The sequence below is a fragment of the Ostrinia nubilalis genome, chromosome 1 (genome assembly GCF_963855985.1).
Source record: "Ostrinia nubilalis chromosome 1, ilOstNubi1.1, whole genome shotgun sequence".
NCBI lineage: Eukaryota > Metazoa > Arthropoda > Insecta > Lepidoptera > Crambidae > Ostrinia > Ostrinia nubilalis.
Window position 1 is genome coordinate 1,094,950 of NC_087088.1, and position 72,089 is coordinate 1,167,038.

The 72,089-nt window shown below is 39.2% G+C and overlaps 2 protein-coding genes and 1 non-coding gene across 3 annotated transcripts; 2 read left to right on the forward strand and 1 right to left on the reverse strand.

Annotated features, from left to right (window-relative positions):
- The first annotated feature begins 3,850 nt into the window (after positions 1–3,850).
- LOC135074751 (uncharacterized) lies at positions 3,851–23,978 on the forward strand. The gene is made up of 2 exons (XM_063969126.1): positions 3,851–3,980; positions 21,821–23,978. The coding sequence occupies exons 1-2, from the start codon at positions 3,933–3,935 to the stop codon at positions 22,301–22,303; spliced, it is 531 nt and encodes a 176-aa protein (XP_063825196.1). The 5' UTR covers positions 3,851–3,932; the 3' UTR covers positions 22,304–23,978.
- A 6,101-nt stretch (positions 23,979–30,079) lies between these two features.
- On the reverse strand, positions 30,080–39,586 carry LOC135076903 (hairy/enhancer-of-split related with YRPW motif protein). Its single transcript, XM_063971418.1, has 3 exons — positions 39,399–39,586; positions 37,336–37,559; positions 30,080–30,609 (listed from the first exon to the last, which is right to left on the reverse strand). The coding sequence occupies exons 1-3, from the start codon at positions 39,584–39,586 to the stop codon at positions 30,080–30,082; spliced, it is 942 nt and encodes a 313-aa protein (XP_063827488.1).
- Positions 39,587–59,271: 19,685 nt separating this feature from the next.
- Trnad-guc (transfer RNA aspartic acid (anticodon GUC)) lies at positions 59,272–59,343 on the forward strand. Its single transcript has one exon. It is a non-coding gene; the product is annotated as a tRNA-Asp (tRNA).
- Positions 59,344–72,089: the final 12,746 nt, after the last annotated feature.

A 72,089-nucleotide genomic window follows, 5' to 3' on the forward strand; every position in this document is an offset into this window, starting at 1 on the left:
TCTGGCTGGGTGATATAAGCTTCTTTGCCCTTTCCCATTTTATTAATACTTATTTAGAGTCGGCCCTCCGTATCAACTGACTCCAGGCAGCTCGGTCATAGATCGACTCTTGATATAGGTACATCATGTATCTAATTATATATTTTTTTAGCATTGGCATGTCGATTAAAACTCTTAAATATCTTTTCAAATACCTGACATCCATCTCCATTCATATCTTTATGATACAGACTGTGAATATTCAAATCAATAAACGTAGATGAAAAGTCGTAAAATTATGAAGTTTTATTGTTTACTAGCTGTGCCCTGCGCCGCGGTAAAACGTAGCCTATGTGTTATTGCAGGATGTCAGCTAACTCCATACCAAATTTTATTAAAATCGCTCCTGCCGTTCAGATGTGAAGAAGTAATAAACATACACACTCACGAACTTTCGCCTTTATAATATTAGTGTGATAAAGCCTGTATAGTAACGGCTCGTCAAGCTAACCACTGTGGCCTCTAATGTGGTTGAAATAGAGACCTTTTTGCAAAAAAAGTGTATAGTTGGATGTGCTGTCGTCTTTACAAAGAGGAAAATACATTTACGAAAAACGTAGAGTAAATAAATTCATTGCTCAATCAAAGTTAATGCTCAGGCTCGTAAAAGTTGTCCAAATAACCTGTAAAATTGTTTGGTATATGAAGTAATATTTTTATTTACTTTCGTTGAGACTTTAATTAATTTAGAAGTCCACTTTAATTAAAGTTAATGCCTTTAATTAAACTGCCTTCTTTTTATACAATCTACAAGTCGTCTGTCCTTAGGGCATAAAACGTTATCAAATAGAGCGCCGCCAATCATCGGCTAAATGTGATTGGGAGAGGAATCAAACCTGCTACCCTCCGTTGATTGCCTTTTGTAACTCGATTTCAACCCTCGGGTAACAATTCACAGCTTCTGTGTGGAATAATTGTCAGACGATAATTTACGACAGATAGTTTTTAGTGTTTTTAAAATTATTGCAAAGTTTTATCACAGGTTTTATTGACTATTTTTGTAGTTAGTAGTTAGAGGAAAAATATAAATAATAAAATTCTCATTCGAAGTGGTCCATTCTTAAAGTACTTAAATTAATTGTTTTGAGCTTTAACTCAAAATATGGCGCTACGTTAAAATATGATAGAGCACCAAATGACGTAACACCTCATTAGGTTCTTCTTCGACACACTGTTATCTAGATACGGGCGTGGTGACGCGCTATAAGGGACTTGCCACACTGGATGCGGTCTGCGGTCAGCTCAAAGTGAACGCAGCCTGCATTATTATGAACAACATTGTCGATCTCTATACATTTTGTATTGGTGCGATCTGCCAGTGCAGGCAAGAGTAAAGTACGCAAACTGACAGGTGTGGGCTGCGTTCATTTGACCTGACCACAGACCGTATAACGCATCCAGTGTGACAATAGACAATTTGACACCATTCCCCAAAAATTCGAAATCACAACTTTTCTAAAAAGACACTTCATTCTGGTTTTAAAAATTTAATTAATTTTAAATTACCTGTAAATTACGATTTTTGGTCGCATTGTAATTGAAAAAAGTAGTTTAATTGAGTTGACAAAATAGTGTCGTCACTTGCTTGTAGTGCCATACAAAATCTATGGGAGAGTTTCGTTTTTAACAGTTTTAAAAAGTACGCCAATTGATTGGTGATGTCAACACGTCTATTGCTATTGACTGCCCTATACATACCATACGTTTGCAATCACCGTCACGCACTTAGAAAATAAGAAAACGTCTTCATTTATTATTTACCTGAGACTTAGTTGCCGTTATGATGATAGTGATAATATTTGCTTATCAATTTACGTAATATGGAAACACTGGGCGCTTATTGATCTTAAAGTAAACTTGTAACATTCATTTATTTAAAACTCATTAGGTATGAAAACAAAAGATATCGAAAAAAGTACCTACCTACAGATTATTGCGCAATTCAACGAAAGTGTAGTTTTGAATTTGAAATAATAATTATTTAATTAGGTACATAATATCATATGTAGTTTTCATTGCCACGAGATTTATATTTATATAAATACCTAATATACTAAAAATATTCCGCTATCTCGTCACCTCTTTAGAGTAACTGGTAGAAAATACAGTAAGGCTATTAGACCTAGTTTCAGCATGATAAACTGCTCAAATTACTGCGATCAACTATCTAGAGCCATTTTATCTTAAAAGATTGCATTCAAGGCTTAGACTCGCACGCTGTCTTCTACATAATATGTAATATTTTAAAATATGTAGAGACAGGTCAGGGTAAATATTACAAAATTAACTATTATTAAAACTATACAACTGACATAACCAACCTGGGAAATGTAGTATGTAAAACAAAGCTAATAATGAAAAGGTAAGTAGGTACTTCAAATATGTAGAGACCTTTTTTGTTTAAAAACTTACATTACCTACTTTATGTCTTGTGTTTTAGCAAACAAAGCCAATTAAAAGGTAAGTACGTACTTCAAACATGTAGAGACCCTCTTTGTTTAAAAAAGACATACTTAACTTTTTTATTAATACCTAAGTGTTGTTCATCGTAATAAATCTGTCTTTCTTTCTATCTTTTTTATTTTTTTCTTTCTTTCTTTTTTCTCCTAGGTTTTAGCAAGATAGAAATTTGTATTGTTGTATATAGTAAATCTTCAGTTAAGTGCTAAAGACTTGTTTTATCAACTACTTAAACCCACAACTACATACCGATCAGAGCCTTAAAACAATTTGGGTCACTTTAAACTCTTCCCACGTCTTCTTCATTACCTAAGGCTTGGGGGTGGAATCAAATATAAACCTACTTTGTAACAAAGAAGGGTCTCCGTTATATAAATTACTTATCTACCTACTTAGAAGATCAGCAGGTATCGGATTAGTGATTAAAAAGATTAAGGTGTTATTACTCCTATGATTTACAAAACGCGAAGTAAGAAAATATAATGATTGTCTACTAAAAACTATCTGAGCAAGTATCTCAATTTTTTCACTTTTAATCAAACTAAAAGGATAAATGAAAAGCGGGCATTAGTACCTATATGGCATCAATGTACTTAGAAATTGAATAAATATTTTATCCCTTTGAAAGTTCGCGTTATGTTTTTTTCCCCAAAAGGATTTTCCCGGTAATAATACGGTATGGATGACTATTTGTTCTCATGTTCATTTATTTTCAATTTATACTTGTTTTTGACATTCATTTCTGTGAAATTTTCGAGGGATAATGTTGTACCGTTTCGCGTGGGTTCGTTTTAGACCGGGAATGCGGGATTGAAACATGTTTTGCGGCACGTACCTGCCTAAATGCGTTGCACGCACGGCACGGGGCTGTAGCGATGCGTAGATAGTCAGATAGTCTTCTACGCAAAAGATTACATTACGGGCTCCAAGAATATTCGAGACTATAATTTTCAAATCTGAAAAAAGTCTGCTGCTAGTACATATTCGCACAACACAGGGGAAATAGACTAACATTTTTGATTAGTATAAATAAGGTATCCAATAATTCAGTAAAATTTTACATGGAAAGAATTTATTCCTAGTTGGCAAATCAGTTCAGAAATTAATCAGTAAACCAATCAATATGAATATGAGCAAAGCACCTACACAATTATCACTCCCAAAGTAATATTAAGTCATCGCCATCCAACGTCATTTACGCAGTCAACTCCACCACCTGGCGCGAAGTTCCCATCACCCACACACCTGCTACGCCACGGGAACCGTTCCCAGTCCCGGAGGGCGCATCCCTCCGGCCCTCTGGGCGGGGATAAAACAAAGCCGCCGGGCCGCGCGCCGCACTACGCCGGGAGTTCTCGCGCACTCCGCACGTTCGTTATATCGTTGTATTTACTCGTACTCGTATTGTTCGAAGTGAAAAGTTTCGTGAAAGAATGGTGTTGGCGGACTTCTTGACTGAGACCAGAAGGCGGTGGTTAAAGGTACGTTATTGGATTATGATATTGTTTATATGTGTTTGGATGTAGGTAGAGTTGTTTACCTTCCGTTAGAGTGCAATTGTCACTATAGCGGAATGGTTTTCGTATGATTTCGTGAACTTGTCATCCAATTAATTTATTAATGCATTATTTACTTATTGTATATTGCAATAGCATGCTATTTTCATATATTTGTAGTAGTTTTTCATAGTTTATTGTAGGTACTTATCTATTATAGTACTTTTTAATGGAATTTTATTATAGAAAATTGATACACATAATTATTTATATCACAATACAAGCAATTAACGAAAACGAGCAGAAACGACCTTAGTAATTTAATTACTTTTTATTTGTAAATTAAAAAGATAAAACCATGTGCAATTATCTATGTACTCCATGTGAGGTAACATTAGCTACAATAATATGCGGGTGGTGTAATCTGTTTACCACATACTGTGATAAAATAATTAATAATGATGGAGTATTATATGATATTTTGTAGGCTTAACTATTAATTATTACAAAGTAAACTGGGCCCCGATAACTCAGGCCATTGAACTTGCCGCCAGTATCAATTTTAATTAATTAATGTGTAAGTACCGATCCTCGCGAACTTTGTTATGAGATATCTTTGAAAGAGCTCTCGTATAAGATCGATATCCTAAATCGGTATTACAGGTAGCTGTTAATTTATGATGTCCCAATGAATTAACAGAAAAATATAACTTTATCAAGAGAAATCGATTCGATAGTTATAAATGCAAGAGTCTCATTTTGTTTGATTAATTAAAGTTGTCTTAATCACCGAAACAATGCAATAAGAAACATTTTAATTCGTATTCATATTATGATTCCACCGTCAATGTAGAAACATTATTGATTATTTAGGTTTTGATATCAAAATCAACATTAATATGAGTATTGCAGAGTAGCTACAATTCCAGGTTTTTCACAAAATACAACCTGTGCGAAGAGTCAGTAAAATTTCGGTGATATGTAAAAACTTTATCTATTTACATTATTGTTTAAATAACTCGTATACCCATGACAGATAATGTATGAATAAGCTAGTAACAATTTCATTTCAGGCCCGCATTTATACTTGGATCCTAATTTTGATAAAGTGACGCCACACTTAAAGACTCTTTAGACTAAGCTTTAGAGACTGCGTGAAGACATTTCACAAAAAAGCGAACCATTTAGCAAAGTGCTGTGCTTTGAGGGAAATGGATTGATGACTTTTTTTGGAGATTAGATTTGTGGTAGGTTCATGCTACGGTGGCTCTAACGCAAGGTTTTTTAATAGGGTCTGCTTACATGATATCAAAGTATTATTTTTACGAATGGAAAGTATCAAATAAGGTTGTGTTGTCAACTTTTTGGCCACTTTTAGGCTGAGTTGCACCACCTAACTTTGACCGTAACCAGTGTTTTTTGTATGGATTTTGACAGATTTTTGACGTTTGTCAAAGTTAAAGTAAGATGGTGCAACCCAGCCTTAGTATCACGAACTATTTGACGCTGACTGTTCATGTTAAAAGAAGTATTTTAAGTTCATCGGTTGCTAACTTTAGAGTAGTAATAAGGGACTTTCCCAGTCAGCAACAACTACGAGTTTCAAATATTTGCAATGCGATACCGGCAGATACAGCAGACGTGGTGACGCGCGATCATTGTTATCAGCAATAAGTGTGTTAGATCACTTGTCTAATGTAATTCCGGCATAGCTAACATTTTGAATGGACACAAAAATAATTATGAAGTTTGCTAGCCATTCTGCTTACATGGCTCTAAAATAAAGTAATGTTGATGTATAAATATTATGCATGTAACCATTAATTACAAAAGTACATAAAAGCTCGTTTTATAGAAAGCTTTGCTTGGGCTGCTTTCCAAAGCTGCTTTTTATAGCAATAAGGATTATACACTAGAAAATTCACATTAAATATTAGTTATGTTAGTTATTTAATGCATTTTGTAGATGAAACGCCTAAAAAAAACTGATGCTAAAATGCGCAAGTAGTAGGTACATGGTAATATCAGTCAATATTACTAATGCCATAAGATATAAATTTGGCTTTATCAACGATCTGCCATTTGCGTATTAGCAATTTTAAGCATCTAGCCATAAGAAGATAGCCACATAATGTTATCGACATTTCCCATGTGGGGTCAACTCCAAATGTATTAATATGGCAAAGGTAAATGTACTATACTGTGTAGTGATGATTAGGCAATGAAAATTATTTGGCAACTATTAAGTTTTTCTAATATTAAAACATAAATATGTTTACAGAGGTGCACCTTTTTCTGAAAAGCAATTTAGGTCGTCTCAAAAATAAGCCAAAATTTTCTTCTCATACGACAAATACTTGGATAGTGATAACTCTACTTAAGCTATATTTAAATGCAGTATTTGCAGAGCCTTACACAATCGCAGAAACTGACAGTCACACTGGTCTTGCCTTGATAGGAATGCGATAAAATTATCACTGAACCACATCCATATTGTCATGGAAATAGATTTTTATTCAAATGTGCGCAATGAATATTTTATATGACTGACTACAATAACATTATACTAATCAAGATGTTTTCTACCTACAATCATAATCTCGGGGTTTTCTTTACTACGTTACAATAACGGTTGTGAATGAACTAAGTACTTATTGTAAAGAATATATGTATTTTCTTCTTCCGTCGTAGATTACTTTTATATTTAATTTTATCATTTAAAAAAGCGTCAATAGAATAGGGTAGAATCAATCATAGTAACAGATGAAATTTATTTAAAATAAACTTATTCAATTAATAATACATCATTTGTAATGCTTTCTTGATGACTATTTTTATGTATCTTAATCAAAACTAAATCAAAAAGCATAAAAATCAAATCTTCAAGTTAGGGAAAGATCGAGAAAACCCTTAGAAAATAAAAATAGATTTCTATTGCAAAGCAAAAAACTACGATTCAATGAATCGAATGAAATTAATATCAAATGAAAACCTTTATTACAAAGAGAGCTGGACTGAAAGATATGTACAATTCAGTGAACGTATTTTCATGAAACGGAGCAATAATTTCGCAAAGTATTTTATCATGAAATACATACGCTTTTCACATTCACGGTAAAAATGTATTCCAAAGAAAAATCTTTCTGTAATAGTTGTAATTGGTCAAGTTCAGGGTCAGATAGTAATTACTAAGATCAGCCGTCATTACCTCTCTCTATCTTTCATAATAGCGAAGAGATCGCGTGCGTCGTTAGCTAATAATATGTGGCGGGTGATTAGTACTGAGAAGGTAAATAAGGCTTATTGGCTGTCTTAGGAGGATTAGGGGAGCCACACTTGAATGAATCTAGTTACAATTGTGTTATACGAGTAAGAATATGAATAGTATAATGTTTCAATGTTCACTATCATCTGGTAGTTTATAAGGTGACATTAATATTCATTTAGGTAACGCTTATAAAAGCATTCTTAAGCAAGCGAAATAAATTGTAGGATACTTATTGTCACAGTAACTTCAGTTCAGAGGCTAACGTACGTTGAACCAATATTTTTTCGGAAAACCGTTATAAACTGATAAAATGTAACTAACTTTTCACGTTTATATCTAAGTGTAAACAATTTTTGCCGTTAGTCACCCTATATTTAGTGGGTTTAGATACGAGAGTCCCCAAGGGTTGCCAATTTGACAGCCCTATACGCGACCAACTCTTGCACACGTGACCGTCACACGATATGCTGCGCTGGCGCCGCGACTATGTCATTACGAAGAGCTAAGTTACGCTCCGGCCCCACGTGCTAAATGACAAAACATCTCATTAGGCTGATGATTGGAGAGTTCACCCTTTAATTCTGAGTAATAGAACTAACCTAGCGAGGAAAATAATTTTGAGTAGTTTTTTTATGTAGGTAGAGTTTGGTAAGGACATTGCAGATTGACAATTTGGTTTCAAATACCGTTTGATTCAGCTTATCACTGTCTTGAAATTAAAATACTTGAGTTTGAGACGAATTTTTACGCCGATTCAGAACATGAGCGTAAACTTGAACAGTTTAGTACACAGATTAGCTGAATCTCTCGCTGTTGTGGGCATCCACGTGTTCTATCTAATTGTAGTTATTATTCATAACATCTGTGGTTATTGTTCATATTATTTACAGTTAATTATTCGTATTTTTTCTATTATACACCTGAATAGTCTTTGACCCTAATTAGCATGTTTTAATGCAAATTAGTATTAAAGGACAATGGGCAAAATGGTACCCGACTCCAATAGATATGCTTCTAGTGTCATTTGAAAGGTCTTACCAAGACGAACAACTTTTACTATGGCCACTAGCCTCAGATCTGGTTGTGTTCGAAGATAAACATACTTTTTTGCAAAATGGTACCCGGCTCCAATGGTTATGTTTGTAGTGTCATTTGAAAGGTCTTACCAAGACGAACAATATTTACTATGGCCACTAGCCTCAGATCTGGTTGCGTTCGAAGATAAACATACTTTTTGTGTAACCGAAGTATCATACGTGTCCATCGTATGGTACCTACTTAGGTTATGCGAGGCATGAAAGGTTTACTGCTCCAGCATCCTTCCTTAATCTATAATTATTGATAGGGATAATTGTGAAATAAATGTTTTTATTTGAAGAACTACTACCCCCTTATTAATAAAAAGTTATACATAGGATGAAACTTGGATTAAAATGACATTTCCATACCAAATGGCAATTTAAGCCAGAGTTCAACTAGGGTGTAACTTTTATTAATAAAGGGGTTGGAGTTTTATTACTTCTTATGGGTTTTATTATGGGTTGCTAAAGCGAATAAACCCACAAGACCCAATAAGTCCACCCACAAGATGGACCGACGACCTCATAAAGGTAGCGGGAAGGCGCTGGATGCAGGCCGCCACCAACCAACCGGCCATTGTGGAAATCATTGGGGGAGGCCTATGTTCAACTAGACGTCCTATGGCTAAAATGATCATGATGATGATGATGAAAGCGAATAAAGGGCTAATGGCTTGGGTAGTTCATCGTAGGTATAATCCTTTCCTTTTCAATGTTTATTTTAGTTATATTAATAGATTCTAGTCATAGTACATACTCGTATACATGGATGATTGTGTTATACTTTCATATAATACTTAGTGGAATTACTGCTTTCAAAACGTGAATTAGAACTGGCCCCATAGCAGACATTTTTCTACATCTAAAGGCCTTTTGAAATATATATTGGTTATGGCTATTGGAGCGGGTACCACTTTCCATACATTTGTGCCCATCATCCTTTAGCTTTAAACCAAATTTTACACGTTCCTATGGCTAACGCTAAATATAAGCATACCTACTTACGTACGAGTAATTGCTTCCTTGTGCGAGCTGTCAACCATTTCAACATGACTTGACACGAGTCTTGAATGAACATCTTTTTTATTTTAAGAATATTTGAAAACAAAATTCTTATCATACTTTTAAAAATAATTTAATCATTGTAAACACAGTGGAAACTTGCACTTGCTATTATTTGTTATTAATTTTTGTATTCCGAGTTATCAGTTCATTTCTCTGAAATTAGATGAGTGTTACAGAATCTTAGACATAATTTTAGAGATGTTTTGTCAACGAAGGCAAAGTGCCTTTCTAACAAGCAATTAGTATTACTAAATGAGCCTATTAAATGTTGACAAATTACTCGCATTCATTTACGTCAAAGTAAGATAAACTCATTAAACGTGTCTGTTTGAATCGTCCTGTAGCTTAAAACTAAAAGGTAATTTGCTAGTTAATATGTAGAGCTTTGGGAATGCTTTGACCTCTGCCCTAATTGTATTTTAATAACATAAAATATTAATTATTTAAAGAGCTTCTATGTAATTAGAGGTAGTTCAGTCGTTTAGCGCTAAATGTTTTGATGTATTGCTTTGCATATTTAATTATTAGACTAGATACTTTAAATCTATTGTAGAGTTGGAAAGCTCTTGGAGCACGTTGTATTTGCTTCGGCCATATTAACTAAGAAATGTACTTATAAAGCAGATAATTTACTGACGTGGCTTTTGATGGTAAATAGTTGGCATGAGCTATTATCATGGTGTCAACTAAACAAGCCCTATGACCTATGACGTGAAACATTGTGAGATAGGTAGGTACAAACCTTTAACCAGGCTCAAAAAAAGTCATTGGTTTTCAACCGTATCTTCGCAGCATAAAGTTAAATTGATGTGGGCTCTGTATATACCAGAGCCTTAAGGGTTACACCCAAATTAAACTGTACAGGTATTGTGTATTTTGATTTTATAGGTCCAATGCCCGTTGGAACAGGAGCCGTAATTAATGTTCCCTGATTAAACCAGATAACAATTTATGGCTTCATAATATTGTCCCAGCTTTATCAATAAGTCGTTAAACCTCACAATGATGTTACACACATCAAAAACTTATATCACGGCATCAAGGCGAAACAATGCCTTCAACTCACTGATAAGTTATCTGCCAGATTTACAGCTGTTTACGACGGCCCGCTGTCTCACACTATCACTATGTTAAACACGCACGTATCATTATATCAAGAAGAAAATATTATAGTGACATCAATGTTGTAAACGATTAAATTATGACTTTTATTCTAATTCAACTTAAACAAAGTAAATATTCTACTGTGACTTAAATCTCTACCTAATCTTTTCGTTTTCAGCCAAATGACGTCCACTGCTGGACAAAGGCCTCCCCCAAGGTTTTCCACAATGAACGGTCCTGCGCTGCCCGCATCCAGGCTCTTCCCGCGACCTTCACCAGATCGTCGGTCCACCTAGTAGGAGGCCTGCCCACGCTACGTCTTCCAGCCCGTGGTCGCCACTCGAGAACTTTCCTTTCCTACCTAATCTACCTACGTTTAATTTAATAGTTATTTAAAAATACAGAATGTTGTAAAATAAATGAGAAAAAAGCTTTACATTTTATGCTGTCATTTCCACTTTCTTGTAGAGCTCTATTAAAAAGGACAGGAATCCTGGTCACTGGGCCAAATTAATTAATTCCTCAAGATGAAAATATTAAATTCTTTAACGTTACGGCACAAAATACGTAGAATATAAAAAATATAAACTTTATATTCACAAGGACACCCTCTTGACGTTTATTTTCAGGGAACTGATTTCATTTCAATCTTCTTTTCGGAAGAATTTAATTAACAAGCCGGTCCTAAAACTTTGCACGTAACACGGTGAAAAATATTTATAGGTATGTGTGACGATATTTGGGGAATAACATGAAATATTGATACCGCAGGATATGGTCGGCGGTGTTTGTTGACTCGACAATCGATACCTTTCACTGAGCCGCCGTTATCCAACGCACATACCGGCGTATCGCCGATAGCTTTGACGTTCATTCTAAGCACAGATTTTTATTTCAATCTCACGAGTTTACCGTGAATGATGTATTTGCAGGTTAATTTTAGAATTGATGTTATGTCATGACTTGAAATGGTGTGGGTGGTGGCCTTTTTTTTTTTTTCGACTGGAAAATGAATAACGATTCCTTTTCTCAGCTTTTCTTCCAAAACAGAACATTATTTTAGGTTACAGAAACTTGAAATGCGGAAAACATTGTAATAATAGTTTAAAGAACATATTATTTATTTTTTTATTATTCATTTAGTTTAAAGAACATATTAACAAATAATTTTTCCAGATCCATTGCAGCAAAATAAATGTTATTCATGCACATATAATATAAATACGGTATACCTTTGTATTTGATAGAGCTACGAGCTGTTTTGTGGGCATATTTTCCATTCATTCACTATGTTTGCGATGCGTTAGTAATCGTACTGAGAAGAATAGAAACGCAGTAAATGATAACACGAAGCGTCATAAAAGTTGTTAAACGCTATCTTATCTTACAAATAATCACGCATTTTACTGCTTTGTTACAATCAAAACAACTTATGGGCATTATATGATCATTGTTATGTATTGTTTCTCGAGTTCACAATACATAAGTGGCTTCTACATAAGAGATTCTAAAAATATCTCATCTTTTACTCAGACCAACAAAAATGCTAAATCAATTTTCCGATTGAAAGCTCTTTTGCTTCATCATGGTAGATTGAGATTTTTTAAAGCTTTCTTCATAACCGTTTTGTGTTTTCGAATATTCAGTCACTTTGCTAATATACCTATGCCCGTTTTCACCATAAATTCCTAATTTTTAAGAGACCCCTTTGACAACAAAATTCCTATTATTTGTTACCATAGAGGTGACTTAAAAATTAGGGATTGATGGTGAAAACGGGCATTAGTGTAGCTACTGATGTTTTTTTAAAATAAAAAGAAAATGTCCCTAAGTGCTTTGCTTGCTAATATAAACTCTTTCGAGGACTGGCAACAAAATTAAGTTCAGTGAGCGCTTCATCCTGTAGACAGTTAACTGATAACCTTTCACAGAATCGACTTGATTTGATAAATATCTTAAATCTAAACAATAGCTCGGAGTTTTCCCTCAAAGGTCGCGGTCCAATCAGACCCCAATTATCAGATTTGACAGCAGCTGTGCTCGCAATAATTAATTCAGGAAAACCGTACAAATCCCCGCCTCTCATCAAAGGCTTTCAGATTCAATGGCCCGTGGAAGGCATTCTTTAAGGCTTAACAGGTTTATCTTACAAATAAAGTAATAACTAATTATGGTTCATATTTGAAAGCTTTTGACTCGACGGAATAATCTTCCTTTTAGAGTGTATTATGTTATTTCTAGTTGTTTGTTAATAAAATATACCTAGTATCAGTATAAATGTTACGGTCAAAGTGATAAATGTGAAAATTATGAATAATCGCCGGTTATTATGAATAATTACCGCATGATTTGGTAAATGTGATTAATATGAGGTCATTTATGTGTTCTATAAAACTAAATAGGCGGCTTAGGGGTGGCCCAAGGGCCACCCCCGCCGCACCTTAACCTATTTTTCACTTTAAATCAAAACATTATGTTATAGGCATCATGGAAAAGTAATATTATGCAAAAAACATTCCAAACTCATTATGCCAAATTATATTAATATATGATATCAAAACGTTCAAAAGTTTGGCTGTACACGAACACGTACACAAGATGTTGTTCTTTTTAATGAAATTTGTTAGTACTAAGGTTGAATTATTAAATAATCACTGTTAAATGTGATTAATTTATCACTTTCACCGCGACTGTCGGGAATTATTCATAATAACCGGTTATTATTAATAATTTTCAATTTATCACATTAACCGTAACATAAACATGATTAAATTTAGTGGTTCATAGAAACGTCTTAATAAGAATAGTGTCTAAGAAGGTATTTTGAAATAAGTAGACGATACAATATTTGAAAAAAGTTGGGTTATTTTGTAAAAATCCTCTTAAAATATATTTGGAATATTACTGAACGCTTAATTCACTGTACGCCCACATATATTTTCGTTTTTTTCCTTTAGCAAAATAATATTATGTCTGAAAAAGACTCGACATCGTAGGTATACTTTATGTTGGGATATATTTAGGTGCGAATGCCAGTGGCTGAAGATTCTCGACATATTTTGTGGCTTTGTGTTTGAGCTAAGTTTACACGAAAAGCTCGCATGTTATTAGGTAATGTGTACAAGTATTATGCTAGGTGCTTATGAGTTGTTGGAGAGTACTAAGTCTGGTTACATTACTCCCTACCCTTTGGAGCACTTCTAACAGCAGTCATGGCACATTTTCAGTCAATTATGCTAAAAATTTAAGGATCTTTTATAAAATTAAAATATTTATAGATTTTAATAAAAATGATCCACTGTTAAAACAGTAAACTTTTAAAATACATCTAAAATTATTTTCAATTCGCAAATATTTGATAGAATCCAGACTCGTGAAGTTTGTTCGGCGCAAGTTATTTGTTTTACAAGTTTGCGTTTCGCTGGCAGAAAGGGACTCTCAAGGGTTCCCAAGGGTCTGAGCGTACCCTGCACCTGGAGATGGTATTTTGAACCGTATCCTAAAAGACATAGAAGTGGAAATAGATATTTTCTATTGTAGGGTTTGCTCATCACGTCAGCCATACGATGTGCTGCGCCTGACAATATAGGTACCTGAAGCATCAGGCAGCAAAGGATCCTTTTCAATTTTAGCCTCGAAATAATTCACCGTAGGACGCTCTACGAGTATTTGCGTGGGTGTCTTGTACAAAGAATTCGGTTTTGTGACTTCATAATACAAATACAACTAACAATTCAAGTATTCTTTCAAGATACCTTTCTGAACGATTGTTATGTAGTGTTTGTAAAGTTACTATTTAATAGAAGGAAAACTGGTGGCAAATTATCACTTACCTTGTAGCCATGATGATTTGCATTGTCTGGTCTGGACATCTGTAAAAACATCAAAGATTGGAATTAAAATCACTTGCGTTTATTCAGAGGCAAGGTAAAAATGTGACTCAGCGGTTGGGAACCATAAATTATCTTCGGGGTAAGAATTGATAATATCTCAATCAATTTTGCTGGTTGGGCAACTTGTATTAACAATATTTCACTGATTTGTTCATCAGTGACAGTGGTTAGAAAAGTTAAACAACCTGATATTACGTTACAAACGCCAGCTCTATTTCTGTGAAGATCAACAGATTTTCCTTAATGCCTCCATCTTCAAAACAATCACGACTGTTCCGATTTACGCACATTTTAATGTTTGTGCCTCGTGAAAGTGATTTGCGAACATTTACCCCACTGTAAAAGGTTGGTATTGTGTTATGAGTGTCTTATCTTAATTTAACTTTAGCAAACGTCAAAATACTGTCAAACTTCATACAAAAAGCATCGGTTATCGTTGTAGTTACGGTTGAAGTTAGGTGGTGCAACTCAGCCTTACAGGGCTACAATAAGACGTTCTTTTCTGAAATAAAAGAAAGTTAAAGTTGACAAATATGTTTTCAATTGCCCGATTTAACTTTTGCCTGTCCTTGGCTTTTTAATACATAACAAGGAATAAGTATTAATGAAATTTTAAGACTTCTGAAACTTGTTTAAGTTTGCTTAGGCTGAAACTGCTTTGTTTGGCTCCGAAGCCTGATAGTTCTCCTCAAATTAAAATCCTGGATAATAGGGAAAGTATAAAAATTGTCGGCATTATGCCCCTACTCAGAAATGATACTGCTTTGTCAGAAATTTCCATTACAAAATAAGATTGGCAATTTAATATTACGGTTATAGGAGGCGAAAATGCGTAAGTTTGTAATTGTTAAACTTTTTCTTCAAGGCTTGTCCTAAATAACAGAAATTAATATAAAAATTACATGGATAAAAATGTCTGCGTCGCCTTATAGAATATTTCTATTTGCCATTGGCGGAATTCGAACCGGCAACCACTGCTCATGTTCAGAACGCAAATCTGTAGTTCCAGACTTAAGCAGTGAAAGAGTTTAAACTTTGCCATAATCGGAATAATAAAATGTCAAATGTTACAGATAAATAAAATATAAACAGGTTAATTCTACGTTAATTGCCAACAAATTACAAATATCATCAATGAGAATCAAGCCAAAACTATATATCAATGACGATACATCTTCGTCATCGATTCAGCATGTCATCTATCAAATGCGGCCTCGGGGTGCGTTTCACTTCCTGCTGATAAGCTTTATCATTCGGGTCAAGTTTGCGAATTAGGCTATTTCTGGCAGGCTAGATAGGAAGTTTGGCAGTGTGACGTAATTCGATACCTATTACGCAAAAATCAAGGTCGGTTTTGATCAATTTATTAATGAATTAAAACAACTAGCTTGCGTGGAACGTCACCCGCGTGGATAAAAAATACTGTTAAGTATGCATTTCTTCATGTTCAGCAGTGGACGTCCTATGGCTGAAATGATGATGATGATGATGATGATGCATTCTTACCAAAAATATGTAATAAACATGAGAAATTAATGTGAAATTCAACTGAATTATTCAATGGCTGTCTTCAAGGGTTAATTGTTTGTCTAACGAAATACCTAACAATCTCTACTCCAAAATTCATCAAACATTAAAATTGGTTCGACGGTTTAGGCTGGAAAACGAAACGACACACAGATTCATTAAGTCTACCAATTTTTTAATCAGTTTGATAAGCTTGACCGTTAATTAAATGAATACCTATTTTTCACACTGGTCAGTAACAGTTCTTTGCGTGAGTCCTCGTAAATGTTTCGTAAACGAGTTGAATGGAACCCTAAATATCTTATTTAGCTTGTAATGTATTCAATGCTTTGAAGTCGAGGGTTGTTTTCTAAAAGTATCGGGCTGGAAACATTCAGGCATCGGGACAGAAAATAATTTACGCTCAATGTGAGATCAGTCTGGAATACCTGCGATGATACCCTCTCAAGTGGAAATGGAAATGGAGTGACACGTCATAAGTTACGTAGGTTACTTACGTTAGCGTAAAAATAGCTGAACACTTAACTTTGACTGTGGGTGTCGAGTAGAACTCAAAGTTAGTGCTCTAGTTAAAGTTTGCAGGTTTTCTTGTAAGGATTTCTATTAGACAACTTTTAGGAGCTTATACTAAAATAGAATGTCTGTGTTTGTTAAATATTATGCTAAAAATCTAGTTATAAATTGGAACGTATATCCATTAAATGATCCAACCCAATAATATGAGTGAAGTTGTGGGTTGGATCCTTACCATGCAAATACGAGCTGCTAAAGGTGTATATTGTAAGATTAAGCTTATCACAATTGGATTTGAATCGCAGCTGGCGCTAAAGTTCGGCTAAAGTCCTATAACCAAGTCGGGAAGTGTTTCTGAAAGAGAGTCCTAACAAATGAGTACCTAGATTATTGCCAATATTCTTTATCTATTAGCACATTGTTATATGGTTTATTTCTTATCATCGGGATACTAAGATGGTGCGTGGGCATATTGGTTCATTACTAGTAAAGTATTCGGGGCTCCGTCACGTATTTCCTCAATAGGATGAAAGGGTAAGCGATACGGAGGCATTGGCGATGGAATATCCCTTGAATAGTAGATTTTAGGGGGCACGTACGATGCCGCATACCTGAGCCTAGTGTTGATGAGGTGTCGATATACTTGATGTCGATAAAATACCTAGGATCTTTGGGGTTAATACTATCAATTAAACTGTCTCGAGTCGAAGGTAGATCGAAATCGTCGAAAGATCATTGGTAAATCCTTGTCCGATACGTATTTAAATACCTACTCGCCGATAATGTACAAATGAGATGTTTTTGAAATATAAGAAGGCGATACACCCACACAAATTGTCTTGTGTTACGAGGCACCAGACAGTGAAAATTGCCGGGGGTGTCTTTCAATATGGCACGTACATTTTTATTGTAACCGTTCGGTTGGTAGACATCATGGATAGTTTAAATCAAAAAAATATACCTTAGAAATATCTATGTATTTTGTAGAACCTAACCAACACTATTCCCTTTCATAACGATTGGCCCACGCAAACTCACGAAATAACATAATATTGCTTTCTATTCTGAACTTAATAACATATTGGTACACAATACCCCATCCCAGGTCAACGTAATAAGACCTTCACAATACATCTATAATAATCTAATTTCGTATTTACTACAATTACTCGTACCTAAATTCGGGTTAGGAATAAAATGTACATAGGTACATTTCATTTTATCCGATGTTACACCTTCCAGTTATCGCCATCATTTTGGTCATATCTTTAATCACTCACAATTCACAAAATAATAGCACAAAACTAAAAAAAATCAAAGATAAAAGTCCCAAGTTACGAGTATGCGACAACATCGAAAATTTAAACGTGCTCATTCAAATAGAACTACCGAACGAATTATTCAAATTTTAAAACTACCCGACTTTGTTGATATTGTTCAAATATTCTCCCCAGGCTAAACTTAATTACCAGTGCAAAAAAACATTAATTTTTTGGCAGAATTGTAAGGCTGGGTTGCACCATCTTAATTTAATTTTAACAATCTTCAGAATTCTGTTAAACTCCGTACCAAAACACCTGTAAGGGTTATAGTTAACATTAAAATATGGTGTTGGAACTCAGCCAAACACTTTTAGCAGTTGGCACGATTGTACACTTTTGGCGGTTGGCACTAAAGTTAACGTCGTTCCGTTACACGCAGCGTCCGTGTTATCGGGTGTATCGCACAGGTGCGGGCTGGTGGTTTCCCACGGCTGTCACCGTAAATGATATGCACTTGCCATGTGTTCGCCGTTAGTACGAGTGTGACGACCTTTGGGGTAAACAAAGGCATGTCATTGTCAACGCAAAGTTCCTTGTTTATTTGAGGCGTAGTAAACACTGGCGATCTAGCATTATCAGTAGTGTTTTGGTAGGGCATAATTTGATTTGCGACATTTATGTTCCACCTAGGTATCTTCTTTTTGCGGATTGTAAGAAAGGTTAAAAATCACTGAGATCATTCACTTACATAGTGATATTTTTAAAAGCTGATTATCTATAAAAATATTTTGTTTTGTTCAATACATATACATACATACAGGTTAAAGACATTTACAATAACAAAATACAAGTAAACAAAATTAATAGTGCCTATATTCTAACCTACTAGTAGCGCACATTTGATATTTATATTAATTTAAGTTGAATAATTAACAGAAACAAAAGTCACAAACGACATAATCCTAAAAACTGTGTGAAAAAAAAACGAAAAGTAATTAATTCTTTTTACTATCAACATTTTTTAAATCTGTGTTTTGTCAATGCTTTTGCGAAACGAGTAATTTAAATTACTTATTGTTTAATTAGATAGACCCTGTATAAATATGCTACGGATTTAAAGTTTAATTAGAACTCAAACTGACTCGCATCTTCTTAAGTCTCTAGGGTAAAGTTAAACTACTTACGCTAAGTTTCAAACCAGGTAGCGTTGTAAGCATTTAATAGATAAGTACCTGCATAAACAGCTGCTAAAATGTGGGTACCTGCTGCCTACACTCTGGCTTTAGTGCCGATGTAAAGTTAACGTTAAACATAATTTTCTGACTAAGCTATATTAACATACAGGGTGTCACAAAATGCCCTAGTAAACACTGCCTTGCTCTCGGAGTAACCCACTAGCTCCGATAGTAAGAGCAAACCGATAACACTTCAACGAAAAAAAAATGTCTTAGTGATACTCTACCTCTGGGCTTCGGCTTGACACATCTTTTTGGGACACCACAGGGTGTCCCAAAAAGATATACAGATATACAGATATCTAATAGATATCAATAATGTGGTAAGGGTAGGTTATCCCAACATTCCCAACCAAATTGCTTACTGTTATAGCAAGCAATAAATAATATAGAGAGACCTTTACCCGCAATAAATAAGGCTTCTATAGGGATATCTTACTGCCGGTCACCGGCCTTAGATCATCTTTACTGCGAGTGGCTCTACCATACGCAGGCCATGTACCGATTCATAAAGGGCCCAGTTTAAGTTTGTAGGGCAAGATATTATTATAGGCACAGTTAGCCTATAATAATGTCTAAGTGACCTAGGTGCCATGCATCTAGTAATAAATCCACTGTCATTATACCTAGGTAGTCAAGTAACAAGCTCCGAAAAAGTACACTATGTACTCTTTACCTGATTGCGCCAGAAGGAGGGTATTTATCTAGTTTATTCTTACAGTAGATTATTTTTAAACTTTTCTACCTATTCATTTCAAATAAATTATCTGACTTTTTAGATCACAGAAATGGAGAGTAAGCTAATTATTTTTTTAATTAGATTTTATCAAAGTTTACAAAGCGCAAAGCTGTCGGATTTCGGTATTCAATATTGATATTTTAATTTTCTTTTATAAAAATATTTAAGATTTTTATGTAATACTTTACTTATCTCACTCTATAAATAAATGACAATAATAATATTGTTTAAAATTTTATTATATCACGAGCCCACATCATGCTTTCCAAATACATAACAACGCTATAAAAATGTCTTTATCTGTGTTTGTATGTAAATAGTGTGTATTTTGAAACGGATATAGGTGTATTGTGCTTAACAGAAAGTAAATAACAACGTGTAGTCGTGTAGTAATTAAACCCGGTCTAAGTCTGAGATTTAAAATAATTGCAATCTTCTACGAATTTCTGTGTGTGGCTACCTACCTATATTTATTCTAAGTAGTCAATGGTTCTATGCCCTATTATAACACAATCATTTAAAAAAATACTTAAGATTGTGAATAGTTCACATGTAGTAATCGTTTTATTCATCATCTTCGAAAAAATATAATATCTATTACTTTTTCAGATTTAATAACAATAAATAAATGATATTAAAAGCCTCAATAATATTTGTGTTAATTTCTAAATTTATGTAGGTAATTTAATAGCTCTATATTATTATGTTATAGCAGCATAGTTCAATTGATTTATCAAGTAAGTACCAGACAGACTGTCTCAAATGAAATACTCGTTGTCACAGATATCGGTAATAAATACTCGCAACGGTGTCACAGCGATACCCCTGATACCCGCTATCTCGCTGTTAAGCACAATAACAATACTCATATATCCTGGGAAAAATAATAATTGCCAGGAGTACTACTCCTACCCTACTCCTGGAGTAGGGTAGTTAGCATAACGATCGATACGCACATTTTTTGTGAGTTGTCAAAACGTGATTCACTCGTACCTACTGCAATCTACCAAAAATCCAATTTTATCATTAATTGATAAGAAATTGAGTTTCAGGGATACAATGAAAGTTGTGCCCAGAGGTAATTGGTTAATTGTGTCACCTACCTCCCAGAATGTTTCTAATTTGGATAGAAATCTGCACCATTCTTATAGAAATGGGTGTGACTTTACATCTTATGCCTCTAGTCTAATTGTATTCCTAAATTTTGTCTAATAGACTTACGTCCATGTTTATTCCGCCACAGCTTCAAGTTGGTATCATTCAATTGCACACTGTGACAGCTGTGAATCGCGTATCAATGCTATTACCCTATTTATTAAGTGATGCATCTCGCCACCCGCTGTGCTCGGCCCTTAAGCGTGTCACTTGCAGGCGCAAGCGCAGGGCGATTGGACTGAGTCGTTAAACTGATAGGCGGGTAAAAGATCTTGTAACCCCACAATTATTAAGATCCAATTGGCTTCTGCAAAGTTCTTTGAAGAAATCAAATCGTAAACGACCTATTTTCGGCAGTCCAACATTTTTATTTAATTCATGAATAGGTTTTTATATTTATAATAGGCTAGGCATAATCGTTTAAGAACTGAATAGCATTAGATATTTACAAAAGTTATCGTGATGTATTGTCATGGTAGTATGTCAAGAAAACCTCCATTTTAACGTGTGACCTCCACAAAGTTTGTTTTATTTATTTATCTGAAACAACAGTCCTCCGCAGCCGCTAACACCAGCGAGGCCGTGACCTACAGACGCTGGGCCGTTTATTGGCCTTATTGGCCCTAATCGGTTACGCAAGGCCTCTGGCCCAATTTGACACATACGGCTATTACACCACCGTGCGACATTCTTATCAATTTGCTCTCGTTTCTTATGGCTTCATGGTGTCACTTAATTCAATTAAACACCAGTAACAAAGACCTTACACCAGTAGACTAGACAACCAATTTCACGTGCAAATGTTTGAGCTCTTGAAAACAAATATTTGCCCTTTATAGTCCGGAGCAAAACCACGGACGAGACTTGTCTATCAGTTGTTTGTGTTTTGGTCTGCTCGGCTATAACACTAACAAATAATTCCAAAGTTCGAACTAACTGAGCACTAAATTTATCAATATTCTCACGTGTATTTTCTTTGTTCCAGGCCTTCAAACTATTCAAGAGGAGCAGATCCCGCAAGGGCACTCGTAATCGGGTGTCACCAGCCCTAGTGCGGTCCCCTTCCTACAGCGGGACCGTCGACGCTCGCTCCGAGATCGACCTGCAGCGCTTCTGTGCTTGCCGCGCCTCGCTGCCCCCCCTCAGCCTCGCCCAGGAGTCCTTCGAGAACACGTCATACTATAGCAGCTACAACAGCTACAGTTCTCGCAACGAATCCGAAGACTCCAACTTCGATGGCGCTAGATCTGATTCAGCATATGACTCGGCTAGAAGCAGCCCATCAAATCACCGAGCGCCGGTCTGCTACGCCACAGTTACGTATTTCAACGTTAATGACAGCGAGGACAGCAGCAGCATCAGGACAGAATACACGCTGTTGGACTACGAGGCTGATGATGATGAGCCTGAGGACGAGAGGACGCAGAACATGATCAACGAAAGCATCGAGCTCGTTAGTACGTTATGAATTGAGAGCGAAGAAAGTACGCGTTTAGAATCTATCTAGGTATGATGTGAAGAATTTTTCCTTTTCTTCTACTTACGGATTGACTGGCTAAGGGAGATCTTGTGAATGTTAACCTGGATCAGGGTTATGATGGGTGTTTCTAAGTAGGTACTCTTTGTTTTAAGTTCTTCGATAGAAACTTTGTTGTGTGTTAGAAGAGTTAAAATACCAAAAATTGCAAACAATTTCCCGCTTGTTGAAACTATAAATTAAGTACTTAGAACTAAACAATCAGGGTTTTCCCTGTTTTCAACATTGATTATTATCAAAGTTCAAAACTATTCATACTTCATAATTTGTTTGGGCTTTCGGGTGGTTTCTATATAGTATGTTGGGAAAATTAATATTTGTTTTAGTTCTAATATTGATTGGTTTACCTACTTGTTTTACAATTAAACTTTTAATGAGCGAGAGTGAGAGACTTAGTAATATGGTTTCAGAAAAACAGAAAAACAAGAGCCAATTTAATATTATTGTATATTTTTTGTAATACACAGCACGTTTTGAAAATTATTATCAAGCTTTGAATGCTTGAAAGTACCTAGTAAATGTTCACCAAAGTCACTTGAAGCATTTTGACTTTGAATTTATTTGTGTCGAACGCTGTCTGAATACTTAGTTCGACACATTTTCTTAACATAATAATAATTTATAATATTGTTGCGTTATGAGAATACAAATATCTAAATATACAAGATTACGAGACATTATTTGAAATTTTGTTTCACTATTGTGAGTTATTTCAATAAGTACCAAAAATATTTGCCAAAACTGATATTTCAACTGAAACCTGATCCTACGTGTTAGTAATTTCAGATCTCTAATATGTATTGTAACATTCGAAAGCGCTTCGCTACATCCGCTTTGTACAGAATAAAGGATTATCGAAACTAAATCTATGCCGAATGTTACATCGTGTACTTTACAGGCATGTGTACCAAAGCCTATGTGATAAGAGTATTTATGTATGGTTAGATATTAGATGTTTATGTCTGTTGATCTCAAGAAAATTAATTTTATTAGCATGTAAGTTCAAATGTATAGAGTCGGGCTCAAAAATATGTGGTAAGAAAATAATAGTTTAAAGTTACTAATCTAAAACGCAGTCTTGTTATGTCAAAATGTTGTACGAATTCGTTTGTGATTTTTCTAATTCTGAACGATTAACTTTTGTACGTGTGTTTGAACCAATTTGTTGGCTCTAAATTGCTAATGGAAAATTCCGAATAAAGCCTACCAAAGACGCTAGAGAAAACAAAACACGTCAGCGTGGTATTATATCTTGTTAACGAACGCAGAAGCATGTTTACATTTTTTTGAGACCGACTGTATGCAAATTCATATGTAAATAGTACACACCGATTTGTTGCCACACAACGATTGAGTTCACATGTTTATCCAAATGTTCTAGCATTGTAACCAAAGATAATATTATTCTATATTGTAACATACAGCTAAAATAATTTCAGAAAACTTGGAAAATCTAATAGATTTTTAGACTAAAAGTTTAGTGTAAAAATATTACAAATCCGAGTTTAATTTATCATTAAGATCTTTAGCATAAGTTATTAGTGATAATAAATCTTTAAATGTATTTATTCATATTGAATGATCATTAAAAGTTGGATATTTTAATTATTATTGTTTTATTAAACGCCCATTATCCATAAGTCCAGTGAGATGGAAAAACTGATGGATATTCATTAAATATAATTAACGTATGTAAATAATATTTATCGTTTTATTTATAATCGAGAAAGCAGTGATGCAGGTTTTTCCTGTCTAATGAATTTTCCATCATTTACCATAATTAAGTGAAACATGCCAGTGATCGCGGAATTTCCTGTTATTTTAAGTTATTCTGGGAAAATTATCACAAATCCTTTATTATTAGCAAAATGATCTTAAAAACCAAACCAGTAGGTCTACTTTTTTATTCAAATTAATATGAAAAAATCCAATCTTCTATTGTGTGAGTTCAGAATTAATGAAGGGTACAAGTACATCAGTAATGAATGAACGAATAACTTTTAAAAAAAATAAAACCGACTTCAAATGCGTGAACACAAAAAAAAACTAAAAATTAAAAATATTGCGTATAAAAAAGTTCATCCCCAATTTTCCACCCTTGGGGGTGAAATATTTTCTTCAAATTCGTATGAAACCACCCTTTTGATAATACCTATTCAACAAAAAAATAATCGTTCAAATTGATTTATAATCGGCGGAGATATTGCGTATAAAAAAGTTCATCCCTAATTTTCCACCCTTGGGGGTTGTTTTTTCTATTATTAAATTTAAATGGGACCACCCTTGAGGTATTACCTATACACCGAAAAAAGATTTGTTCAAATCGGTTCATAATTGGCGGAGTTATCGCGTAACAAACATAGAAAAAAAAAACATACGGGTCGAATTGAGAACCTCCTCCTTTTTTGAAGTCGGTTGAAAAGATTTCTCGACATAATACCTACCAACCAATTACCAATCTATCAATTTGTGATCACATAATCAAACTATATATTGCTCTAATATTGATAAAACACAACTTACCTTCATTATAGCACACAAGCGACCTCATTAATACAAAAGTCTCAATCGTAAAGGTCTGGTACTTGTCAATATTGGCCTATTCAATATAGCAGAAAAAACTAGCGACTAACCATTTATACACAAAAATATTTCGTGGAATTCTGTATTCGGTATATAGCCTCGGTAAATATATAGCCAAATAAATCATTTTGTATATCAATAACAAATAAATGCGGTAAATAACATGGAACTAATAGTTTCAGATTTGTAGATATGATATTGAAACCTTATTTTTTTAAAATAAAAGAGCATGGTGAACTGACGATTTAAAAGAAATTAAAGGACTTTATTGGATGGAGATTGCTTGCATCTAAAATTTGACTAAAATTAAGCCAAGTGTAAAGAGCTTAACATGTTTTTGTCTTATTTTATGTCTGAATTTTACATAAAAATACTTTTTTACTCGTTAACCATACTTCCACTCTCATATTATTTAACACTTTAAAAAGGGACTTTGAAAGAAAAATCAAGTTTTACCAGTCTGACCCCGAGCAATTATAATATTTTGTGTGATCTCTCGCCACCAAGGGTTAGGGTTGGCACACAGCCATGTCGATGTAATAATGCATTTCCAAGGATTCCCTTTTGGCAGGAAACAGCATGGATGCTTTAATACTAAAGGCCATTGCGTTTTAATGATTACCTAACTCAAATACTAAAGTTTTACGAGTTTCCAAATGAGTACTTTATTACTGCAATGATAAATAATTTATTTTTATGTAAAGGAAACGTGGAATTAAAAAGCTCTATCTATTATCTTCAAACGGTATCGCTAACAATAAAGAGAAAGTGTTCATGCACAAATTATGTATTTACCTACAGCTTGTTGAACTTGGTCGAAAGCTGACCCCAAGGCGGCCTATCAAGAGTACAGAGTAAAGCATTGACAACCCTGCGAGCTTCCCATTCTCTCGATATTCCAATACATTGCGAACTCTCCATCAATAGGCGCACAAAGGGAACGAGTTTCAACCCAAAAACTAGTATTTCAGGTTTCCCGGATTTTGTGCGAAACGGAAATATTACTGACTGTTAAGTTGGAACTTGTTTATCTTTGTCACGAAGCTTTTGAGCTTTGTTTAAAAACACGTGTCAAACAAACTTTACAACATCATTATTTTTAATACTCTCAGATAATATTTTGTTAGGGTTGAAGATTAGCTTTCAGTTTTTAAATGGGAATGACATTCAATAGGTATTTAGTTTAGGTACTTAAACCAGTTATGGGCTAACATAATGGTACAAATGATAACTGCACAGTGGTTGTACTCGTATGTAGAGTACGGACTATCAACTCGGTTGGCTCAAGCCGACCTCCATTTTTGCTTTAGAAATGTAGATTGGCTCAAGTTCCGACCTCTATCTTTGCTAAATTAGCTTTTGTAGATAAAATTATAGTTACCTAGAATTTTATTCTAGTAGTAAAAGTAGGTGGGTAGAGCAGAATTTTTATTGAAAATATTCTCATGAAAGTAGTCCTTGACACTAGAGTGCCCTAAATTCGAAAGAGAACAATTTAGGTCAAATTATTCAGAATTAGTACAGTTTATACAAAACAATTACAAGGTCTTGTTTCAGGTATGTGTAGCCCAATTTTCGATTTATAGAGTTTCAAACATGATGGTTTTTCCAAATAACTAGTTTATAGATAAATTGATATAAGAGGAAAATAATGCAGAATTTAAGTTAAAAACATTCAGCAACTTTTCAAGGAGTTGTTTTTAGAATTGAAAAGAAGTGGGTGCTCTCTAGAAATAATAAATTCAGTTTATAAACTTTTATTGACATTAAAATGTTTTCAAGCATCAACTTAAGATAAAGCTTTATTTTAAAAAGGTTATGAATAAAACAGATTAGTGACAAAAAGAAAGCACATACAGTCACCACTACCAAAAAAAGTGGCTTTTTTACTGTGTTATGCAATAATGCCCGTATTCACAAACATTACTATGAGGTCTCACAGTGGGCGTGGACGCACAGGGGTGCTCAGGGTGACACACGAACCAATCACAGAGCTCTATTCAACGCTGTGCGTTCGATTTGCTGCTTCACTTAAGCAAGCCTTGTTTGTGAATATGGGCGTAAGAACATTTGATTGTTCTTGCAGCTTATATGGATGAAGGTGAATCAAGCTAAACACTGTGTATCTTATGTGGTTATATTAAGAGTTGTTTTGCAACTGACGATTGTACTAAATACCCTTATTTGTCTGAATTCGATCTAAAATAAGTCACGAGGACGACGAAGCCTCGTAATGCCAACGAAAAGAGTTTTCCATAAAATATTTACGCGATTTTTCATTTGATAGGTTTCTGTAACTCGAGCCTTTTATCCTTTACATTGCCATTACATACTGTTGTGTATAATAGCTATAACAAGGTAAAACAAACCTCAAGAAACCTTTAATTCAATGTTAAGAATTTTAGCTGAAATAAGCACTAAGTACTTGATGTTTTATTCTTTTCCTTCAGGTGGTCCTATATTATTTAATTTCTTCCATAAAATATTATTATTAATTAAATAGGTTGGTTTTGTTTGTTGGTGCAAGTTAGCGACAAATGTAGCAGTAATAAATCTGACCTCTAACAGGCACATCCTAATGTCGTTGAAGGATCAATAAATTTTATTTTACTTAAACACAAAAGATACTCCTATGTTATCTTTAAACCTTTAAAAGTTAGGCGTTATTAATAGAAGTTAATTTCCAATAAAAGCAAGATATTAATCCAAAACATTGTTTATTCTTTCATAACAGCATTTCTCATGAAACAGGCTGCGTAAACATAAACTATTCCAATTTAACTTTACTTGAATAATTTTCATTTAACTGCCGATGTTTGGAAAAGTTATCTTACGTAAAGTTTCCACGAAATTCCCGAGCTTGAAAGAACAATGTTATTATGTAATATATTGTTTCCAAGATTGCGTATCAACGTCCACGCAAATAGCGTACGTGACCGAACAAGCATTCCTATTTCCTAATTAGTTTGTGTCCTATCCTAATCAGTCTTCGTGAGCTTAATTATAATGTAATTAATTACTTGTGGCCAGGAGAAGACAATGGTATACCGCTTCATTAAATTTTGGCATGGCAGTTGTGCCTAGTTTGGTTGTCGTCCTTAGCAATGACTAACAAATGGAGATAAAATATGTACTTAAAATAATTTTAAAAGCTTTTATTGATTTCTAATTAGATTTAATTTGAGTAATTAAATACGAAAAATTAAAAGTTAAGCCAACTCCTTAATAATGCGTTTTCGCACAATAATGAATTCCCTTTGATATAAAATTCCAGCTTTAGCCGAGTCAATTAGTGACGCGTCGCGCATGTTTTCACAATGTTGTAATTAGCCCGCGGTTACACCACTCGCACCCTAATTGCAAAGGGTGCAAATTTTAATGCCACATTAAACAAACTTATAAATAAATTGTCTGACCTCTATTTAAATCGACTCAAAATTTTCGTAGAGCCTTTTCTCTATCACCCAAAATAGTATCTTATGTATTTGTATTTTATCAACTGATAAGTATTTGTACTGTTATTTTTCTATCATTTACGTGGAAGAGTGAGTAATGTGATTTGTAGTGTTTATCTCACTACCAAACAACATTGCTATTGTAAAGTCTATAGGAGATCATATTCCAACTCTATTGTTTATTATTAAGTTGTCAACAACCTGCAATATTTGAATTCCCACGCTTTTTTACTGTCTCAAATAACATTCCCTTCAAAGTTTATCTTTTTTGCTAATATAAAGTTCATTTTACTTCGTCCGTGAAGGGCATGCTGCTTCCTAACTGTTAAAATACCGCCACACGGCGCGCGGCGCACACACGCGCGCACAAAAACCGCGTTTTTGCACCCTGCGCCCGCGCATTCGCTTCCTACGGATGTCCGCGAGAGGGACGGAGATACGTGAACCACGCGAGTGAGCGAGACGGACGCGTGGGAAACACAGGGGTGGCGATATCCCATACGAGCATTGAAGTGGCACGGCCCTGACTCGCCCCTCAGTCGCAGAAGTCACCCCCATATGGTCAGTTTATGGTAATGTAATGCCAGTCACACCTGTGCGATGCAGTCGGTCAATCGCCATCGGCAACCTTTTGCTAAATAGATAACTGCCAATTAAAATGATAGGGGTGGGGCGATCGGCAGTAAGTGGGCTATAAATTTGAGGATAACAAAAATAAGAGTATGAAAAAAGGTTTATTTTAGTTGTCTAAAATAAAAAACTGAAATAAAATTTCATAAGAATAATTTAATTTCTCACATTCAGTCATTATATTTACAAACAATGTACAAAGTGTCTCTTGTCATTATTATTAATTTCACAACAATAAATCATCAAACATCACACGGTGCAGTTAATATGAATTGTGTATTATGTATTACCTACTGTGAAGGGATTCACAAAAAGATTACAATATGAGTTTATGAAAATAAGGGTTTTCTTCAGTTAATTTCGTGATGATTTTAAAAATAATTAATTTTGTTCCTATATAAATGAACCTGATGGAAACACCTGATGTGTACTTAATATTTTGTAATAAAATAAATGCTATTAATAATACTAACTAGGTACTTTATTATAATTCTTTGCAGGTGCACAACCATAATTATTATCGTTACATAACTAATGTATCTTGTCTTTAATAAAAGAGAGTATCTTTTCACTGATTATTGTCAATGTTTTAATGAAATTTGCATTTTATTTGCCTAATGTTGAGCATCACCTTAGAAAATATACTATGTACAACTTTAAAGCTTAATTTTTGGTCCTAAAGTACTAGTGACTATTCGCGATAAACTTATATAATATACTATATTGCTATCACACAACTTACATAGTATTCGTAAACTATAACAGGGCAGTCTCAAAAATATTTATAATTTAGACAATTAAACTCTGAGATCGACGCAACAGGGCGAGTCCATTTAGAAGAGATTTTTACTTAGAAAAGTTAAATTATGTATTTATATAATACAGAGTTGCTGTTTGCGCAAGTGAGCAATTATTTTTGATACAGCAGAGGTATTTTCTTAATTATATCATTGCTATGTTTGACTAAGTTTGCCATACAAAATCTTTTATAAATGAAATCGCAAAATAATTATGTGTAGGAAGGTAAGTTTTGATTTAGTTAGTACGCTAGTTCAGCACCCCAAGGCCTGTAAGGCTTGGAACTGTTCTGTGAATACTGGTGGTGTGGGGGGTGGTGAGGGTAGGGAGTGGGGTAGTGAGGGGCTGGAGGGGCTGGGTGGGGGCCAGGGGGGCCTGGTGGCGCTGGTGGCCCCGGCGGGTAGTGAGGATAGTTGGGGGCTGCCGAAAGCGGGGCCGCAATAGCTGTGGGCGCTGCGATCGTCGAGCTCGCCGTCGTCACAGCTGTGTCTTGTCTGTGCCCTAAATCTGTGTATCCAGAATGCTGAGGCTGAGGAGGCACCGGCGTGGCAGGGTACTGAGGGTAGCCCCAATTCGCCGACTTCGCTGCCAACTCCCGCTGCGCCGCGAAGCATTGCAAATGGCTCATCAGCCGTAGCCTTAAAGGATCCTGAATGTCGAGGCCTTCGCAGCTCACCAGGTACCTCGCGACCTCCGCCGCGCACTCCCGAAACCCGATGCTGTGGTAGTCCATCGCGTACCGTTGCGGATCGTACGCGAACGTGTCGAGTCCTGCAACGAGAGCATTGTTATGTAAATAAACTCACGTGATCGGTCCAGATGTCTGCTCGAGGAAACAAGAACAAAGCGAGTCCATTCATAAGAACCCTCGTTACGCAACAAGTTGTGGCGGGAGCGAGATGGGTGTTTTCGAATGTGCGCGTGAAAGGGATGGCATCGGTAACGGGAGCCCCTCGCGTCTTCCGATGCAAAAAACCTGAATAAGAGGATCCGCTATCCCCTTCCGCGCTTCCTTGGAGGAAATAGAATGTGCGACGTTTCGGGGGTCCGGGCCGGCTGGTCGGGCACTGGGCCACCGGGCCAACGGGGTGCCGTGTCTGAACTTGGGGATAAGAATCTCGTTTCCCTTTCTTTGGTATTATTTTGAAAACTTGTCTTATTTGTGCAGCTTTCTCGTTTGCATATTTGGCCAGTTTTAATCTCTACTTTTCCCGTTACCAGACAACAGGGCGACAAGGGAAGCAAGAATAATTTCGCGAATTTCGCGTATATACTCGTATTTAAATCAGTCTTGTCTGTTGAAGTGAAATTATTCTTAACAGTGTAACGATTTTCAGAATTCTATAGTTATTTATTTTAGAGATCACTTCAAATACGCAAACTTACTGAGAACTTGAAGGGAAACAAGTAGTTCTTCGAATTTTGACGTCATCTAATTTCAATTTCTGATGGATTCAATCGAATTGTTTAGGGACACAAGAGAATCAAATAAATCTCGTCTATCCTTTTGTCAGACACATACATAATCTTTCCTATCCTAAATCTATTAAATTCTCAAAAGTGTCCCACTTAAATGCGCAGGATTCTTATAATTGTGCGCTCCCTTCCTTCCGTCTGCATTTGGCCTTGTTATTAAGTTGTTGTTTTTTTCTAAGAGTTTTTTGTATTTTTTCTGTACGCAGGTGTGACAACCCTTCTACTAGCGTTCCGCTTCCGGCCGCGGTGCGTACGCGCTGCAAACTGGATCGCTTGAATGTGGGTTAGAAATAGTAGAAAATAATGTGGATTTTGTTGAGTAAGACAAATTAATTGGATCTAACACATGTTGTTAATGGTTTATCGTTGTATCAAGACCAAAAATATTAGTTGTTCGTTATTCATAGTACTGGTTTTAAAAACAGTTTCGTAATGCGCAAAAGAATTTTTCAGCGTGGTAGGTACTTAGCTACGTTGGTAATGTTTACCTACGTTTATTAATTTATTTCAATTTGAACCAAGGAATTTTTCGTAGTGCTTTTTCGAATTATCCACAAATGAACTTGACCTAGCTTGGAGACATAATGTCAAAAAAATGGTTAGATGTGAAAATATATTTTAAAATAGCTTTAGTGACTATTTGTTTTTTTCATGTACCCTTATAAGAGTGACTTTTTAATCCAATTCCCACGCGGTCCGCCGCATTACACCAAGACCGCAAATTCGACGTATTAATTCGCTAATCGCGGAGGGCGGCGCCCGCCCCCATGGCTCCCTTGAGTCCCTCTGGGACGCGCTCGCCTCCGGGGTTCCCACAGTCCTGGGCAAACACTGATAATCCTTATCGGGTTACTGATTGATTGATACACTGTTTTAAGTTCTATTTGTTCAACAAAAATAATTAACTCGAAACCCTTTGGATTGGGAAAAGTAATTGGATTGGTTTTTATTATTGTTTGCCTCATATGGATTAACAAAGAGTGTCTGGAGCTCTTTCTTCATCCATTGAAATTGTATTTATTGTCTACGTTAGATTTTATTAGTCTTATAGACCTACCTACCAAAACAAATTCATTTACATTTTTATTGAAGACTTCAAGTACAACACCTGAATACATTTTTATATTCTAACGTAACTACGCAATAAAAAGACAAATGTAAATAAACTAAAGAGCAAATTGTTTTCGTCTAAAAGAATAAAATCTCCAAGATAGCCGAACCAAATTCAATTAGGGAGCACAATAAGTAAATCAATGGAGCCCGTGATTGTTGCGAGTCACGCCGCGTGGTCGCGGTTCGCTTCCTGTCGGGGCCAGGTGCTACTACCTGGTGTAACTGAGACTTCGTTAGCAGATTGTTGTGGTCAGATGGCTGAGTGTTTGTGGGTGGATAAGTCTCTTTCATTTTGTCAATGATTTTTTATTTGGACGGAAGGTTTTAAATACCTGTGTTTTTTTAACGCCCATATTTACAAACATTACTATGAGGCTCACAGTGCGCGTGGACGCACAGGGTGACGCACGAACCAATCAAAGAGCTCTATTCAAAGCTGTGCGGTCGATTTGCTGCTTCACTTAAGTAAACATCGTAAGTGAATACGGGCGTAATTGTGTTTATGACTGCTACTTACAAATAGTTTCTTTGATTTTCCGACGAAACTATGTGTATTTTAGATATGACATTGATTTAAAAAAAGACAGTAAAATAGAAAAAAAAAAGTTAGCAAAGGTTTGGAAATATTCGGAAGTTAAACAAATGTTGCGAAATCAAACGCAATGACCTTAAGTCTGAATAACTCCGTCGGAAGTTGACTTCCGAAGTTTAAAATATTCAGTAAGTTAACAGACTTTTATTTAATTACGTCTCTACATTACATCGGAAGTGATTACGGCGCTTCTCGGAGCGTTGTGGAAACCACAAATTGAGGACCAACCACAAACAATATCGTTGGAATTTTTAAAATGGGCGGAAACGTTTGAAAGTTCAGTGAAATTCAATTCAAATGCCAAAGGTGAAGTGAAATTGAAAACGATATAACGTGTTTCAAAAGAATCAATTTTGCATAGTGATAGAATAGTAATAGGTAGGTACCTACTTTAATTTTATTGTGTTTTTGTTCTTCACGTACCTGAAATGAACTTAAAGGTACCTAAGTGGTAAGCTTTTGATTTACCGAAACTCAGTTTAATTTTTTACCTTAACCTTGATCTAAGCTCTAAATTCCGGAAACACCGAAAGAGGCTTAATTCGTTTTTAAACGTCAAAAGGCCAAACATGTTTCAAAGCGGTTATAAAAACGCCCGTCCACCTGTCGCACCCGGAAGCGGCGTGGGAAGCGAACCCGGGACCCGCGGTCCACGCGCCCGCATCAGATGAACGGTTGACATTGACCGTGTGGTGAGAGCACTTCGGTTAACTATAACACGTGACTTTAACTTTAAAAACGTCAAAAATCTGTCAAACTCCATACAAAAAGCACCGGTCATCGTAATAGTAGTTACGATTGAAGTTATGTGGTGCAACTCAGCCTTATTGGTGGAGTTGAAACTAGAGCTCGTACTCTACCTCTGATGGGAAATATTGAGGTCTTAGCAGTTATGTTATAGCATCTACATATGATGCGTGTGCTAAAATAAGACAAACAATGTAAAGACACTCTATTTTCTGTTACTGTTCAATAATACTTGTATCTTTTAGCATCTTTCGTCTAGAGAGAAATTCGATATTTATAAGAAGCCTTCGTTTTAAGAGAAATTCGATATAGTGTAAAAATTTCATTACATCTTCTCTAAACTAAAGTGCTACAAAATAAGTTTTAAGCTATTCCCAATCATTTCAGTTCTTTCAATAGCAAATGAAAGCGAATAATTCAATTTCTTCGTTCGACAAATTGAAAAAAAAAACGCCCGCCGACTGGAGGAAGCGTAAGGTGTTGGAAAACGAAATTGGCAACTAAAAGTAACAGTGCCAAAAAGTTTCTAAAAAGAAGTTTCTATAATACGACGGAAGCGTCAGGTTTTTTATTATTTTCAAGGATTCATCGAGCCTTTAGTATTTTTGTATTTTTTCGCGCTACATCGGGAATCACCGTTACGTTTCCGGTAATTTGCAGGAAGTAAGTCGTTATTCGATGAAAGACAGGGTATAACGGGAAAGATTTCGTTTTTAAATGCCAAGAAAGTAAAATTATCTGGGGGCACGGCAGTGCCCCCGCCAAGTCGAGCGCGAAGCAAACACTGCCGTACCATCCTTTACTGGAACCATTTCGCCGCATTTTCAGGCCCCTATTTGAGAACCTCTGGATAAGACCAGAACGCAGAAATTTTCGTCATCTAGTAAGCTATAATCACATACTTAAAATCCAAAATTTCATGTCTGTAGGTCATTTAGTTCCGAAGTTAAGCGAAAGCAAAGTTTCGCATTTATGACACTCACTCACTCACTGATGATCATCAAAATAGAACTAGTACTTCCCATAAACTCAGAGAGCTGAAATTTGGTACAGAGTTAGGGTTTAATGGCCACATAAAGGGAAAACTATAAAAACTAGGAAAATCGAAGATCTGAAGTAACACCACATTCATAATCAATACTACTAGCGCCACACCGGCACCGTGGTGTTCGCCTGTACCGCTCACCGCTAGATGGCGCTAGCACTTTGAGCGTCGATTTTCTGCACCGCGGTATCCAGATTTTTTTTCCTTTCTAGACCCCCCCGTCGATTAAGTTAAATGTTGTGTAATTTAAATTTGGTTGATTTCGTTTATTATATCGTGAGGTTCGCTAAGGTTAAGTTATTATTAAAACAATTCTGATTCGTTGTCCATTTTAAAGGTCGCTATGTTTAATATCGTAAAAAAAATGTCGATAATAGCACAGAATACATAATAGTAGCAACAGAAATTGCACTCCTTTGTGTAGGATCAGATGCCGACATTTTAACGGTAATAATAATAATGCAAAATATCCAACGCACATGGTGCATTCGAAATCGCACCTTACTACTACGCTCACAAGAGCGCATTTTTTTTGTGTTTAGAATTGATCTACGTCACCGCTCAAGCGTCAGGGTTGTATGAGCAAAGTAAAATAAATAAAAACTTAATTTTAAGAAGCATTTATTGTATTTACGATTAGAAAACTTTAATCTAGTGGAGTGGTACGATTGTACCATCTCTAAAGTACCTATTAATAAACTTCAGTGTTGCGATAATTCGAAATTAAACAAACAGTTTTAAAAGGTGTAGTGTCGGAAAATAGACACGGTGAAGTAAAGTTAATGTTTTTATTAGCTAAAATAATTTTTTGCTATAGTTTTTTGTCATAAGTATTTCAAAATAATTTATTATTTAAAAAGTGTAGTTTTTTTATTATTTAAATCACTACAGTTAATTATTATTCCTAAATATTAAATTTTTTCATTAAAGAAGAATAACAGTGCTGTTGGAACTTGGAACAATAAACCTTGATTGCGACTATGATCGACCGAGCGTGTATAGATACGCGTGTGCAAACAGGCGCGTGGCGGCCCGGACTGATTTGCAACTTGAAGTTGTCGCGCGCTGTAGGTAATTATCTCGGCCGACATAGGCGAGTGACGGAGGCCTGATAATAGTAAAGGACGACGACGTTAAATAATTATGCCACATTCTACAAAAAGAAGTGAAATCCCAACAAAAACATTCTGTAAAAAACTAGCCAAGTCTCTCGTGCTTGTTTATCTCTAAAAAGTAATGAAATCTAGACAAAGTCGTGCCAAGTCTATGGTTCTTTACTGCGATTTCTTTATTATTATAGTTAAAGTTGTGTGACTTGGCCGTTGAACAATAATCATCATCTTTATTAAGATCAATAATCATGCATAAGTATTATTGAAATACGCAGCTTTATTAAGCCTACAATTGACTGGTTATTAAATCAACGTTTTCCAAGTGGCAATATTCCATCGTCAATGGGTAGCGGTTCTGGCAACAGATTGGTGCAATGGTGTCATGGCGCACCTGGTTTTGTACCCTTACTTAAACGGCCAAGTCACACAACATTAACTATAATAATAAAGAAATCGCAGTAAAGAACCATAGACTTGGCACGACTTTGTCTAGATTTCATTACTTTTTAGAGATAAACAAGCACGAGAGACTTGGCTAGTTTTTTACAGAATGTTTTTGTTGGGATACACTTGTCAGGTTTTACTTCCTTTCTTGACGTCTTGTTTAGTTATATTATTTTTATGTGAATTGCAAGGCAGTGCTGTTTTGACGTAAGAATAAAAAAATCCAACAAAAAGTTAGACAACTTATTATTTTTAGCCGTTTTCTTTTACGCATAAATCAAAACTTTAGGCAGTTTTTCCGGGGATCACATTACGATCGTGTAAGCATTCGTGTGTTTGTCAGTTAAAGGCCTCGGAGTTCGCATTTTACGCTAAGCCTATTCTCAAACATGTGGTATTACGTCACACTGACGTCAGTCAGTTTAAAGAGGGATTTTTTTGCATCAGACAACGACCCGAAATACTTCACTTGATGGTATATGACGAATGTAGCGCAAATAGTATCTATTATTATAAGTATAGATGAACGGAATTCGTATTAGGCTTTTTTTATAGTGAAAAAGTGTCCTTACCTACTGAAAATTTTAAATTTTTAACATTTTACATTATTAATTCCTAATTTCAGCCGATCGCATTTCAATCGGTTTTAGACATTGACTCAAGGGGTAAACGTAAAATAGTGGTTAAAGTACAGATAATTTTAGAATATAGTTCAAATAGTTCCCATCTCTGTTCCCTCTACCACAACTTTTGCGTAAACCATAGAATAAATATCGCCACTTACGTTTACATAAACAAAGCTAAGCAATAAATAGAAATGAAGGTCTCAAAATTTCCAATAAGGTGATATTTAGATTATGAAATAGTACTGAACACTACGTGCTGAAAGAGTTTGTGAAATTCAGATTCAGATCTGAAATCTTCTTAATCAAGAATCACACGACAAAACAATGAGCCAAGTTTCAAACCTTTAGCATGCAGCATCTTCAGATGATCGACCGTCAGCTGGAGTATCTCTGCCTTCTCCAGCTTGGCGCTGCCCTGCTTCTCGCAAGCGGCCGGTACCAACCGCTTCAGCTCCGTCAGCGAGGTGTTGATGCGGTCTCGCCGCTTCTTCTCGATGACGCCGCGCCGCCGCTTCCGCGTCATCAGCTGGCACGAGTCGCCTCCTGGAGACCTGGAGGGTGCCGTACTTTGTTAGCTTGGGCAAAACCTTATGTTGGGGGCTCTAAAAGAACTGCTTCGATTAAATTAGAGCGCTTGCAGATATAAAATGAGACAACACTTTTTACAGTATTTCTAAAACTTGGGTTCCTTTTTTACCCCGAATATTCAGAGTTCAAATCAATGCTACAGAATCATCATACATCGATGAAAGTATAAAGACATGGGTATAATATTAACTATTTTCACATAATAGCAATATAATGTTACGTTAGATATAGTAAGAGGAAATTTTCCCAAATAAATACGCGATATTGCCCTGTCAACTCACCGGGATCCTCGACAAATTCGTAAACAAGTATCACATTCGGCATTTGTTATGAATTTATCTCGCTAAAAACCTTGCATTCGTGGAAATGTTTCGGTGATTAGTTGCGTAACGTAAACAACGTTCGTCGTGACGTAAGAAGCCCTATCGCTTCCCAATCCGATCCCAACAACTGCCTGTTGCTAAAGAAACTCAAATTAGGGGAATTAATACTTTACTAGCTTACGGCTGTTACTTATTGCCTTTAATCTTTTGCATTTATCAAGTCCTTGAGTGAAGATATCTAGAAAGATAGAGCAAGAATAGAAGATAAAGTTCAACGCGGAAATCCGGAAGGAACAAGCAACAAATAGGGAAAGCAATTGCGAACCTAATGAACTCTTATAATGCCGATTCAGTGAGCCTTTCAACCACTGCAACTTGTAGTTTCTACGCAAAAGCTTGTTTTACTGGGGCTTACAGCTTTGTTCCTTTGTCGCCGCGTTCCGCCAACAGCAAACACAAAATTCATCACGTTAACAAGTACAGATTATCGGAAAGCTACTTCCGATCACCCACACGATCTCCCCAACTATACCAATAAAAGTTTTGCAATCAGAACGTGTCTTGATCTCTTTGGGTGTAATTTATCAGCGAAAAGTAACATATTACCTTATTTAGTTGGGTATAATTATTAATTTGTAGTTGTAGAACAAAGATCGTATCAATAAATAAGTAATGTTTTCCAACGTGTATATTTGTGTTAACTTAGGCCCAGAACAGACGGTGAAACGCAACTGCAACGAAACTGCAACTGCTAGTTACTTTTGAGTTGCATCTAAGTTTCTGCCATAGCGTCCGTTGAGAGATTGACGCGACCAGTTTGAAACTTTAAGTTTTAGTTTCATTCATCAGAATCATCAGAACGTTGCAGTTTCGTTGCAGTTGCGTTTCACCGTCTGTTCTGGGCCTTAGCGAACAAAATATTAGAATAAGCTAACCTGTAATATTATCATCAATTTTCTGGGAAATTCTACCAAACTATCTCATTTACTCAGTCATCTGTTAAATGTAACGCGACCGCGAAAAGTCTATTCAGGTTAGTAGTTGGGTAACTTGGAAAAAATAGTCGAGTATTGAGCTCAGTTGCTTTGGGACAGAGCCTGGTCCAAAGTGGAATAAAATGAACTGATCTATAAATAATATTTCCTTTCCTCTAACAGAATTTCCTCAAGTTCATATTCACGTTACATTATTGTAACAACATTCGTAGCATCCGCTACGCGACGTCGTAGCTGCTACGAGCCTGCGCGAGTAGAGACGTGGAATTATGTAAAACATGCTTTGTAAGCTTACGGCTACAGGCTGCTACGAAATGCTGGCGAAATGTCGAGCCTAATTACGTTCTTGGAATTCTTTTACGCAGATGTTTCTGTTGTTTGTTTCGGTTGCTATTTATATAAATTTTCTTTGTACTTACATAGCATTGTGTACGAATAACAGCCTTAAAATCTGTGTTCAACATTCATAGAATTTCTAAATATAAATTGTACTTACTGCGCATCTTTACTGCTCTCTTCAGAGAAGGCATCGTCTTCGCTTTCGGAGTGGGTCCGCTTATTTCTTTGAGCTGGGGCCGGAGGAGCGGGCCCCGGGGCCGGCGGGCCCCACCCGTAGCCCCACTGGGGGGGCTGCGTCTGCGCATGGACCACGCTGGTCTGCTCCATATGGCGGTGGTGGTACTCCATGTTCACTTCACAAGTTTCAGTCGCAGTTATTTATGTCACTCACTCAAAACAAGTTTTAAAAATGTTTTCAAAACATATTGCTAATTAGTTTTTATTCCAAAAACACTTTTAAAACAAAGTCATAAAGCCTCGGGCACAATGTGTTAAAAATTTTAACTATTCAAAAAGTTTGTAAAAGTTTGCGAAGTGCAACGTAAACGTAAGGCTAGGTGTGCACTGTGGGGCCACGTGCGCGCGCGTGGACGGACGGGCGCGGAGTGTGCGGCCGCGTGCCGGCGTCCGCGCAGCACGCCGCCCATGGCGACCGCGCTTTATCTCGCACCAACTTTATGTGCACCCCCATCGCAGGATTACCATTCTTATTTAGTCCATAGAAGGGTGTTTACAACTGTTTTGGAAATTGGCAACTATTTTGAACTGACAAACGAATCCAATGCGACGAAATAGGAGATTTTCAACGCTAATGCGTGCACATAAAAGTCATAGGGACCGCAATGAAGGGGTCGAATAGCGTATTAAACTTCTTCAATATTAGTTTTGATTTCACTGCACTTATTTTCTGTTCTATACACTTGTAAATAAAGTTCAGAATGTGTTATTTCTTATCTGATTGGGTGGTTCGCAGTGCCGCGTGTCAGGCGCACGGTGGGAAACTGAGGAGCAATTAGGAAACGCAATTTTATTCGGCGAACTATTGGTGTGAACTGTATGGGAGGGAAGAGGGAGAGGGCTAGGGGCCCGACCGTGGGACCGGCCGTACATGAGGATAAAGCAACGTTTACATACTAATTTTGAGTCCGCTATTGTGTACACCCCTTTTGATTTTCGTAAGCTAATAAAATTGTGAAATGGTGTGAAAATATATAATACAGCTTTTCCGTTCTGGGTTTTTAGATATACACGATCATAGAGAGTTATGTAATTCCCTCCTTCTTACTCGTATTATTTGATGAAAAAAATGCCTAAGGCAATTCTTTTTTTTATCGGCCGTCCATCAAATGCCCAACCGCCGGCATCCGCCGCAATGTGGTTAGGAGTGGAAGCTCGTGACCGGCGGCGTCACACGCCGGACGCACGCCGACACTTTGTGGCCACGCGGCCGTGGAAATCAACAGGCTTTTCCTACATTTTTAAACAACACCATAATAGAAAAGAAGAATATTTTATTCAATCCGATGAGATATGTAGAGATGTCCGACTTTTTTGACGGATATTTTATTCATTCTGAGTCGGACAAAAGGATTGGGTTTTGGAAAGATATGTTGAATCATATGCTAAGTCTAGCGTGATGTATATTAATCGTAATAAGTAACATAAAAGCTCAGATATTCAGAAAAAAACTATTTCTTCGAGATCTGTACAGGGCCTACTCACGTGGTTGCTAGTTAGTAAAAGATTTAAATTAAAATGTCAACCATGTCACAGAAAACAACACACCGTTTTCGATTTTGTTCTTTTCTAGGAACTAAAAATCATTTTCAAATCCCATATCACAAAAGGAAAAGGTCAGAGGTCAAACTGCAGGCCGGGGAATCGGAAGGAATATTTCCTGAATTGCCAATCAGTTACGGGCTCGGGGGGGAATTCAACAAACTCTCCTTATCGGAATAATGAAGATAGCCGAATCGAATCGGAAAATTTTCACGACCGGGTTTTTATCGAGTTGAAACCCGTTCAATTGATTGGACGCTTTGAAGATAATTTAAAAAAGTCTACTTGGGTAAAGAAGGATTTTTACCCGAACTGCGCCAGAAGGAGGGTTGGTTATTCTTACATTTAAGTTACTTTCCTACTTCACTCACATAAGACAAAATGCTGATTGGATTCGTTACTATTTTTTTTTTTTTTTTTTTTTATGTGATAGGAGGCAAACGAGCAGACGGATCACCTGATGGTAAGTGATTACCGTCGCCCATAGACACCCGCAGACCCAGGGGCGTTACAGGTGCGTTGCCGGCCTTTAAGGTTCTAAGTGTTTTGTCAACAATTAGTGGTCTGCTTTGAAAGCTCTAGCTACCCTTGAACGTGCATCGCACGCGTTTAGTCGGCGTGCGGCATACGTCACTATCGCTCGGCACGCGACTAGGTCTAAGCAACAGGTTTTGAACGTTTCAAAATACGGGCCAAAACAGTTGCAGTTACGAGTATTAGGCCCGATACTGATACTGAGACAACAACTTGTCGATGCTTTATTGCCACATTTAAAGGTTGTTACCTCGGTGGTTTTAATTCACACATAGACTACAGCCTTTGATACGATAATGAGTTAAGCGTGTAGACACATCATCGTAGAAAGTAAATTGTAGACACTATGTCAAAGCATATACATTTAACAGTAAATCATAGACACTAATGTGAGTCAATACATATATAGGTATACAAAAATAGCATTACTTAAAAGTACCTATTGCGAAACAATTTAAAAAGAGGATCACTCAGTCTGATAACATAATAAAGCCAGTTGTTTTCCGTAAGTCCTCTTGCCCTTTTAAATCAAAAGTTTTTTAGAAAGCCCGAGGCTTTTCTTGCCAAACTTTGTTTCGAATTTAAACTTACGTAGAGCTTTATTACGAGCAAAGTTTGCATACAAATCAACAACATCGGACAGATTAAGTTAGATGGCAGATCTTTGGAAGTTCCCGACGTTTTGCAGAAGTGGAGATCAGTGACAATTCAACAATATTAGGACTTCTATTGGAACCTTTTGTCACTTGTCATTGTGAGAACTTTCGTGCTTAATTAATAAATAGATTCAGAAACACTTCGTCTAAATATAGAGCCCGAATCTCAAAAATATTTTTAAGCGTTCCTTATTTTTATGTGTGCGACGTGCGTTATTTTTTAAATGTTCCTATGCGTATGTTTTGTATTAGAAATACAAAATTAACAATAACTATCAAAGCTTAGCTTTGTTTTTAGTAAAAATTATGGCATTCAAAGAACTAATTAAAGAATAAAGCTTTTTCTAACATTTCATATCAGTCATGTCTCATTCTTTACCAACCTAATTGTTATTGAGATAGTTTAGCTATTAGAATAAGTGCCAATACTTTAAGTAAAATAAAGAACCACACTAATAAACCGAATCGTGCTTGCCTTAGCTTTATTTTTTGAAAAATTTTAACGAGGTTTTTGTCAAAAGTGTCGTCTTTTGAGACATGTAATCCCATCAGGGCTGAAGTCGACCCGCACTTGAAACCATTGTCCGCGCTTAATCCGTTTTATAAGCTCTTCATTGATAGGACTGTAAAAAATTGAAAAAATAGGATCCTTTGACTAAACAAAGCCGCTTTTCGAGTTGCGATAACTATTGTAGTTCATGTGTCGTTCGATATTGTTCCTTTTGGCGTAAATGATTAAATTTTAGCATATTTTGATGGAGCGTTTGTAATTGCATAGCTTAAGAGCGCGCTGAAATTAATTGAAAACAAAACCGCCTCAAGGAAATAGAACATGCTTCCTATTTATAAGATGCAAATTCTTTGAGCAGCTTTGTGGTAAGATCTTATGTTGAATAACTCATTTACTTAAACCTTGGTATATCACGTTAGTTCTATTCCTTTGAAAGTAGTTCGGGCGTTCGGTAAATACAGATTATATCACAACCTTCAGCCGATCAGATTTGCCTTAAAAAATCACCAAAAAACCTCTTCAAAGTATATTTTTTCGACTTTAAGATGTAACCCGTTTTTTGTAGGCGTGAGAAGAGTCGGTGGGACTTTTTGACAGGTGCCAAATTCATCCCTTTGGTGTGCAGCCTAAAAAATGATAGGCTTTAATGTAAACGAGTAGAGTTTAAAATTGAATGGGTTTTTACGCGGTTAACTGTATTGTTCGAGTTGGCAACCCAAGTAATAGGCGCTACTGTTGAAGTCGAGTGGCGAAAATAGTACGTAAAAAGCCTTGTTTCATACATTTATGGCTGCAAACGTAAGTTTGTCGGTCGGTTCTTTGTAGAAGGCAGCTTTTGTAGATAAGCTTTTGTGTGTTATGCGAGTTTGATTAGCCTTCGATGCGTTTGTGGGAATTAAGTCAATATTTTTGTTTGTTTTGCTGGTTATCTACGGTTTATTTTTAAGCTTGAACGCGGATCTATAAACATGTTTGATGTGTGATGGACTACGGAAGAATGTTTGCGACTCAAAAGCCTTTACCATTCAAAAATAAACAAGAAGAGTAGGTACCTGCTTAGAATAAAATATTTGTGAAGGAATTTAAAGCCACAGGAGTAGGTAATTGTAGTAAGAAAATGAGGTTATAGACGTAAAAAAATCTGCATCTTTCTTTTTAAAATACCATTTCATTATTCAAACAATCAAAACAAAAATCAAACAATCATTTAAAAGTAAGAAAATCAGGGAGAAATAACACAGGAAACCGTCATGAACTAGTTTCGCACATAACACTGAGCAAGATAAGCTGTCTTCGTAAGCAGCGCTTTAACTTCAAGTTCTGAAGCTCACTCAAGAATTCTCTTTGCGGTTTGTGGAGTTTGTGGAGCACCCCAGGGCACTTAGCGCGGCCCGACACTGTTAAGTCCTTATTTATTTCGCAAGGTGGGCCGTTTTGAAAAGCGAGTCTATTGAAACTCATGAAACTATTTACAAACTAAGTAATTTTGTAATTAGGCTTTTGAATTTCAATTTACCTTCGTTAGGGCTAAAAGCCATATCTACGAGAAAACTTACGTTATAGGGTACCCAATACTTTGTGTAAGACTTTTATCATAATAAACTAGCCAATTAGCCTAGCTAAGAAAAAATACTTATTTATAAAACACAAGTCGTCATTTTCTCAAAAGCGCCAAGCTTTTTCCAAAGCCCTCGAACGTTTAAGCTCTCAAAGGTTTCTCGAGTGCTCGCTGTGAAGGACCTCCGTTTAAACTTAAAGCTTAGTTTTGGGGTCAACTAGCGACTTGTTTACGACGCGCGAAGTGGGAGTGTTAGCTAACTACGTACGTCGCTGAAAGCCTGAAAGTTCGGAAGTAGTTCTGACAAAGCTTGCCTCGAGCTTCCGTTCGTGTTACGTTACAGAGTTATTGTGTTTACAAGCGTGTGACGTTTCAACGTGATTTACCACCGGTTTCTGGGTTGGCGACAAAGTTACTAACTTTGATACAAACATAGTGATGTAATTGGTCAACGCGAATATTTTAGGCGTAGAGTAACAATTTGATATAGTAAAGTTTTATTTACTTGTATGTAGGTACCTACTTACCTATTTATAAAAGCGAATGGTCACTGATTGACTGACTGACTCAGTCACTCATCACGAAATCTCAGAAACTACAAGTGCTAGGAGTCTCAAATTTTGCATGGAGGTTTCTTTTAGAACGTAGGTGCTCACTAAGAACAGATTTTACGAAACTCCACCCCTAAGAGGGTAAAACGGGATCCACGTGTAAAAAGTCACTGGCGGTTGCTAGTTAATCATATAGATAAGTTAGTTTGAATCGATAGTTAACATAGCAAGTATTACATTGCCTGGCGGGTCGCTACTTCGCTTCTTCGTTATTCGATAACAATGGAATTCGAGCATGAAGGTCTACTGTTTAATTTAACATTCAGCTGAAACTTTACACTGAACGAACTTAATAGCACTAATTGAAATACCAGAACATGCTTCAAGGCAATGAAACATTAATTAGATTTAGATAAAACAAATGTATTTACAGATTTTAATCAGATATCGATCTAAGAGATCGAATCAGAAATGAGGAGATCCGTAAACGAACTAAAGTCACTGACATAGCCCGACGGATTAGCAAGCTGAAGTGGCAATGGGCAGGGCACATAGTACGCAGAACTGACGGCCGATGGGGCAGCAAGGTTCTGGAGTAGAGGCCGCGTACCGGAAAATGCAGCGTGAGACGTCCACCCACAAGGTGGACCGACGACATCATAAAGGTAGCAGGAAGGCGCTGGACGCAGGCCGCTACCAACCGGGTAACATGGAAAGCATTGGGGGAGGCCTATGTTCAGCAGTGGACGTCCTATGGCTGAGATGATGAATCAGATATCAGCATAACATTTTGTAAGTCAATTGGGGAGGTAGCGCAGGGATGCAATCAATACGCGTTAGCCGAAAGCTCTCCAACGGCTAGCTTTGTGGCAAAATCAATTTGTGTCGTGCATGCAACTACCGGGCTGAGTGGATCAACGAACTGAGCCCACAGGTCGCCGGGTGTCCGGGTCTCGCTGTGATAGTGGTTTATATTGCTTTGCTTGTGATATGGGATTAGGATTAAAATTGTTAAGACGAGTTACAGTCGCAACTTGAAATTATTTGTTTTTGAGGTTTATTATTTCATTTCAACCTACTTTTCGTAGATATATTATATGAAAACAGTGAGCAATGTAGATACAAATAATAATAACGTCAAATAAACTTTAGACCTTGAATTGCTTAAGCGCTTGCTGATACCGAATCACAGCTACTGATATCCAATTACAAAAAAAAAACAAACATATTTTCAGCAGTTTTTAGAAATTTTAAGTAATCTCTAGCCTCATTTTCAAATTAAGATTTAGCTGACCTTGAAAAAGTTCCTCAGTGCGCTATGTGGAATAATGCCAAATGTGAAAAACAAGTTGTGAGAGTAAAGGCCGCTGAAAAAGCCGGGATTCCTCAACCCAAACACATCAAAAAGGACGAGAGCCCTCAAGATTTACTTTGTCTTTGACCACAGACGGATTAGTCCTTCTAGGTCAGTGTTTTTCAATATTTTTCATGACATGTCCCCCCTAGTATGAAAAAATATTTTGCGACACCCCGACCGTTTGCTTTTTTTCATGAATTTGTAATGTTACAAAGATGTTGTAGGGACCGAATACTTCAATCCATACAACATTTTATGCATTTGCATAATTAGATTTTGGATAAATCTGTCTTTAAAACTTTACTGTTTTTTACTGAGGTACCTACCTAGGTAGTTTTTACGACCTCTCGCGACCTATAGAGGTTTCGCGACTCCCCTATGGAGGCCCACAGGTTTGAAAAACACTGCTCTAGGTTATACCTTTGGAGGTAAACCAATTGCTGATCCTTGTCTATGTAGGTAAGGGTCGAGTCAATGGACGGAGGCCGCGCCAAAGGTCACTGGGTCACCACAATCCTTGTGGGATTTTAATACAGGTGTCGTATCAACTGAAAGTGTGTGTACTGGATTAAATTGATACTTTTTGTGACATTACTTTGGGCACGAAGGTTTCCATTTTAGTTTAGGTTTTTCAGAAATACTCATAGTTTTTGGTTTTCATGTACGATGGCAGTCAAACAAGGTAGGTAGGTATACCTACCTTGTTCTGCATAAAAAAACCTTATAATTTTGTAAAAAAGGCACATATAGCTGAGGTAGGTAGAGCGTACGATCGCCGGCTTAAATTGAATGCACATAGTGACGAACATACTAAACAACAAAAGATATTCTTTGAAAGGTCTCCCAGGCTTTTAGTAGCTCAAGGTAGTTAAAGTTTAATAAATATTTCTTGTGTTTTTCCCGTTTTTTCCCAAAAATACAATAAAGGCATTTGCCACTGTAACTTGTAATAATATAGCCTAATTTAAATTGTCACGTTATCGAAACAAGTGCAAAAATAAATTATTTAACGACAACGGACGTACTCGTAGCTAAAATCATAATGTTTTCAATACCATAAAATGTAAAACGAGCTTCTTAAAAGGCACGTTTCGTGTGTAACAAAACAAATCAAATGGAAGCGTATTCTATTGTATAATTACGATCAGTCAATACCACTGAACTTAACGGGGCAAGTATAATTTACAGTAAAAAATGTTACTTACTCGTATTATGGTACCATCACCATAAGGCACTCTATTACAACGATTATAAAGTTTCATTTGGTTCAAATTAAGCTTTTCGGAAGCTCCCTAGGGTGCAACTTGTGGACTTAAACAGTGTGTAATAGGGGTTATATTGGTTTGTTTTATGTTATTTGGGATTACGTAGAGAGATAGGTTCCCGTGTGAATGTAGGTGACGGGGGTGGTTGGGGTGGTGCGATTGTTCGATGTGTAATGCAAATAATATGCACGACGATTAATAGTGCGTATGGTTTCTACCTATTGTTTAATGTTCACTATAGGAAAGATAATATTTCCAATACGAGAAATTTCCATTACGATAACATTTGACTAAAACAGTCGATAATGGGTAAAATAAACTCACAGTAATGTCATTACTACCGTTGGGTTTTGAAAGCTTGATGCTCATTTTCGGTGGACATTCAACGGCTGTTATTAATGATGTTATAAATTTTTGATGGAGTTGAGTCAATAGTATGGAAAATTTAAACAAAATCCACTCTACCCCAATCAATCCGTTAATACATTGTATAAACGGACTGACGATTTAATTTTGCGACGTCACCCTCGTTTACTGGACTTTTGTGGTAAATCTACCTTACAGAGTATGCCAAAAGATCTACCTCTGACGTAAGAAAAATAACAAATGAACTTCTAATTCTTAAAAAGTGAGCCAAGTGCGAATATTTTCACACTTTTAACTCCTATTCCATAAAAGATCAAGTGTTTAATCGCACTTTGCGAATGCGAGGGGGCCCGGCGCGTGTGAAGCGCGCGCACGCGCGGTCACACGCGCATTGCACGCGGCGGGCGCGGGAGTAAGTAGTCGGAGGTGGATTGGCTATTGATTGATCACTGCTGAGGTAGCTGGTTGGAAATTGACTTCGTATTGTCTGTCACATTTAAAACAAATGATAGTGGGTGTGATAGAGGTAAATATACATAGACTGAAGGAAGAAAATATCCCAGGCAGTGGCGTAGCTAGGTAACCAAGGGCCCTGGGCAAAAAAAATGGGGCCCCACTACAATCTAAACTGAGGTTTTATCAAGTTTATTGACATTAAGCTTACTTACTCCTGATACAACTTTCCAATTTCTCTCTATTTATTTTGAAAATGGGAGAAATTTCCAAAGTTCTGTTCAATTGAGATTTTCTGGTAAGGATACAAGGGCCCCTTGAGCCCTTGGCCCCGCCTTGCCCCTTAGTAGCTACGCCCCTGATCCCAGGTTTTAGTGGGTTTGAGCCCCATATAACCTGCCGTCTCCCCGTGGTAGATGGACAGAGAGCATATTCCTGGGTAAAAAAGCTGCCTACTTTTATCTAAACAAACAATGATATGTTTTTACAAGTTTTTATTTACATTATCTCTGGTTTTATTTGGGGTTGTTCGTTGTATTTTTCACTTTGCCTGAATATGTGCAGACTGCATCCAGTATTTATGGCAAATCCATGAAGAGTTATTTTTTAATAAGTTTAGGTATTACAAATTTTAATTACAATATGCTTTAATGAGAAGATGCGGATTAAGACTTAGTTTGGCAAATAACACGATATAAAAGGATGACTGTTATTAATTTGAGAATGAGAAATTAATCGGTTGTCAAAACAAACTGTTTTAATTTCTCCATGTTGTCAATTTGAAGGGAATCTTCGCGCAGTTTCCCTAAAAAGTAATCTTACATAATCTTCGGAAACCCTTTGATATTTCAGCCACTTTCATTCACTCGTGTCACAAGCCTCAAAGGCTTCAAAGGATTGAAGACCTTAAAGGACAACAATCATTTACTTACCAACTTACTTGTTGGACGAATACTTTATTTTATTAAGGACAACAACAGAGTTGTAATAAAAATTACTATTCAAACTTTATGATAACAGTTTAAGTAATTACACAACCAACACAGTTATCCACAAGAAGACTGTGGGTCTAGATTTTTTTTAAATATGTACCTAATCATAGCAAAACGTTCGTTCGTTTCAGCCAAATGACGTCCACTGTTGGACAAAGGCCTCCTCCAAGGCCTTTGTCCTAGCAAAACGTTATATGATTAAAGAAGAACGGTCACGCCCCTTACAAAAAAAACTCAGACCCGACAGAAACGAGACATACCTCAGTTTTTTTGTCATGTCTTAATTAGTTAAATTATATATTTTTTATATTCGAAATCTATGTATAACACCAAAATATTACCCTTTGTTTTGTTCAGGCGTTATACAAAAACTTAATACAAAATGCCTATTTATCAACAATTGGTAAATGTATGTACCTACCTAAATGTCTATTACAGCTGCTATGGAATGTATCTAGGTGACCTGGAGATACAGCCGGATTATACAGGGTGGTTATACATATGGAACGATAAGTGATCTCACTCGATTATTTCTAAACTATACAAGATATCGAAAAACTAGTTACTGATTCTGAAAGTGCTTAACGAGCTCTTTCAAATGGTACCAATAATAGGTTACAGATTATGGAAGCTGGTAACATTGAATTTTTGGATATTGTAACTTCTCGTTTCCACCCTGTATAATTCGGCTGTATCTCCAGGTCACCTAGATACATTCCATAGCAGCTATTTAGGTACATACATTTACCAATTTTGGTGATAAATAGGCATTTTGTATTAGTTTTTGTATGACGCCTGAACAAAAACAAAGGGTAATAATTTGGTGTTATACATAGATTTCGAATATAAAAAATATATAATTTAACTAATTTAGACATGACAAAAAAACTGAGATATGTCTCGTTTCTGTCGGGCCTGGGTCACAGATGACTGTTCTTCTTTGTATAAAGAGTAGGCCATTAGGTATACCTTCCTACTTTTCGGTTTCATTCAAGCAAATTACATACTTATAATAGCTCCATTGGGTTTCAGCAAGCTACTGTAAAATCATATTATTTCATTTTAAAAAGTATGCAGACTTACCCGCACGCTTAGAGTAGTACTGGCACAGAATAGTAGAATTTTCTTCAATTTCATCATCTTCAAAACTTTTCACCAAAATTATTTTTCAATTTGAGGAGAGTGACGCCATCTCTTGTTTTAGATGGAAACTGTAACAACGACATCTACATTCGTTTTGGGAACTATGTTTAAGGGTTGAAAATAACATGATGTGAACGAACAAAGACGATGTCTGATATTAAGTACAGAAATATGTCACAAGAGGGCGCTAACTTAGAAATATGGTGTGTGTGAAAATATGTGGGACATTATTTTTTAAATTACAGGTATACAATCTTTCTTTTATTATAGGAAAATATTATAAAAGAAAACAAGATTTTACAGATAAATCAGATTTTACTCTCCTTTTATGTAGTTATTCTTATCTTAACAATTAACATTATTAGTTTAGAATAAGTACATCTAAATTATCTAATACCATACAAATACAAGTTTATTTTCGTTTTAGAAACTATCAGCATATTATTCTAATCATATTATTTGCACTAATTCAATTTTATCATTGAATATAACCCACGGCAGTCTTTTTTCTACCATTACCATAAAAATAATGAAACTTTTTTAGCGCCATGTAAAGCGAATTTAACGCCATCTCTTGGTCAATCGCTGAAGCTCGTTCGCGGTCACTTGTCGTGGCTTGAACGGGAGTCGCGGTCCGATGCGGTGTCGCGAGGCTCGTGCATTTCCAGCTCAAAGTCGTCTACTGCCATCGGTGTATCTAGAATATTTAGATATTAGAGATTATTTATGTACGTAAACAGTTAAATTATCAAATAATAACAAAACATCTTACATTCTAAATGTATCATTCGCCCGCGCTTTCTTAGAGGTTGTCATTGAAACATGATATTCTTTTGAAAATAAATCTTGAACATCTTGATCGCACAGCAAAGCTAGCTTAAAAACAGTAGCCACTTTAAAGTTAATAAATATCAATCATTAAATCTGATACAAGCATTTTGTAACATCTTACTAACAATAAAGTTGACGCATGATCAATTTTAAAATTTTGCGTTTACCCGAGGAATGACCCGCCCACAATTTGTATTTTGTCTTGTCCATTACTTAAAAAAAAGAAAAAAAATACACATGGTAGGGGTTGGATCTATTCGCTGCGAAGAAATTGAAGCCTTAAGTGTTCAAGCGTCAACTTTGTTGATGGTACTATGACTCAATACAGGTCACGATAGTTTCGTTTAGGATCGTTTATGAGTATACATCATAATTTTATGCCTCGTAAACGAACTAAAGTCGCTGACATAGCCCGACGGATTAGCAAGCTAATGAAGTGGCAATGGGCAGGGCACATAGTACGCAGAACTGACGGCCGATGGGGCAGCAAGGTTCTGGAGTGGAGGCCGCGTACCGGAAAACGCAGCGTGTGGCGTCCACTCATAAGGTGGACCGACGACATCATAAAGGTAGCAGGAAGGCGCTGGACGCAGGCCGCTACCAACCGGGCAACATGGAAAGCATTGGGGGAGGCCTATGTTTAGCAGTGGCCGTCCTATGGCTGAGATGATGATGATGATGTTTCGCAGGAACGAAGTCACCTGGCGCGCCAGTCGGACAGAGATAGTCTCCGGGGGACTCACCCAGGTGGTCCAGGGTCGTCCATGCCGCGCAGGCATGACGTCACCTGGCGCGCTCCGAGCCCGAGGGTCGCTATGAGAGACAGTCTCCGGGGACTCACCCAGGTGGTCCAGGGTGGTCCATGCCGCGCAGGCATGACGTCACCTGGCGCGCTCCGAGCCCGAGGGTCGCTATGAGAGACAGTCTCCGGGGACTCACCCAGGTGGTCCCGGGTGGTCCATGCCGCGCAGGCATGACGTCACCTGGCGCGCTCCGAGCCCGAGGGTCGCTAAGAGAGACAGTCTCCGGGGACTCACCCAGGTGGTCCAGGGTGACGCCCATGCCGCGCAGGCATGACGTCACCTGGCGCTCCGAGCCCGAGGGTCGCTATGAGAGACAGTCTCCGGGGACTCACCCAGGTGGTCCAGGGTGGTCCATGCCGCGCAGGCATGACGTCACCTGGCTCGCTCCGAGCCCGAGGGTCGCTATGAGAGACAGTCTCCGGGGACTCACCCAGGTGGTCCAGGGTGGTCCATGCCGCGCAGGCATGACGTCACCTGGCGCGCTCCGAGCCCGAGGGTCGCTATGAGAGACAGTCTCCGGGGACTCACCCAGGTGGTCCAGGGTGACGCCCAAGGCCTTGCGGACGCTGTGCAGCGGCGCCACGTGTCGCGGCGGCACGCGCGCCACCATGCCGCGCAGGCATGACGTCACCTGGCGCGCTCCGAGCCCGAGGGTCGCTAGATGAGAGTCAGTCTCCGGGGGACTCACCCAGGTGGTCCAGGGTGGTCCATGCCGCGCAGGCATGACGTCACCTGGCGCGCTCCGAGCCCGAGGGTCGCTATGAGAGACAGTCTCCGGGGACTCACCCAGGTGGTCCAGGGTGACGCCCAAGGCCTTGCGGACGCTGTGCAGCGGCGCCACGTGTCGCGGCGGCACGCGCGCCACCATGCCGCGCAGGCATGACGTCACCTGGCGCGCTCCGAGCCCGAGGGTCGCTAAGAGAGACAGTCTCCGGGGACTCACCCAGGTGGTCCAGGGTGACGCCCATGCCGCGCAGGCATGACGTCACCTGGCGCTCCGAGCCCGAGGGTCGCTATGAGAGACAGTCTCCGGGGACTCACCCAGGTGGTCCAGGGTGGTCCATGCCGCGCAGGCATGACGTCACCTGGCTCGCTCCGAGCCCGAGGGTCGCTATGAGAGACAGTCTCCGGGGACTCACCCAGGTGGTCCAGGGTGGTCCATGCCGCGCAGGCATGACGTCACCTGGCGCGCTCCGAGCCCGAGGGTCGCTATGAGAGACAGTCTCCGGGGACTCACCCAGGTGGTCCAGGGTGACGCCCAAGGCCTTGCGGACGCTGTGCAGCGGCGCCACGTGTCGCGGCGGCACGCGCGCCACCATGCCGCGCAGGCATGACGTCACCTGGCGCGCTCCGAGCCCGAGGGTCGCTAGATGAGAGTCAGTCTCCGGGGGACTCACCCAGGTGGTCCAGGGTGGTCCATGCCGCGCAGGCATGACGTCACCTGGCGCGCTCCGAGCCCGAGGGTCGCTATGAGAGACAGTCTCCGGGGACTCACCCAGGTGGTCCAGGGTGACGCCCAAGGCCTTGCGGACGCTGTGCAGCGGCGCCACGTGTCGCGGCGGCACGCGCGCCACCATGCCGCGCAGGCATGACGTCACCTGGCGCGCTCCGAGCCCGAGGGTCGCTAAGAGAGACAGTCTCCGGGGACTCACCCAGGTGGTCCAGGGTGACGCCCATGCCGCGCAGGCATGACGTCACCTGGCGCTCCGAGCCCGAGGGTCGCTATGAGAGACAGTCTCCGGGGACTCACCCAGGTGGTCCAGGGTGGTCCATGCCGCGCAGGCATGACGTCACCTGGCTCGCTCCGAGCCCGAGGGTCGCTATGAGAGACAGTCTCCGGGGACTCACCCAGGTGGTCCAGGGTGGTCCATGCCGCGCAGGCATGACGTCACCTGGCGCGCTCCGAGCCCGAGGGTCGCTAGATGAGAGTCAGTCTCCGGGGGACTCACCCAGGTGGTCCAGGGTGGTCCATGCCGCGCAGGCATGACGTCACCTGGCTCGCTCCGAGCCCGAGGGTCGCTATGAGAGACAGTCTCCGGGGACTCACCCAGGTGGTCCAGGGTGGTCCATGCCGCGCAGGCATGACGTCACCTGGCGCGCTCCGAGCCCGAGGGTCGCTAGATGAGAGTCAGTCTCCGGGGGACTCACCCAGGTGGTCCAGGGTGGTCCATGCCGCGCAGGCATGACGTCACCTGGCGCGCTCCGAGCCCGAGGGTCGCTATGAGAGACAGTCTCCGGGGACTCACCCAGGTGGTCCAGGGTGGTCCATGCCGCGCAGGCATGACGTCACCTGGCGCGCTCCGAGCCCGAGGGTCGCTAGATGAGAGTCAGTCTCCGGGGGACTCACCCAGGTGGTCCAGGGTGGTCCATGCCGCGCAGGCATGACGTCACCTGGCGCGCTCCGAGCCCGAGGGTCGCTATGAGAGACAGTCTCCGGGGACTCACCCAGGTGGTCCAGGGTGGTCCATGCCGCGCAGGCATGACGTCACCTGGCGCGCTCCGAGCCCGAGGGTCGCTAGATGAGAGTCAGTCTCCGGGGGACTCACCCAGGTGGTCCAGGGTGGTCCATGCCGCGCAGGCATGACGTCACCTGGCGCGCTCCGAGCCCGAGGGTCGCTATGAGAGACAGTCTCCGGGGACTCACCCAGGTGGTCCAGGGTGACGCCCATGGCCTTGCGGACGCTGTGCAGCGGCGCCACGTGTCGCGGCGGCACGCGCGCCACCATGCCGCGCAGGCATGACGTCACCTGGCGCGCTCCGAGCCCGAGGGTCGCTAAGAGAGACAGTCTCCGGGGACTCACCCAGGTGGTCCAGGGTGACGCCCATGCCGCGCAGGCATGACGTCACCTGGCGCTCCGAGCCCGAGGGTCGCTATGAGAGACAGTCTCCGGGGACTCACCCAGGTGGTCCAGGGTGGTCCATGCCGCGCAGGCATGACGTCACCTGGCTCGCTCCGAGCCCGAGGGTCGCTATGAGAGACAGTCTCCGGGGACTCACCCAGGTGGTCCAGGGTGGTCCATGCCGCGCAGGCATGACGTCACCTGGCGCGCTCCGAGCCCGAGGGTCGCTAGATGAGAGTCAGTCTCCGGGGGACTCACCCAGGTGGTCCAGGGTGGTCCATGCCGCGCAGGCATGACGTCACCTGGCTCGCTCCGAGCCCGAGGGTCGCTATGAGAGACAGTCTCCGGGGACTCACCCAGGTGGTCCAGGGTGGTCCATGCCGCGCAGGCATGACGTCACCTGGCGCGCTCCGAGCCCGAGGCTCGCTATGAGAGACAGTCTCCGGGGACTCACCCAGGTGGTCCAGGGTGGTCCATGCCGCGCAGGCATGACGTCACCTGGCGCGCTCCGAGCCCGAGGGTCGCTAGATGAGAGTCAGTCTCCGGGGGACTCACCCAGGTGGTCCAGGGTGGTCCATGCCGCGCAGGCATGACGTCACCTGGCGCGCTCCGAGCCCGAGGGTCGCTATGAGAGACAGTCTCCGGGGACTCACCCAGGTGGTCCAGGGTGGTCCATGCCGCGCAGGCATGACGTCACCTGGCTCGCTCCGAGCCCGAGGGTCGCTATGAGGGACAGTCTCCGGGGACTCACCCAGGTGGTCCAGGGTGGTCCATGCCGCGCAGGCATGACGTCACCTGGCTCGCTCCGAGCCCGAGGGTCGCTATGAGGGACAGTCTCCGGGGACTCACCCAGGTGGTCCAGGGTGGTCCATGCCGCGCAGGCATGACGTCACCTGGCGCGCTCCGAGCCCGAGGGTCGCTATGAGGGACAGTCTCCGGGGACTCACCCAGGTGGTCCAGGGTGGTCCATGCCGCGCAGGCATGACGTCACCTGGCGCGCTCCGAGCCCGAGGGTCGCTATGAGAGACAGTCTCCGGGGACTCACCCAGGTGGTCCAGGGTGACGCCCATGGCCTTGCGGACGCTGTGCAGCGGCGCCACGTGTCGCGGCGGCACGCGCGCCACCATGCCGCGCAGGCATGACGTCACCTGGCGCGCCACCTCGCGCTCCGAGCCAGAAGGTCTTGGTATCAGAGATAAGTGCCACGGCGGCGGCGCTGACAGCCTGCGAAGAGACAAAAATGTATTTTATAAGACGCGTATGTACTAGAGGCAGCCTCGGGCTGAGCGGCTGCCTCGTCCTGAGCGACAAAATGAGGCTCAGTCCGCGGCGACATATTTTTCCTCGCAACGAGTCGTGCCTGAGGTTAAATAATAAAATAAATAAATAACTTTATTGTGTCTTTAACAATGCTCATGGTATCTTCACGAAAAAATTACATTTAATAATAGGAGCTGTATTAAGATAGGGTTCATTAACGTCTATACTAGTTACATTTAAACTGTGTGACAGACGCTAATTCTTCCACCAATTTAATTTAACAGTTGTAATTTAGTTGATAGTGCCAAACAATTTTAATTAAGTACTATAGCTTTGGTTAATAGGTACCTACTCGTGTGTGTGTGTGTGTGTGTGTGTGTGTGTGTGTGTGTGTGTGTGTGTGTGTGTGTGTGCGTGTGTGTGTGTAAGAGAGAGTAACCGTTGAGGCTGCCTCTAGTGGACATCCGGCACATACACACAGTTTGGTTACGCTAGGCTCCTATTGTTGTCAAAAAATACATAACATTTATAGCGGCGCGACGGAAACTATCGCTGCTTTTATTTTATGCACCTACAATAAGTGCACAAACTTGGCGGCGCACTGTAGCAGATTAGGCTAAGAAGATCGACAAGACACGGAACGAGATCAAACGCGAAGCTCAAGACCGAACGCGATGGAGGTCTGTTGTGGACGCGTACGCCCTCTGCCCCATCTACGGGTCATAGGACATTGTCAAGTAAGTCAAGTGACCAGGAGTCAGCCAGGAGACACTCACCGCTCCCGTTGCTCCCTCTCCAGGCGTTGCAGCAGCTCGCAGGTGTGTCTCAATGCGGGCCCGATGCCGTAGTCGTGCTGCGACGACGCGATGTCGTCTTCCAACTCCGCTAAGAACTCCACGTCGATGCCCAGCTCTGATAGCGTGCGCAGCTGGTCGTCTGCGACCCAGCGACCTTGATCCTTAAGTGCCCAGGGCCCCTAGTATATTAAAGACGGCCCTGCCTAGCATATGTCAGCCAGGAGACACTCACCGCTCCTCTCTCTCCAGGCGTTGCAGCAGATCCTTAAGTGCTCAGGGTCCCTAGTATATTAAAGACGGCCCTGACGAGCATATGTCAGCCAGGAGACACTCACCGCTCCCGCTGCTCCCTCTCCAGGCGTTGCAGCAGATCCTTAAGTGCCCAGGGTCCCTAGTATATTAAAGACGGCCCTGCCTAGCATATGTCAGCCAGGAGACACTCACCGCTCCTCTCTCTCCAGGCGTTGCAGCAGATCCTTAAGTGTTCAGGGTCCCTAGTATATTAAAGACGGCCCTGCCTAGCATATGTCAGCCAGGAGACACTCACCGCTCCCGCTGCTCTCTCTCCAGGCGTTGCAGCACATCCTTAAGTGCCCAGGGCCCCTAGTATATTAAAGACGGCCCTGCCTAGCATATGTCAGCCAGGAGACACTCACCGCTCCCGCTGTTCTCTCTCCAGGCGTTGCAGCAGCTCGCAGGTGTGTCTCAATGCGGGCCCGATGCGGTAGTCATGCTACGACGCCGCGATGTCGTCTTCCAGCTCCGCTAAGAACTCCACGTCGATGCCCAGCTCTAATAAAGTCCGCAGCTGGTCGACTCAGCGACCAAGCGACCTTGATCCTTAAGTGCCCAGGGTCCCTAGTATATTAAATACGGCCCTGACGAGCATATGTCAGCCAGGAGACACTCACCGCTCCCGCTGCTCCCTCTCCAGGCGTTGCAGCAGATCCTTAAGTGCCCAGGGTCCCTAGTATATTTAAGACGGCCCTGACGAGCATATGTCAGCCAGGAGACGCTCACCGCTCCCGCTGCTCCCTCTCCAGGCGTTGCAGCAGATCCTTAAGTGCCCAGGGCCCCTAGTATATTAAAGACGGCCCTGCCTAGCATATGTCAGCCAGGAGACACTCACCGCTCCCGCTGCTCTCTCTCCAGGCGTTGCAGCAAATCCTTAAGTGCCCTGGGTCCCTAGTATATTAAAGACGGCCCTGACTAGCATATGGCCGCCAGGAGACACTCACCGCTCCCGCTGCTCCCTCTCCAGGCGTTGCAGCAGATCCTTAAGTGCTCAGGGTCCCTAGTATATTAAAGACGGCCCTGACTAGCATATGGCCGCCAGGAGACACTCACCGCTCCCGCTGCTCCCTCTCCAGGCGTTGCAGCAGATCCTTAAGTGCTCAGGGTCCCTAGTATATTAAAGACGGCCCTGACTAGCATATGGCCGCCAGGAGACACTCACCGCTCCCGCTGCTCCCTCTCCAGGCGTTGCAGCAGCTCGCAGGTGTGTCTCAATGCGGGCCCGATGCCGTAGTCGTGCTGCGACGCCGCGATGTCGTCTTCCAACTCCGCTAAGAACTCCACGTCGATGCCCAGCTCTGATAAAGTCCGCAGCTGGTCGTCTGTGACCTTGATCCTTAAGTGCCCAGGGTCCCTAGTATATTAAAGACGGCCCTGACTAGCATATGTCAGCCAGGAGACACTCACCGCTCCCGCTGCTCCCTCTCCAGGCGTTGCAGCAGCTCGCAGGTGTGTCTCAATGCGGGCCCGATGCCGTAGTCGTGCTGCGACGCCGCGATGTCGTCTTCCAGCTCCGCCAGGTACTCTACGTCGATGCCCAGTTCTGATAGAGTCCGCAGCTGGTCGACGTCCACCTTTACTTTTGTTATGTCCTGGGGGCAGAAAATAAAATTAATTGTGAATTTAAATGCCAATCATGAGCTAATGAAGACATAGATTTACAATACCACAGATAATATAATACTAAAGAAAATTCATAGGTTGGATGGACGACTCTTGAAGAAAATCGAGCTGTAAAATAACTGCTTGACATTTATGAGAAAATTACCAGACTTTCCAATTATTATGCCCTAAATTATTACGAATAATATATTTTTTTTCTATAATGAAACGAATACGAAAACAATATTACGCTCTCTATGTTGGATACTTTTCGGTTCGAAGACTTGCACAAGTCATTCGAGACAACAAAGTTCATAAAGCTATTGATAGATGGCGCTATTCAGCACTTTGTAGAATTTCGTTAGCAAGCACTCAAATGACGTCATACTACGCTTCGGTTGGCGGCGCATACCGACTACTAATTTTACCGCTTCTTCCAAGTCTTCGGTAGTATAGTGGTCAGTATCCCCGCCTGTCACGCGGGAGACCGGGGTTCGATTCCCCGCCGGAGAGAACTTTTTGCATTTTTTATTTTACTTTTTTACTTATTTAAAATTAAATATAGTACATTTGCAAGATCTAAATAATTTAAAAAAAATTTTTAGTGGTTAAAATGTAAACCGATGATTTTGTAATATTACGTTGTGATAAAATTATACTTTTAATGTTTGTTTGTTACATTATTTTTGAAAAATAAATATAAATTGCCAAAACATATAAATAAGTTATAAATAAAAAGCAGTGGACGTCCTATGGCTGAAATGATGATGATGATTGTGTTAGGTACAAAATACTCACATTTTCGTCCTTAGGCGGTGGCTCTGGCTGCGTCTTCTTCTCAGGGAACATGGCTTCCATGTCGTAGAATAGAGTCCATGGTGAATCGGGCGCGAATCGGAGTAACTCCTCGTTGCCCTGCCCGGTCTCCGCCGCTGGTGGAGAAAATTATTGTATTATTAAAGTTTTTTTTAAGCATACAGACGTGTTATAAGGTTTTGTTTGCGAAAAATAATCGGACAAAAATTAGTCTTTTTCAAATTATGATAAAGAGTAACATAATTATCATGTTTATTTTTGCAGTAACCGTTGTGTAGTCATCCAGGCCATTAAGATTATTAATTATTTAGGACTGCAGGTAAGAAGAAGCCACATAATTAATGGAGAACAAGTAAATAACTAGGTGGACCGACGATTTGGTGAAGGTCGCGGGAGGCGCCTGGATGCGAGCGGCGCAGGACCGGTCTTTGTGGAAATCCTTGGGGAAGGCCTTTGTCCAGCAGTGGACGTCTTTCAGCTGAAACGAACGAACGAATGAACGAAGTAAACAAAACGCGCGCGTTCGCACGCAAATCCCTGCCGGATTAGCCCACCGCGAAAGGTCGCCGTGCGTGCGGATGTTTTTGGTGCCTACAAGGGAAGTGAAACAGGGCTGGTAGGACATCTCTCTATTCGTTCGACTTATTTCGCATTCAAGATAACTGGCAGAATCTAGACTATAAATGCGATCTGGCTATGTGACGTTCCTTACTTGGGCGAAGTGTACGTCCAGCAGTGGTCTCCGATATACGGGACTATTCCCACCTCTCGTTGCCACCGCTGCAACTCCTGTGTAGCCAGGATCTACAGCTTGTCCGCATATAAAAACCCAACCAGTGAAGGTCAAGTTTGTCCCGGGGGAAAGTTAAACTGTCATTGGTCTCCTATATGCTGAAATGATTGAAGCTGAGACTGCTACCAGAGTAAATACAAATGAGTAGGTCATCTTCATAGAAACGCACCGAGCGCGGTTTGTATGTGAGCGCGCCAATATACGTATGCGGTGCGCACGCACACACTGACAAAATTCGGCGCAACCACGACTGGCTCCCCGCTAACTTTTGTCAGTGTGTGCGTGCGCGCCGCATACGTGTTGGCGCGCTCACATACAATCCGCGCCCGTGCGTTTCTATGAAGATGACCTACTCATTTGTATTAACTCTACTGCTACTTACGCAGCGTGTGGTAGATGAGGTGCGACTCGTCCTTGGTGAGCGTGGCGAAGGTGCCGTCGTAGGACGGCGCGTAGGAGCTGAAGGGCCCGTAGTGCAGAGGTTTTACGCCTTTCGCCAGGTTACGCCGGTCTTCACGAGGCGCTGGGAAACGTATGACTGTTAGTAGGGAATTTAATCGGAGGATTTTTGAAAAATAGACAGTTTAGCAGCGATTTATTTCAGCTTCAGCCACACCAACGCGTGCAGATCGCCATCGCCGGCGCGATCACAGGCCAATGACAGGTCGCGCGACCCCATGACAGTTCACGCGATCTGTCATTGGCCTGCGCACGCGTTGGTGTGGTTGAAGCTTTACTCGTAGTGTGGACAGTACTTCAAGCTAGTCATTGTGGTATTTTTGTTGCGTTATGGGTCGTTTTAAAAAAAAAAATAGTTTGATAGGCTGAATCCGCAAAGATAAAATACAGTTTTGAGAGCAAAATTTATCCAGACATCACAATAAAGGCAAACATGGTCCTGACATGAGGCGTACGTCGGCCCTGTGACTTTAAAATGTGTGACACTGGCTGGCATAATATGCGCGGGCGCACAGGTCGCAATCACTGCGTATGTCATTAAAAAATAGTGATGTTTAAAAAATTGCATTCTGGTTTGTTCCTTAGCGGTTATTGGCACTATTTAGAAACTAAATAAATAGATAAGTATACTCACTGTGCAAAGATCCCGTGCCTTGCGAGAGCTTGCCGATGTATTTGCCCAGGGTCAGCGGCTTTTCATCTCCAGAGCCTTCCACGGTGTTGGTGACCAGGCACAGCGTGGTCTTGCCTTCGGAGTCCATTCGTGGGAAGGCTACGACAATATAAAATAGTCACTGAGTGTCTCGCGCTGCTTCTTCTCAGCACTGGCCCATTTATTGTCCCGAAGCAGTGGTAGGGTTAATAATGGGACTGTAAAAGTGCTTGTTAAAAATCTAATTGCAAAAATAAAATAAGTTTTTGACTTTTAATACACATTCGTCATCATCAGCAGTTGTATAGCGTGCTTAGGGTCCAGTTTCCAACAAAGCGGAGAGGAGAGGAGAGTTTGATTAAGAATCAGATTTCGTCATTTCCACCACCTCTTCGCTCAACTTCATTTCAGAAATATAATTGTAAACGGGCATCTAAAAAAAAAAATAAAACCGACTCCAAAAAACCTAAACTAAAAAGTAGAAAAATAATTACTAATTACCTACTTATTTATTAGGACGAATTATTAATATTTATGTAGGTATACCATGATTGATACTTCTGGAGTCGGTGCCAAGATTATGAAACATGTAAAGTTTGCCTGCACCGACTCCAAAAGTATCGATCATGGTATACCTACATAAATATTAATAATTCGTCCTAATAAATAAGTAGGTAATTAGTAATTATTTTTCTACTTTTTAGTTTAGGTTTTTTGGAGTCGGTTTTTTTTTTTTTTTTATAAAATTTTACTTATTTCTTGCTTTTTAGTTAACTAATTATTACCTTGATGTTACCACTGAAGGTAGGCAGTACATTGAGACCATATTCTTAATGTATATTATAAAAAAGTTCATCCCCAATTTTCCACCCTTGGGGGTGAAATATTTTCTTCAAATTCGCATGAAACCACCCTTTTGATAATACCTATTCAACAAAAAAATAATCGTTCAAATTGGTTCATAATCGGCGGAGATATTGCGTATAAAAAAGTTCATCCCCAATTTTCCACCCTTGGGGGTTGTTTTTTTATTATTAAATTTAAATGGGACCACCCTTGAGGTATTACCTATACGCTGAAAAAAGATTTGTTCAAATCGGTTCATAATTGGCGGAGTTATCGCGTAACAAACATAGAAAAAAAAAAAAAAAAAAAAAAAAAAAAAACATACGGGTCGAATTGAGAACCTCCTCCTTTATTGAAGTCGGTTGAAAAAAGGACATCAGGGCATCTAAGGGGCCCCTGTAGCCTCGTGTCGTGGTACAGTCAGCGTCAAATAGTTCGTGACAACCAAAGTGGCCAAATAGTTGATAATACGACCTCATTCCAATGAGGGCTATCGTTTTAGCGCTCACCAGTTAGCGCCACTGTAGAGTAAGGTCCTGTCACTTGCTAGTAGCGAAGACAGTGGCACCAACTGGTGAGCGCTAAAGTGGTAGGAGGACTATCGCATTTGCACTCATCAAGATGGCGCCACTGTAGAGTAAGGTCCTGTCAATCGCCAGGGGTGCCAACTGTTAAGTATAAAAACGATAGCCCTCATTGCAACAAAGACGTGTTGCGAACTTGTTGACTACTTTTTGTGTCATGAACTATTTGACGCTGATTTTACTGATGTCAGATGTAATAAAAATATATACTTTTGCGAAATAAAAAAATACTATACGAATAATAACATTCGCATGTTATAGAATGATTTCGTATATCTAATAAATTGTATGATTAATAGCGAATTAATAGTAAAACATTTTTTTAATTAATTGATGTTTAAATTTTATCTCGGCGAGGTTAATTAATTATTGAGAGATTTTGTTTGATTAATGGTTTCATGATTTTCCACTCTCTATCGAAATATCGATTATTTTCAGACGAATTCAGCTTCCGAGTGATTTATGGTACGTCCGGACACAATATATTACTTTCTCCTTTCTTTTCTATTGTGACTGCGTACGAGAATGTCGAAATAACAATAATGAGCATGTATCGGAAATAATAAGCTGACTTTTAAATGACAATAGTTTCTGTAATGCATGGTGATCAATAGTGTAGATGTCCTGCGTTTGCGTTTACTTTTCGCCTTATGCCAATGAGTTACTAGACTACAGAGTTATAATTGGCTGATAGTTGGGTCGGGCTGTTGATCAGTACGGAGATGTATGAAAGTGCGCACATTACACCGATTTGGTAATCGGCCGATTCTTCATACAAATTAGAATAGGGATGATGATGACCCAACTATCGGCCAACTAAAAGTCGGTGGTCTGCGCCTTGGCTTAGTTGGCCGATAGTGGGGCCGGGCTGTTTTAATGATCAGTATAAACTTGTATGGAAGTTACATCAATTTAGTATCGGTTCATTCTTCATACAAATTGGGAGGCTGACCTAACTTTCGGCGACCAAAAAGTCTGTAGTCTGAGGAGTAATGACATTTAATTTTACAATTTTAGTCACGCCACTGATGCTTCGAGTCCTATCGCTGTCATCACTAGTTTACTTAGCACCTTACGTTAATAACATTAAAGTACAATTTGCAAGTTACCTTTCTTAGCCAGCCTGCGGCGATGCTGCTCCCTGGCGGCCTCCATCTGTATCTTGACGCTGTCTCCGGAGTCCTGGCGCTCCTGCCCGTCCGACACCGTCTCCGCTTCCGAGCCGCCGCTCTTCATCGGGCTCGTTCGCTTTAGCACCTTATGCTAATAAGTTTAACGCCCATTTTTATTCGGCAACAGCGGGGACGCCTATGCGGTGGCACGATTATTGAACCGCCATTACGAAAGTTTGTTATTTGGAATTTTGATATAGGGTGAACGCTATAGTAATTAGCCAAGACAGTTATTGGCCAACTTGCCTAAAATGAAAAGAAACAAGCCTAATGGAAGTTATTAAGAGAGGAAAAAGACAAATATTTTTTCTGAGCAATACGCAGTCCAATGTAGTAAATATTTTTGTCTCTTACTTATTAACAATCCAATATGCCAATAACTATGTATAGGCCAATTACTATAGCAATCACCCAAGTTGTGATAAATGCCAGTGGTTTTAGAAAGTTATCAGTAATCTGTCGGCTTTTTGTACAGGACTATACAGGGTGAATACCGAAATGTGTATTGACAGAGAGCCCGATAAGCGTGAGCCACATCGCGGGCTAAGCCTTCATAACTAAGGTGTTGTCACATTTTGTCGCGTGAGTGACAAGCTTAGATTTGTCTACTTGCGCTTAAGCGTAGCTCAAGGTGCGGTTTGTATTTTGTAAAGCATAATAAAATTTAAAACATTTGATATTACGAACACACAAAGATTTTTCATGCAATGTCGAGGTATGTTTTTAGATCTTAGTATTTTTTAAAGGATTTTAGAATCATCATGTATATTATCCAGCCATGCTCAAGTTCGCGTGTTTGTTGCTGATATTGGCGAATGCCAGTACTATCTCATATTACCAGTGAATTTTAAGTAATTGGCTTATTACGTCTATTTACACTACTAATTTAGATAATTCGATTTGTCTATAGAAGAAAAAGTACATAATCTTTTATCTATCTGATAATAATTTCTTTCAGAAGAAACTTTCTCTTAGAAATTGGAAACGTCATCATTATTTTTATTTAACTGTGAAAAATGTAATGAAGGACTAACTCACCACTGGCTTAAAACTAATCGTTCGATAATCGTGCCGATAATAAATCACTTTACATGCAAACACTAGGTCACTATCACTGAGTTTACTCGAAAACTTCACAAAACAACATCCACATCGGTATACGAAGCAAAACAAAATGCTAGTCTCTAACAAGTCACTACGTTATTTGATTTAAATCTAGATTATTATAGCAAAATGTCACCTTCCGCCCGTACGTCCTAAGTGGCTGCATTGCAAAAAGTGATTTAGTAAAACTTTAGTCTAATAACACAGAAATAATTATTTTCGCACACGAAACGATGTAAACACGTCGGGATTAAAAATGCAAGAACATTTCCGACTGCTGTAAAATGTGGGTAGTAGACAAATTCATTATTTTCTTTCACTTCTGTTAGATAGTGTTGCAGATTAGCGATTGTTTACCTCAAATCGGATTAACATAATATCGATTAGTTATTATTGTGCCAATACAACCATTTAATATTATTTTTTAAATGTTTGAAGAAACTTAAAAAACGATTTTTGGTCTTTATTTTATGATTAGGTAATAAACATTTACTAAAATTTTTGTGTAGGTTTTATTGTGCTTAAAATATTATTTGGCACATTTTACTGTTAATACTGAAAATAAAATACACAGTAGGTATTTGTCTTAATATTTTATTATGGTCACAATAATTGACCAATATCCACATTCACGCAGCCAGTCAAATAATTTTTATTATCGCAGAAATGTCTTGGATTGGACGTGATGGGGGGACAAAGACAGACTTACCACATACCAGTTACTATTATTAAGGTAGGCAAACACTTATCATTCATTCAGTAGCAGAATAGAAACTTGGTCATTGGTCAAGTTATTTGTTACATAGTGTGCATAGTATCTCAGATATTGAGAAATAGTCAAAGTCAAAATTTCTTTATTTGCATAGACTTATTAATTAGTACTTACAAATCGTCAAATATTTTGCTTTTAAGGAGCCTCTACATGTCTCATAATCTCTTTATCCTACCAGCTCTTCGAGACCAACATTTAGCAAGTGCTGAGCTGAGAAGGAACATCGCATGAAACTCAGTCACCACTGTCAGCCGGTTGATTAGTGAACACTACACACAAACAATGAAAAAACTCACTTTAGATATTATGTACTGTTGTATACAGTTAAAGTACAGCATTAGAAAGCTTTGAGTGTTATTATTTGCATTAAAAAAGGCAATCATAATGAATGGAAAAATAATAAGTGTATGACATCCTTCTGGTATGTTTCAAAGCTTTATCAATTTGAAACTTAAAAATCTCTCACTTACCACATCCATCTTTCCGATATCGAAGCCCAGCTCACGGATCGGAATCTCATACATGTAGGTGAGGATGTTGCCGAGAGGCCGCAGCTTCTGCGGGGTGAGCTGCTTCAGACCAGCGTGGAGGAGTCTCCGAGCTGCCTTGTGGTACACCGTGCCGGCTTTGTTGTACTTCATAGCATTATTGCACATTAGTTTGAAGTCACCCTGGAAAGAGGCATTGAATTTTGATAGAGAGATAGTACTTACCTTTCTGTTTAACTCTTTCTCCTCCTTGATTTATAACTCATAAGATACAGATTTGTATTTTTTGTATGAAAAAATTGATATAACTTTTGTAATGATAAAGGTAGCAGTAAGGCGCTGGATGCAGGCCGCTACAAACCGTGCGATGTGGAAGTCATCGGGGGAGACCTATGTTCAGCAGTGAACATCCTATGGCTGAAATGATGATGATGATGATGATGATGATAATGCAATAACCTGTAAAAAGGGGCTTGTTCCCAACTAGTCACACTGAAACATGTAACACTGTGACTCGTTGGGAAAAGGTCTCACTGTCATTGAGAACAAATATAAAAAGCAAGCAAGCTGTCTGTACTTACAATAAAACAGTTCAGAGATTTGTATTCATTGTCATCAATCTTTTGTTTCATCGTAGAGAAGTCCATTGGTTTCCTGATTATGGTGGAGTATCCCGGAGCAAAGTTGTCATTCACCGGCCAGGCAAAGAATTGATTTGGATCTCGTTTTTCTAAGTTCCGAAGAAGTTGTTCTAGCAAACGAGATAGGGGACGACGCTTTTGACTGGCCTGCAAAATAACAATTATTTTTATGTAGCTATGACTATAACAACATCAACTATCAGAGATCATTGCATTTGAGGTTGCTGAGCCATCAGAGTAGCTATATGGGTTTGTAATATGTAATTTAAATTAAACCAAAACTTATAGCCTAAAAAGTTGTATATAGCTTTTTGTTAACATTAAGGACTTTAATGATTGATATCAACAAATCTTACCTTCAGAACACAAGTCCTGGGCTCCCTGTGAGACGCCGGCGAGTTCGGCCCGGGACTAAGCCGGCGCAAGAGCTTCTTTGCTAGGCCTTCATCATCAGTCTCATCATCATCCGATAGTTTGATCTAAAACAAGAAATTACCTGAGTACTGACCGTAGAATCGTACATAATGAGACTATAGACTCACTCTTCACACAAAATATGCAGTAATGTTTAGATTCCTATTGAAATTTTAGAACCAAACTCGACTGACTACCATATCTATTTCTCGTCGTCTCCGCTTCTTTTTCTTAGGTTTCTCCTCAATGTCTTTGAGTTCTTCAGTAGCTGACTGGTCCATATCGCTATTCTCTAATTCTTCCTCTGAAAAAACACGAATTTATTTCACAATTTCTCTTTAAATCACAAGCTAACCACATAGGTTATAATTACACTCACTACAACTTAATTTCTCTATTTCATCCATGTTTTAAGTTAAAACGATCTCTTTTTTATAACGTAACCTTATTTAAACGTAGTATTATAAAATATTTAATTAAAAACTTTGTTTTCAACAAATAACATCGATCAGCTTTTACGCCATATCAATTTATTTATATTTCAAGACGCGGTTTGTGATTGGTTGAAATCAAAAATTCTGTTCACTGATTGGTAGATAATTTATCAAGTGGAACTTTATTGACCAATAGGGTGTGGCATTGATTAATGTCAAAATTTCCCATTAACCAATAGTGTGATAGCTGTTTCGTTCCACGCATCTTTAGCTCAATGATTTATCTTTTTGGCTCAATGTGGTCAAACAAAAAAAAAATTCAAAGTGTGGTGGGTATAATTTTTTCCCCTCATTCTAGAAAAAAAAGCACTGGCCAAGTCGAAAAACAAGCACAGAACAAAATCAAAACATTTTAGATAGGAGGAGAAGAATATTTATTATAAGTGCAGTAAGTATCCACAAACTTATTTACCTACTCAAAGATCTTTCTTTATAACTTCCTAAATAAGTTTGTGGATGCATTCTTATGCATAATGTAGGGTTCAGTAGGGTTTTATATCAGAATCATCATTTACAGCATACATGTGGTGTTCTGCTCTACTTCTCCAGAGTCGACACGAGTTTAGAAAAAATGACCACGACTCCGCTTCGCTCGGCGCCCCTTCGCTGTCTGTTTAGCAATGAGGATCAGTACTGTTGTAGAAAAGTCAATAAAACTAGTATCTACGTTAATCTTTAAGACATAAGAAAGATATATCTTTTTGAATTATCCAAATCGGACCATTACTTACGAAGATATTAAGTAATAAACATAGACCGTTTTTGCCGCTAAAAGTCAACGTACGCAGGGCCGCGTGACGTCACTATATCCGAATCGAGCGCAGCCGGCGTACTATTGGGATGGAATTTTTTTTTTTCCAGCTAAACTATCAGTTTTAGAAAAAAACTTTTAATAACATTTATTCATCAAAATAAAGTAACCTATCGACCAGTATTTTTTAAAAATAAAAATTGTGAAAAATAAGTATCGATATGTCCAAAAACCACATTTTCATAGGATTCGATGCAATGCGGAGACGCGGTTGGGGTGAGTGTAACTTAATGATTGTTTGTATTGAACATAATAATACATAATAATATGATGCTAATACCCAGTTTCTGGCCTGGGGGGGGGGGATAAGTCATACCCAGCTTATAGCCTGGGGGAGGGGCAAGCCTTACCCAGCTTCTGGCCTTGGTGGGAGGGGGGGAGAGGCAAGTTATACCCAGTTTCTGGCCGGGGGGGGGGGGGGGGGGGTAAGTCATACCCAGCTTCTGGCCGAGGGGGAGTCATACCTAGCTTATGGACTGGGGGAAGGGGCTAGCCTTACCCAGCTTCTGGCCTGGGGGAGGGGGGGGTCAAGTCATAACTAGTTTCTATGGGCTGGGGGGAGGGGCTAGCCTTACCCAGCTTCTGGCCTGGGGGGAGGGGGGGGTCAAGTCATACCCAGTTTCTGGCCTGGGGGGGGGGGTATGTAATACCCAGCTTCTGGCCGAGGGGAGTCATACCCAGCTTATGCTTATGGGCTGGGGGGAGGGGCTAGCCTTACCCAGCTTCTGGCCTGGAGGGAGGGGGGGGGGGGTCGTCATACCCAGTTTCGGGCCGGGGGAGGGGGGGGTAAATCATACCCAACTTCTGGCCGAGGAAGAAGTCATGCCCAGCTTATGACCTGGGGAGAGGAGGGGGGCGGGGGAGTCATACCCAGCTTCTAGGCTAAGATTAAATAGATTTCCAGGAGGGAGCAGCTGTCCTTTCCTGCAGCAGCTGGCCCGTCCATGGGAAAGGCGAATAGATAGGTAGGTACGTAGGTTTATCTCAGAAAAACTAAATAACAGGTAGGTATTGCGTAAGTACATCGAAATGATCTTCATAGCAATGTCTTGTAGCCTAGGCAGAGTGTATCTGCCTCAGCTATACCTTATTGTTAGAGAAGTAAATAAATTAATACTTATACATTTTTATATTTTACTTGGAAGAAGATATGACTCTAACAACACTTAATATGAACACTTTATTTGAATAAATCGCCAAATATACCACCGCGGAGACTCCAATCGCGTCTCTGCGTTCCATTGAATCGTATGAGCGTATGAATTTTTTGCGTTATTTTTCACAATTTCTATTTTTAAAAATTACCTATCGATAGCTTACTTTATTCTGATGAATAAATGTCATTATAAGTTTTTCTCTAAAACTGATAGTTTGGCTAGAAAAAAATATTTTCTATCCACGCAGTACGCCGGCAGCGTTCGGATCGGATATAATGACGTCATCGTCCCCGCGCCGGGCGGTCAGTGAACTTTTTTAGTAATTTGGCCATAACTTCGTCAATTTTTGTCGTAGAACAAAATTTTTTGGACTGTGTATTAAGGATTTCTTAGCCCTATAAATCTGCATTCACAGCTAAAAATCGAAATGATCCTCATTGGGCCATCTGTGTTTTATTTGCATAGGTAATTTCATTTATACGATATCTCTAGCTAACTACTTGTATCACATTTACTCATGTGCTCGTATGTTGGTAGTTAGTTAGATGTATCAGAAACATCAAACAAGTAAGTAGCTAGGTAGGTACTTTACCTGCTCACTTGCATCTTAGTTTGTAGGTCTGGAGTTTCCCTGACAGGTCCCAAGTTCAATTTCTGGTATATCATGCAACAAAGTTTTCTCTATGTCTCATCAAGTAGTTAGATTTATTTAAAGACTTGGAAGCAGGTGTAGGTTTAATGAAGTCATCAGGTAAACTTTTCACAACAATATAGCACGAGGTAAGGTAAACGGCTACTAGTTCGTGATAGTACGTAAGTTCGTAAGTTTTTTTTCTAGCTCAAATAATAAGCAAATGGAATATTATTTTTAAAAATTCTTCATCACTACAAAAACTCTATTATTTAAGCTATCTAAAAAACCAAGTACCAACATTGTGGCGCCAAAAATGAGAGCAATACGAAGCTTCAAACTCTCAGAGAGCCAAAAACATCCGTGCGGCTTGTAAAGGTTGCTCTCACCGTAAGGTTAGCGCTCCAACTTCTTAAGCTTATAAAAAGGCGAAGGAACGTCCATTTAAATAAAACTTGTAATAGTGGTTTCATGTGTTCCTTGACAATTGATTTGGCTTAGAAAAAAGTTATATGAAAACGTTGAATTCCTTTAAAATAGAGATTAATTGACTCACGAAATAGCGTACATATTATTTTTCGGGTGTCCCCTTTTTCGTGACACTACCGATTCAAGGATATTATGGATAACATTTTGATGCTTGGTTTTTAAATAATTATTTATGATAATTTAAATGTAAGTTATGAAACAAATAATGCATTTATTTAAGTATCTCATGACCTAAATTCGGTATATGTTTCGTTCACTAGAATTTATATGACACGAGTTTGAAGTTCACATAAATGACCAATTTTAAGATAAATTAGCATAAGTAGTACCAGCATAATTTTGGTTTTATTTCGATTTGTTTTATTTATCTTTCTTTATTTGTATTTTACATGGGACGGATAATAGTTAATTGACACATTTTGACAATAATCCATGAATTTTACTTGGTGAATTGGGAATAATCAGTATCACGAAACAAGGAACCGTATTATTGTTACTTTTTTCAAAGTTCGTGATAGTAAATGTATGGTGTTAGGTACTTTTATGACACGTACCATCAAAGAAATCGACATATTTTTTAGTTTTTAATACTTACCTACCTAAGAAATTAATTAATTACTTACTTTTTATTATGAGTCATTGGCGTATCTGGGGTTATTTTCAGTGGAGGGGGGGGGGGGGGTACCCTCACTTGAAACAGGTCCAGGGGTGGGATTATGAGGAGAAGGGGGGGGGGGGTGTAAACTCCCCCTCCTCCCCATAATCCCACCCCTGGCATCTAATGGCTTGTGTAAATATTTTCACATATTTATCGTTACAAATAACAAATCATAATTTTATGGGTACGAAGGGGGAGGCGTAAGTCCCCCCCACATTTCTAATGGTTAAATAAATATTTTCACATATCGCTAGAAATAACAAATCAAAATTTTATGG

Coding starts and splice junctions, on each gene's coding strand:
- LOC135074751 (XM_063969126.1), top strand. CDS start 3,933: ATGGTGTTGGCGGACTTCTTGACTGAGACCAGAAGGCGGTGGTTAAAG. Junction 3,981..21,820: donor CCAGAAGGCGGTGGTTAAAG/GTACGTTATTGG, acceptor TCTTTGTTCCAG/GCCTTCAAACTATTCAAGAG.
- LOC135076903 (XM_063971418.1), bottom strand. CDS start 39,586: ATGGAGTACCACCACCGCCATATGGAGCAGACCAGCGTGGTCCATGCG. Junction 37,560..39,398: donor GAAGAGAGCAGTAAAGATGC/GCAGTAAGTACA, acceptor AAGCTAACAAAG/TACGGCACCCTCCAGGTCTC. Junction 30,610..37,335: donor GAAGATGCTGCATGCTAAAG/GTTTGAAACTTG, acceptor CTCTCGTTGCAG/GACTCGACACGTTCGCGTAC.